The sequence below is a fragment of the Myotis nattereri genome, assembly GCF_964212035.1.
Source record: "Myotis nattereri genome assembly, chromosome: 4".
NCBI lineage: Eukaryota > Metazoa > Chordata > Mammalia > Chiroptera > Vespertilionidae > Myotis > Myotis nattereri.
The window spans coordinates 82,905,490-82,961,109 of NC_138079.1; the positions used below are offsets into that span (position 1 = coordinate 82,905,490).

The 55,620-nt window shown below is 53.8% G+C and overlaps 1 protein-coding gene across 1 annotated transcript; it reads left to right on the forward strand.

The window, feature by feature from the left end:
* Positions 1 to 10,886: 10,886 nt before the first annotated feature.
* On the forward strand, positions 10,887 to 42,594 carry ELN (elastin; the record flags this gene model as incomplete). Its single annotated transcript, XM_081090502.1, is given in 38 exon segments — positions 10,887 to 10,968; positions 16,829 to 16,903; positions 18,028 to 18,057; positions 18,579 to 18,611; positions 20,836 to 20,865; positions 22,187 to 22,213; positions 22,693 to 22,782; positions 23,039 to 23,146; positions 23,229 to 23,288; positions 23,971 to 24,018; positions 24,892 to 24,963; positions 25,289 to 25,318; positions 25,822 to 25,893; positions 26,459 to 26,500; positions 26,904 to 26,963; positions 27,235 to 27,282; positions 28,588 to 28,683; positions 28,767 to 28,811; positions 29,322 to 29,516; positions 30,478 to 30,531; positions 31,023 to 31,139; positions 31,377 to 31,415; positions 31,839 to 31,961; positions 32,805 to 32,861; positions 33,889 to 33,990; positions 34,074 to 34,133; positions 34,684 to 34,788; positions 35,331 to 35,369; positions 37,002 to 37,082; positions 37,168 to 37,227; positions 37,498 to 37,587; positions 38,210 to 38,248; positions 38,457 to 38,510; positions 38,850 to 38,891; positions 39,278 to 39,313; positions 39,890 to 39,933; positions 39,937 to 39,940; positions 41,361 to 42,594. Coding segments are annotated over 38 exon segments (2,433 nt in total). The 3' UTR covers positions 41,405 to 42,594.
* Between the last annotated feature and the right edge of the window lie 13,026 nt (positions 42,595 to 55,620).

Genomic DNA, 55,620 nt, shown 5'->3' on the forward strand with positions numbered 1-55,620 from the left:
TCCAGGGGCTGGGGCTGGGGGTGGATTAGCAACAGCAAGCTCAGCAGATGGCAAATGACCATCACGTGAGACCCCTGATTCACTCATTATATATGTTGAATATGGGCATCAAGGAAGTCCTGCGGAACTCGGGATAGAACAGACTAGGCTTCATTCACCATTGTGCCTCCGTGCCCAGTGCTGAAATAGACTGTGACTGAAATGCAATAGGTGCTCAGTCAATATTTGCTGAATAAATGAATGAGTGCCTCTGTTGAATGGATGACACCTGAGCTTCTAAACCACCTCAATTAATTAATAGCTGAGTACCCTTGAATGAGTCATTTAAACTCTACTTTGGATTAATGCTAATGAGGGACCTAGACTAGATCAGAAGCATTAAAGACACAACATGCAGGGCACAACACCCACCTCCGCTCCCAGGCAGACATTACCAAGCACCCGCTGTGCCTGGAGATCCTCAGACTCCTTTCTAACACCACTTTGGGCAGCCATTACTAGTCAAATGTGGTGGTGAAAGAACTTGTTTGCCATCCTGAGAGGGGACCAGATTCTCCAGCCCGTGAATCTATGAACAAATAGATAGAAGTGAGGAGTGGGGAAGGATGGGGTGAGGAGGCTCCTTGGAGATTCCTTGGCCCAGTCTGAGGACCCTCAGAGTTGTATGAATGGACGAGCTGGTCCCAAACAGGTGGGAAAAGAAGTACATATGGAGAGGGGATGGGGACCCCACTTGTTGCCTGAATCCTGACAGATTGGAACCGGCACAGCCTGAAAACCACAGGTAGCTCGGAGCTTTTACTAATTTTGGGTCTGGGAGGAAGGTCTGGGGCCAATGAAAGAGCCAGTTCCCCACCAAGCTTGGGGAGGGATTGGATGGCAATTCCAACCTATGTTGGAATTCCATTTATATGGAGTCTGTCTTAGTTTCCTGGTGCTACCATAACAAAGTATTGCAAACTTGGTGTTCAAATAAAAGAGTTTTATTCTCTTCTGGTTCTGGAAGCCAGAGTCCAAAACCAAGGTGTTTGAAAGGCTATGCTCCTCTGTGCTTCTCTCTAGCTTTTGGTGGTTGATGGTCATCGTTGGTGTTCCTTGGCTGATAGGTGGTTCACTCCCATCTCGGCCTTCATCTTCACCTGGCTGTCTCCTCCCTGTGTGTCTCTGTGTCCCTGGGTCTTCAAATAGCTTTCTTTTTTTTTCTTTTTTTTTTATTGCTTAAAGTATTACAAAGATGATGACACCACTCGTGGGATTTCGGACCCACTTTAATCCAATATGATGCCATCTTAATTGGATTATATCTTTGAAGACTCTATTTCCAGATAAGGTCACATTCACAGGTACTAGGGTGTAGGACCTGAACATATATCTTGGAAGATACAATTTAACTCACAACAGGGTTCAAGACTAAGCAACACTAATCTGTGGTGAGAGACATCAGCTGAGCCGTCATCTCCAGCAGGTACTGACTGGGAGGGGGGCACAGAGGAGCCTGCGGGGCTGGAACTGTTCTACGTGTTGGTGTGGGTGTGATGCTGCGGGTTACAGACTCGTAAGGCTCAAACTGCTCACCTAAGCTCTGTGTACTTTACTCATGTGTGTCATTCTTGCTTTCAAATGCTCTTGTGGAGTTGAGTTAGTTGTTGGGTAAGCAGATTTCACTGTGCAAATCAATATGACAACACACACACACACACACACCACATACCCCAGACAGACTGAAACAGACACACACACACCCACCTTCCCTCACCGACACCCGCTCACCCACACCTCCCCACAGCCTCAGCCTCCTCCTCTCCTCCTCTGTGATCAGCAGGGGTTGGAAGGAGGGCCATCCAGGCTGCCTGCTGATTTCGAGTGTGGAGTATGAGGCAGACGAAGGATGCGTCTCCCCCAGAGTTGAAAGCTAAAACCCGTGTGGGGAACATGGAGACCACCCCATGGTCCCACTTCCTCCTCTGGGGCCTGGAATGAGAGTTCGGGCAGCTGGGTCTGCTTAGGATAAACAACGGAATGCAAACCCCAGGGACAGAGAGCCGCAGGCCTGCAGCACTAGGTCCCGAGAGGCAGAGAAAGATGCCAGCAGGAACATGGAGAGAGTGGAGGGAGGAAGAGGCACACACAGAAACAGAGGCACACAGAGAAAGACGGAGAGAAGGGGACGGAGAGCAGGGAACATCTATCCAGTCACTTCCTTCCTACCCCCCGGGTGTGTGTGCTGGGCTGGGCCATGGTGGCGCTGGGATCACAGAGGGACTGAGACACAGCACCAGCCCCCAGGGAGCTCCTGAAAGTAGGAAACAGAGGCCCCAGCTATCCAGAAGGAGGGAGCCCGGCTTAGGGCAGGCCTGCCTCCTCCTCTTTCAAGGGCGTTTGTGTCTCATTTGCTTCCAAGCCCCCTCAAGAATCCAGAGGTAGTACAGAGCCCAGAGAACAGAAGTGGGGCGCCAACCAGAGCGGGCCCTGGGCTCAGCGGGGGGAGGACCCCCAGTGCAGTGGCCCAGCTCCAGGAGATGGGCCTCAGCGACCTCTGAACCCCCACTTTTCTTCCTCCCGGGCCTGCTCTGTCTGAGGATTGGGGCTAGGCAGATGCTGGACTTTGGGTAAGATTCAAACCCGGACTCTGCTGTCACTGGCTGAGGGACCTTGGGTACATCACTCACTTCTCTGGGTCTCAGTTTACTCTGAAAAATGGGAGAAGAATGTTTTAAAATACAGGCTTCATTATATGGGGAATGGTGAAGCCAACCCATCAGGAGACAACTGCCATTGGAAAGACAGCTTGTTACGCGCAGCTCCCGAGTGCAGGTGGCGGCCACGTCACCACGGGCCCCACGGGGAAGCACAAGGATCGGCCAGGAGGCAGAGGGAGGGGAACATGGGCAAGAGCCTTTGTTGTTGCTTCTGAGGGAAGGAACGGGCGAGGCAGGGTAAGCGGGTTTCGGATTGGCTCGTCGGGATAATTTCAAACCCAGCAGGCTCTTTGGCACAGGGGCCGTCTCTGGCTGTCTGATACCTGGCTGTGGGGTGATTAGGGCAAGTGGGGCGTGGCCCCGAGTGTGAGAGCCCACATCGGAGGTGGTTTGGGTGTGGACTCTGGGGCGGCTGGTTTATGTATGAGAGGCATGCTCCCGGGCGAGTTGTCTGCTTTCTGCAGGGATTAGCTAGCCCTGGGAGGGGCAGTCCCTCCAGAGGCAGCAAGACCCCAAGACATCCAGTCATCAAAACCACAGAATAAAAAGATGTGATTGATACAGGGGAATAAAAGCACCTCTGCATTTGCTTGGAGGTTAAACCAGTTATTTTCATGGAAGCCCCCAGGATGGTGAGCAGGTGGCAGGAGCACAGTACAATCTGGACTCCAAAGCCACCTCTCACCTCCTCTGAGAAGCCTTCCCAGATTGACCCCATCTGGCACCTCTTCTGCTTAAGGCCCCCGTTAGGCCTACCCACCCAGCAGCCCCTCCTCTGTCCTCAGGTTTCTGAGGAGCGTGCCCTGAAATCCCTGATCTCCCCTGAGATGTCCTCTCAGGAGCCCTGGGAGCCTGAAGGGCTTTGGGGCTCAGGGTAGGCGCATGCTGCTCTCCAGAACAATGGCAACCAGAGCCTGGATGCCAGCACTCTCCCCACCCCACCCCCTCCGCCCCCGGCTCTTACCAGCTTGGCAGAAGCATGACCCTGCGGCCAAGCCAAGGCAGGGGTCAGGGAAACTCACAGCCAAGGAGTCTCCCTTTCCCCAGTTCACCTGTTCACTTGTAATGGGCTCAGCCGCACTGCGGGCGTCTACATTAGAGCAGGCCTCCTCCCCACGAGGAGGACAGCAGCCCCCGTGGGAAGGTGAAAATCAACTCATGAAGAAGAGTCATTGCAATCGTTTCTTTCAGACTTTCTGCGACGCCCGGAAAGAAAAGTCCATCATAATCCAGTGCTCACATGCAAATACATGTAATTCAGACAAAAGATTCAAGACACAAGGCTAATTTGGTCACATGTATTACACTGGCATCTATTTCATCCTGTGCCCTCGTTTTTAAATGCTGTTCCTTACCCACTACATCAGTTTTGCACCCCACCAATGGACCACATCCTGCAATATGAAAACTGCTTGAGGCATGTGGGAGGCTGAGCAGGAAGGGCCGACATCCTCCCAGAAGCAGTTACTGGTGGGCCGTAAGCAGGGCGGGGACAGCCTGGATCGGTGTTTTCAGGAGCTTGACAAGGAGCAGGCGGCCTGTGGGTGGCCTGAAGAGCAAAGGCCAGCCTCAGGCAGAGCTGCTTCAGCCTTCCTCCTTCTGCAAACACGACCCGGACACATCTCCCCTTGAGAGAAGAGAACAGGAGTCAGCTCTGGCATCGTCTCCTCCAGGAAGCCTTCCTGACTGCCTTCTCTTGCCCAGAACACTGCAGGTGCCAGTGTCCTGTCTGTACCCCCTCCTCCCAAGGCTCGATTCCAAGCCAGACCAGGCAGCTCAGAAATGTGCAGAGCAGAATAAATGAGGGAGTAGATAACCCAGGCCCCGTGGGAGCCCCTGGCCCGGCCTCGCCTGCCTCCCACCCCGCATCCTGGCAGCTGCCCTGCCCGCCCGGTGGGACCCGCCCGGCGCCACAGGGATCAGGCCAGCTGAGGGTTCCGGGCATGGGTGGAGGGGTCTATCCAGGGCAGGGAGTGGCCGAACGTGGTGTAGGGATGGAGACCGGCTGAACCCTGGAGGAAGAGAGCTCCCTGCCCAGCCGTGTTCCCAGTTCAGGCTCTTGGAAGGGCTCCTGGGCACGGCAGGCTGGGGGAGGTGAGGTGATAAGAGAGAGCAGGAGGTTGCATGGCTGTGAACAAGGCAGAGGGAGCATGGCCCAGGGTGGGGGCAGGGGGAGCATGGACAGCTCTGCCCATCAGGCCCCAGAGCCAGCACAGAAACCCCCGGGGTGCCTGCTCTCCAGGTGTTCGTGCACCTGAAGCTGGGGCTACTGCCCCATAGGAGGGCAGTGTGGTTGGCCAGGGTTAAGTACCCCAAAACCCTCAGCTCCAGCCACGGTGTCTTGGGGTGACCTGGGGTCAGTGTGTGTATTTCTACAGGACTCTGTTTCCTCACCCGGGTAGCAGGGTGGTTTATTACGTCATGAACACCTGCGTGTATCCATTCTGTACCCTGCTCCTCCTATAGCTCACCCGGCTGCAAGCCAAAGCAGTCTGAAGCCTTTTTTCTTTGAGATACTATCCTAAAGGGGCAGGAGACTCAGGGGGAAGACGTCCCACCCTGGAGATGGGAGAATGCTCTGTGGTCCCGCGAGCGGATCTCTCCTCACAAGCGTCCGCGAGGCAGCCCAGGCTCCAGGCTCCCCAGCCTCGGCCCAGTCTCAGGGTACACAAAGGCACAGAGGCTCCAACAAGGGGGTCATGGAGGCCAGGGCCCTTCTGTCTCCAGACCCCACACTCTCGAGACGCCTGGATTTTGGTCCGAGATGGAGGCAGAGCCCCAGTAAACTGGGGTAGAATTTACTGCTGCCCGCCCATGTGACAGGGGCTCAGAGTTAAGATTAAATAGATCTAAAGGAGATACCGAGAGCGCTCTTTCTGGCGGCCAGAGTTTGTAGACAGGGCTCCTGACCCCGTGTTTATAAACCGGGATAATAATATCTGTGATCGCAAAGGGAGATGTGCTGTGTAAACTGTCAAGTGTCAAATGAGAGGCGTGTTCTGGCCTCCTCATCCCACGTCCCCTGGGGAGGGGTGGTCCCAGCACCCGGCTCACAATGTTCCCCCGAGACCGCAGCGGACAGCCCGCGAGGCGATGTGGGAAAGCACAGGGCAGGACGACCGGTCCAGGACACCCCCCCCCCCCTGGCTTGCACCCGCCAAGGACCCAGACTGACAAATGACTCAGACACGCAAACACCAGGGCCTGAGCAGAGGCAGTGGCTGCACAGAGGTTGCTGGATCAAAGGCAGCTCAGGGCAGGGTATCCCAGGGTGGTAGGGGGGCTGGTACTTGTGGGAGGGGCTGCCTCCCCCCTCCCCCAGCCTCAGTGGTTTGCTTCGGTTGCCTGAGATGGTGCCGTGGTCCTCATCCCACCTTTGAGCACTTGCTGTGTACCAGGCTTTTAAGACATGAGCCTTCAATCTTGAAAAGCGTGTGCAAAGCCCTGTCTCCATTAGAGGAAACGGGGGCTTCCCTGGGTTAATGACTCTTTACACCACCATTATCAGGAACGACTAGGTGACCTGCTAATTATGTCAGTCACTGTCAATCCCGGCCATATCACCGACCACTGGCGCCACACATCCCTGCCCCACTCTGCTCCCAGCACCCTAGCCTGGGGTTGCAGAAGCAGCCTGTCCTGGAATCCCAGCCCCCGTCGCAGCTGCTAAACCCCTCTCCACGTACAGCCTGTTCTCCCCTCAAGCCACGCCTGCATGAAGTGAGATTCAGGTGGCCCAGACCAGCAGTGCCCCATCTCTTTTTGGCTGCAGACCCTTTACCTCCAATGAAGTCTGCCACCTGTCCTGTTGCAGGTCCCTTCTGTTCCTGGCTTCTTGCGGTCAGAGGGGTCCCGGCTGCCGCTGGGGAGACAAGAGCTACGCAGGCCTTTCTCATTTTCTAGCCAAAGTGTTGGCTCTGGGCCGATGCTGCTTGGTACCCTTCAGTAGGCGGTACCCGCTCTGGCTCGGTCACCAGCGTGAGGGCAGGGCCTCTCCCCTGGGGCTGCCTGTCGTGGGTGCGCCCAGGTCTTTCCCTGCCAGCCCTCAGGGCCGTCCCTCCTGCCCTGGCTCTCTCCCTCATCCTCACACCCTTCTCACCTGTGAACTTTGAGCAGCAGAAGTCACCATTTAGCTTTCCCTCCTCTCTTGTCCTAAGTCAGGTTCACTCTCACGAGTCCCCTCATAGCCTCAACCTGTGCTGTCCGCTCCGGTGGCCACTGGCTACATGTGCCTTCTGAGCACTTGAAACGCAGCTAGTCCCAATTGAGATGTGTTCTAAGGGAGTACAAAACGAAGGCAAAACATCTCATTAATACTCTCCCTATCAATGACATGTTCAAATGATAGTACTTTAGATGTAGTGGGTTAAATTTTACGTATCTTTTATGTTATATGACTACTAGAAAATTTTAAATCAGAGGATGAGGAGGTTCTGGCCATCTTCTCAATGCCTGCAGTTGGGTCTCAGGGATGAGGGCAGGTGTTTGAACCCATGCTACCCAATCCACATTCTTTTCTGTGGCAAACCTCACCTAGGTCCACATGAGAAAGCCACGCTCCTCCCTCCCGCACACAGAGCTGCAAATGACCGATAGCAGAGACTTTCACCTTGTAGGGAGCACAGCAGGGTCCTGGGTCTGCCTGACTCCAAGCTCTTCCCAGACTAGCCAGGCAGCCTGCGCTGATCTCTCTCTCTGGTTCAAGGTTTCATGCAGATAGAGCACCCTGCACTCAGTGGATAAAAGGACCGTGTGTAGACAAGGGAAAAGACAAAAACTGCACCCCAGCATTCTGGCGGTGTCCCCATCTTCTGAAGAGCGCATCTTTGCCTATTATCAGACACTCTTGGACGACGCGGGAGACAGAAATGATTCCATCCTCTAGCTGGCTCCGCTGAAGGCCAGGCCAGCAGGGGATAAGATGAAATACTGAGTACCGATGGGCCCTCGTAGAGATCCGAGGGGCAAGGATGCTGAGGGCACAGACCTGCAGAGAGAGAAGCTGAGACCAGGGAACATCGGCAACAATGGTCCCATGTCCAGCCTCTAGGACAAGCCTGGCCGCTGGGAGCAGCGGCATCAACCAGAAGGGAGGCTGGCCGGCCAGGGGGAAGGAGGGTGACAGAGAAGCTGAGCTGGGTAGGGCCAAGGATTTGAAGGCAATTCTCAGAAGTCTGGACTTTATCCGGAGGCAACTGAGGGTTTCTGAGCACAGCAGCGGCATGCTCAGAGCCGTGTGGAGGCTGGCGGCCCTGTTCTTCCGAAAGGGCTGAACCTGCAGGGGCTGAGGACAGAGACGGCCTGTCAGTGACTCACCTGGATGCCCCGCAGATGTGGCTTGTCAAGGATAATGGTGAAGCCAGGCTTCCCCAGCATTTGGGGAGCCCTCTATGGGAAGTTCATGACCTTATTTAATCCTTATAGCTATGCAGGGAGGTGGCCAGAGCAGCTGAGGGCTGTCGGCTTTCTTGAATGTATGAGTGAATGAACGGATGAAAATTGTTTGATACCTGTAACCCCTCGTCCTTCCATTATGTATGGAAGGCACTGGGCTAAACTGCACTGGGTAATCCAGTTAACGGATGGGGTTCTGAACTGAGGCTCCCCTTTGGAGGTGCACAGAACCTTGGTGGATATGAGTTCATGGGGCTCCTGCAGTGAGCATGGGATGCTAAGAAGAAGGGGGAACACAGGTCCGGGGGGGGGGGGCAGGATATAGGGCCCTGGTCCCGCAGAGAGAGGCCTGGCCCAGCAGCCTCAAGTCTATCCCTGCAAGCGCCCCTCCACACCTCTCCTGGATCCCCCCACAGCAAGCTCTCTCCAGCTGGCTCCAGCTTCTCTCCCGGTCCTGGAATTAATAAAGACTCTGAGCAGACTGCGGTTTGTAAGTCTGAAAGCCGGTTCCTGCCCACGTCATTGCCCTGAAAAGAGTGGGGCCCCGATCCGCACCAGCACCCCATCCTTCCCCCTCCTGGGGAGGGGCAGGCATGCAGAGGCACCCTCTGGTCTCCCCACCAGCAGGCACATCCCAGCACTGAGCCTCAGGCCCTGACCCTGAGCAGCCCCTACCTCCCCAAGGACTGGCTTGGGCTCATAATCTCCATCAGCTACCCCCAAAGCACCCCCAAATCACACACCCTGGAAGTAAGAGCTGCACATTTGCTGTGCAAACACAGCCGCAAGACAATTCTGCTGGCACACCCACCCCTTCCAAACTCCGGGAGCGCCACCACCTGAGAGCGGGAAGAGGAAGGGATGGCCCAGGGTCCCGAGGTGGCCCAGCAGAGAGGCAGCCCAAGAGTTCCTCTACAGACAGGAGTGGAGCTTGCAGAACCTGTGGTAGTAACCTGGCTTATTACCAGGACTAGCACCAGGTGAGTACAGAGCATTTGGGATCTAGCCGGCACAGGACAGAAAGATAGGACCACATTTTATTTATCTTTGCAATAACCCTCCCAGGTAGCCATATTAATAACCATTTGACATGTGAGGAAACTGAAGCTCTATGAAGAGGTGACCCCACTAGTGCTAGAGCCAGATTTGAGGCCTAGGTCCCCCCGGAGTCCAGCGCCTGCCTCTGGCGTCTCCACTCTGGGCCACCCCTGGTAGCCCTGCAGACTGCCGGGCGCTCCTGGCTGGAGGAGGGGTGGTTTCCCTCCTTCCCTGGGAGCTGTGGTGTGTCCTCCCCTCACTCTCCACCTGGGCGAGGGCAGGTGGGGAGAAGCTCTCAGACTTTGTGACCTCGACTTTTCCCCTCCAGGCTGTGATGAGGGCAAGTGCCAGTGCCCCTCTCCTACCCTCTGGCTCTCAAGCCCCCCCACCCCCTACCCCCGGCCCCCCAATCCCCCGGGTCCTCATCCTGCCCAGTTAGGCAGGAACAGTCCCAGTCCTGCTGGAAATGCTGGTCCCAGCTGTTTCAGCGCAGGGTCGCCCCCTCCTGGCCACCCGAGGAATGTCAGCCCTGGGTGTTCTGGGGCTGGGAGAGAACCGGCAGCTGAAGCTCCTGTGTCTGGTCTGGGGGCTCCAGTGCTTGGTGTTGGGACAGGTGGGGGCCAAGTGATAAAGGGGGCCTGGGCCACCTATCAGCCTTGGTGGCTCCCTAAACCCCTGTGCACCCACAGGGCACCGGCGGGGTCCGGACTGACCTTTGCCAGACACTTGGACCTGCACAAGCCTATGTGTGGGGCTGTGACCTTGATCCATGCAAATGGGACCCCTGTGGTGTGCCAGGGTCTCCCACATGTCCCCCAGATGCCCCCAGAAACAACACCAACATGGTCTTAACTCCCAGGCCGTCCCCCCGGGCAGCCCCTCGGCCTCTGCAGACATGGATCCAAGACCTGCCACCCCCGCCCCCACCCACCCCCCACCCCCCAGCTTCAGGCAGGAGGTTGTGACCTTAGCCCCTGCAGGATGGAGCTGTGTAGTGAGTCAGGGTCCCCCTTCCAGCTCCCAGGTGCCTCAGGGGACAATGACAACACGATTTTACCTTCCAGGCCATTCTGCCTGCAGCAACCTCAACCTCTGTAGACACTGGCCCTGGCCCAGCCCCCAGACCGGCCCAAAACCCCACTTCCCCAGATTTAAGCAGGGCCTGTCTGTGGCCAGGTCTGGGGGTGTTGGGGAAGTCTGGAGGGCCAGGGTGGGGGCAGAGGCGCGGGACAGCTGGCCTGTGTCCCCACACTGGGCCCGGGGCCCAGCCGGAGGGGCGGGGGCCTGGCCACTCAGGACTTGGCTAGGACTGGATTTTTGGCCGGGCTGCAGGGCCCTCCCTCCTGCTTCCTCTCCCGAGGGCTGTCCTGGCAGAGGCCCCCCTCACACTTTCTGGCGGGAACGGGGCCAGCAGTGAGAGAACAGCCACAGAGGGAAAGCGGGAGAGAGATGGGGAAAACTGCGTGTGTGTGTGTGTGTGTGTGTGTGTGTGTGTGTATGCGCACGCGTGAGCGACTATGTGTTTTAAGGAAAAAAGCCCACAGTCCAGTCCACTCAGACCCAGCCTGGGAGGATTGTGAGCCGGCCTTTCGTAATTGCCCCCCTCCCTGCGGCCCCCTCCCCCAGGCCTCCCCCTGCTCAGGCCCTCCTGCCCGCCCTCTCTCCCTCCCTTCTTCCCTCGCAGCCGAGGAGGCAGCAATTACGCTTTGGGGATAAAACGAGGCGCGGAGAGCAGGCTGGGCATTTCTCCCTGAGATGGCGGGTCCGACAGCTACAGCCCTGTGGCCTGGAGTCCTCCTGCTCCTGCTGTCCATCATCCACCCCTCGCAGCCTGGAGGTAGGCCTCACCCTGTTCCCGGAGCCGCCCGCAGCCCTCCATCCTCCCAGCCAGGTGTCTGGGCTAATAGATGAGAGGGTGCCCTTCACCCCCAGCATCCTCCAGGGTTCCTCGGCAGGAGCCTGGCAGTCACTGGATCCTTGGAGCTGCCCTTCCCAGGACCCAGCCCATGCTGAGGGAAACCTGTCACATAGATACCCCGCGATTTGGGATGGTCCCCAGAGTGTCCGGGGTCTGCTGCCCTGGGTGGAGGGAGGGCCCCCTGCTCCGTCCCTCGTGCTCTCCCAGTGGGGTGTTGGACGCATGCTGGGGAAGGACCGTTCCCATTGGGTCTGCAGGCACCTGCAGTTTGCACACCTGCGGACCCAGCCCAGTGGCACACATGCCCTGCGGGTAGAGGACCTGAACTAGAGAGCAGCCAAAGTGACCGGTGTGGCTTCAGCAGGTTCCTTGTCCCCTGGGAAGGCAGGGACCCCTCTGAGGAAGGTCAGGGTTAGTTGATTCTGGAGTTGTGGTTGGAAAACTGCTACTGTGGTCTGTCCCTGGTGAGAAGGACTGGGACTTCTGAGTGTGTGTGTGTGAAGTATGTGTGTGCGTGCGCACGTGCATACACATGCATACATGAATGAGTGTGTTGCATGCTCTTGCACAGGTGGGCATGGGTGTGTATGCCAAATATCTCATCAAATAGTGGAGAAGGTTTCCGGGATAAATGTCTGTTCACAAGTTCATCCTTGGACAGGTGTGTGTGTGTGTGTGTGTGTGTGTGTGTATTTGTGTGTTTGGGGGGAGGAAGGTTGTAGGGTATGTGAAAGTGCCTGTTGGCATAGGCAAAGGTCTGCCACCTGACAGGCTTATACACATGGGAGATCTGGTATCCAGGTGTGCATGTGAATGTGTATGTGAGTGTGTGTGTGTGTGTGTGTGTGTGTGTGTGTGTGTGTAACACAAGGAGGACAGGGAAGCTGGGTAAAGTGTCCATCTCCTGGCAGAGGGAGTGTGGCCATGGCAGAGGCTGGAGTAGACCTCAGGGCAGTCCTGGACCATCTAGGGTGTGCCCTGCACAGGTCCCAAGGGTATCCCTGTGGGGCTGCTACACACCCTGGGGGACCCTGGGAATGACCCACCCGCCTTGGTGCTCCTGGCTCTGGGAAAAGGGAAGTGAAGGTTCACAAGGCATTTGGTAGGGTGTGCTGCGGGGGGGTAAGGTTCCTGTGCGAGTCCTCCTTGCCATGAGAACCAGACCTTCAGTGGGGACCGGCACGGGAGTTGCACAGGGTGGAGCAGGGCCAGGCAGGAGGGCTGGAGTGGGGGACCGGGGAGGAGCGGCAGCTGTTTCCGTGAGATTGACTTTCTGGACCAGCACTGCTGGGAATAGGCGCTTCCTGCACAGAGGTCACCAGCTCTGGGACCTGAACGGGGCTCCATCAGGTGGAGCCCAGCAGGGGGGAGCGAGACAGCCCAGAGGACCTGCCACCCAGCTGCCTGAGAGCAGCAGCTCTGGACCTGTCTGGGCCTCCCCTCTCCAAGGTGTGGCCCCTGAACACCTGCCTGCCTTCCCAGAGCTCCCGCCTAGAGCGAGGCAGTTAATCCCCACAGGATCACCTTAACCCTGAGGGTTACCAATTACTGTCTTCACTTTACGATTGGGGAACTTGAGGTTCAGACAGGCTGAAGCAGTCCCAGGGGCTTTAGTACCAGCCAGCTCTCTGCCCCGGGCCAAAGGATGAGGGGGCGGGGGCCGGGGGGCCAGGCAACACTTGGGAAAGATCCAGCCTGGGACTGAGCCCTCTAGGGTGGGCACGCCCTAGGGCAGCACGCACCTTCTCCTGGTCCCCTCAGTGGCACTGCGAAATGCTCCGCTGGCCTTGTTCTTTCCTTGCAAACATAAATCACAGCTCTGTCCCAGGTGGTGGAGGACTGGGTCCAAATAAGGGCTGTGTAAATTGATGAGGTACTCAGGGGCTTGTGCCCAGAGCCTACCAAAAGCTAGAGAGGTAGAGCAATAGGGAGGCTGGACACACACACACACACACACAGCCATCGCACTCTGGCTGCCCTGGGGGAGCCCAGCTTCCCCCCACCCCAAGACAGTGTCACCCCACGAGATCCAAAGAACCACGTTGTCAGTGGAGGCAAGAAAGAGAGGCTCCCCAGGATGGCTGTGCAATGGGAAGGGTTGTCTAGACCCAGTTAGGATGGGTCAAAAGCAACTTTGAAGTCCAGCTGTCCTAGACCCCCAATACTATTTAAAGCGAGAGGGGAGTGGGGAGAAAAGAAAAAGAAATCAGGCATCTCCCCATCCCCCAGAAATATTATCACTTTTTTTCTGATTCCAGGACTGGGGACAATCTGGAAGAGGGTTTTCTTTTTTTGGGGGGTGGGGGGTGAGAGGGGTTTTCAACCTTGGCCTCACATTGGAGTTACCCAGGGAACTAAGAACAATTCTGATGTGGAGGTCCCACCCAAGAATTCCTGCTTTGTTTGGTCCGTGGAGGGACCCTGACACAGAGGCTTTGTCAAGGGTGACTTTAGTGAGCCTCCTGGGCCCAGGAGCTCTGGCTCAGGGGTTAATCCTGCTCTCTGTGTCCACTAAGGCCAAGGCAGGAGGGCAGACGTGCCCAGCGAGGGATCGAGTCACCCACTGGAGGACAGATGGTTTTTGAAAAGCCCTTGGCAGCCCTTCTCCATGCCAACAACAAACAGCTTCGTGTGGTCTTATCTGCTCCCCAGGTTGGCCCTCTGGACTCGGGCTTGGCAAAGCCCCTACCGAGGACCGCGGGCTCACTGCTTGCTCCCAAACAACCTTCTCCCAGATCTTGGAACTTGGAGCCCAGGGCCCAGACAGAAGGCCCCGCATGCGACTGGGTTCAGCTGTAGGTCCCAGGCCAGGCACTCAATTTCACTGGCTCTTGGTTTCCCTGGCTGTAAAATGGGGAGAAACCTCCCTGCCCCACTATCTCCTAGGGCTGGTGGGTGGCTCCAGCAATGAAACAACTGCCAAGAATGTATCAAGGAAGAGGACTGTGGAAATGTGAATTTTTAAAACGATGTATCTTCTTATTCAGAATTTGCCAACTTGAGCTGCTCAACCCTTGTAATTCGTGCAGTTATAAGCTTTAATTTCCCTCCTGCTCTTCATGCCATGGTTTGTCTAGTGGGGAGCAGAGTTCAATGGTGCAGAAAGCAGACGGGACGAAGGCAGGGGGTGCCTGGAGGAGACCCAGGAAACCGAGGAAGGCTTCACAGCAGAAGTGACATTTGAGTTAGACCTTTAAAGAAAGGTCAGTGTGTGGGGAGCTATCCTGAGATGACAGGTGAGCCTCGGTCTATAGGGCTGTGGAGGCAGAATTAGAGAGATCGCTGGGCAGAGTCTATCTTGATAGGAGGAAGATCTCTCTGCAGGTAGAGCTGACAGCGTCAGAGGTGGTGATGTCCCTGTCACTGGAGGCGTGCAAGCAGGAGCACCAGGGGATGCTTGCAGAAGGAACTTCAGCCCAGGCCCGAAGACCGTTATGATCCCTGACAGTCTAGGATCATGATTCTAAGATGCAAGAGACGAGTTCACCCTGGACTGGCCGGTGAAACAAGCCAAACCCACATAAAATAAGACAAGCGCGCTGCCGGCCAGCTGCTTTGGGCCAGCTCAGCAATGAGAGTCAAAGGCTGAGAGAAGGCAGGAGGGAGACTCTGAGCTCAGCCTTGGTGGAAGGGTAGGACTTGGGGAGAGGAGACGGCATTTCTGGCAGGAAGGGTGGCTGCTGCCCTTTTGAAGGCCCTCCTGTCTTATAGTCTCACCTCTCCTGCACTTGAAGAGAGAAGGCAGGGCAGGGCACCCTTTACACCCACTAAGTCTTCTCCATTTCCTCAGGGCAAAATGGGGATCAAAATCCACAGCTCCCCAGGCTGTGATGGTTCAGGCACGGAGTTTGGCACGTGCTGTTGGGATTTGAATCATGGGGGTGGGGAGTGGGAAGAGGAGATGGGGAGGCGCTGGGGAGAGAGGAAGCAGAGGAGGAGCTGGCAGGCCCGGGAGGGGCTTGGTCACAAGCGGGTGTGGGAGAGCAGAACCCCAAGAGAGGAAGTAGGGGGGTCAGCCAGGCCCAAGGTGGGAGACCCCCGGTTTGGTTGGGGATAGAACAGGATGAATCCAGAGCCACAGGCAGCATCCTTGCCTCCCCTCCACCTAATTCACACATCATTTATTGGACATGTCCTGTTTACCCGACCCCAAGCCGTGTGCTGCGCAGCGAAGTGGAGACAAGGGGTCACCATCTTTTGTTTGGGCTGTTACCGTGTGCCAGGTCCAGGGCAGGACGGCGCTCTTACTGAACCTGCTGACGAGTTGCAACCACTTTGCGAGGCAGCAGTTATCAGCCCCACCTGGCTGAAAGGGAAGTTGAGGCTCAGAGGGGTTAAGTGACTTGCCCAAGGTCACACAGATGTGGCATAGCCAGGAGTAGAGGCAGATGGGTCCTTCCTGAGCCCCTTGTTCCCTCCATCCCCGGCCCTGCTCCTGCCATCGCTCTGGAGCTGGACAGGAGGGAGAGAGGCCGAGGCAGAGAAAGGCCTGGGGCTCACCAGGGTAGGGCACATAAGAAACAGTGCTCAGAGCTGGAGACCAGAGCCAGGGACGGCATCAAAGGCTCAAGACAGGCCATGTGCGTGCTTGGCAACACATGACAGGGCCAAAGCACTCATTCCCAGCCGGCCCACCCTCCTCAGGCCACCACTTTGAGCCCCTGAGGCTTTGACCAGATTGCTCACACGCTCTAGGCCTGGATTGCAGTTCCTGGGGGACCGCAGGCCCTGGGGGAGGGGGATGGCGCCAGGACTTTGGCACGGAGTGGCTGTGACAGCTTGGCATCCCCTACCCTGCCGGGCTGGGACTAAGGCTGACAGGGCTCTGGGGCCAACAGGCCCAGCTGTGCAGCATCACCAGGCCACGAGGCCAGATGTCTGTCCATGAGGCCTCTGGTCATACTGCAGAACTGACCGACACTGTCCGCCAGCCCTGCCCGTGCCCTTTTCAGTGGGGTGGTGCTGGAGATGAGGCATTGGCAAGGTGGCTTGTCAGGGTTGGGGCCATTCTGTGGTGGTGGAGTTAGGGCCTGGTCTGCACCAGGATCATCTGTTGCCATGACCAGGCGTGGGTCTGGGCCCAGCACCACAGCGTTCCCCAGTGAGTGTTTCGCCCGGCGGTGGGGACTGAACTCGTGATCTTGGCTGGGCAGACAGCCCCTGGGCTGGCCAGTGAACTCGCCTTCCTTAGGAAACTATTCACTTTGCTCATTCATGGTGTCCCCCTCTGGGGCCCGGCGCCTCCTAAGACAGCCCTGTGTCAGACAGCCAGAACCCCACCCATCCACTGTTGCCCAGTGGCTGAGGACGCTGACCTCACGCAGTCCTATCAGTGTGGGAATGGCTGCATTTTTACTGGCAGCGGCCGCATTTCCTTACCGCTTACTTACAGCTCGGCCACAACCCTGGCCCCGTCCCATGCTGCTCAGGGCTGGAGACAGTTGGCTGCCCATCGAAAGGCGCTCAGACCCAGCCTCATGCCAGGCCCTCTCCAGGGAGAGGAATTGCCTGAGTTTTAATCCAGGCTCCCTTTCCAGCTGTGTGACCCCAGGCACATCCCTCAACTTCGTTGAGCCTGATTTCACATCTGTTAAAATGTAAATAATAATCCTAGCCCTTCCCACTTCACAGAGCATAAATGGGGAAAAAAATGCTTCAAAAACAAAAATTGCTTTGCAGATTTCCAACAACATCACTATTCTCGTCATCATCATCATCACATTGTTACCATGTTTTTATTAGCTCTGGCTAATAGAGGATTCTACCTACTTCCTTCCAGGGGTCCCAGGAGCTATTCCTGGAGGACTTCCTGGAGGACTTCCCGGAGGACTTCCCGGAGGAGGCTTTTTCCCAGGTAATGTACATGAAACTTCCCTCTACCCAGGGGAGGAAGCTTGTGAGTACATCCGTGAGAGATGCACATTGCGGAAGGGAAGAACATTGTCATGCCTACCACAGAAGATCCACAAGTCCCCGCTACTTAGAAAAGCAGTTTGCGTGACACTGTCTTACCACTAGCGAGAGCATAAATCTTCTGAAAGATGAAACAATGCTTTCGAGGCTATAGGAAAGTGAGTGCTTTCACGCACTCCTGCCATTCACAGTCTTCCAACCATTAACCCCACTTTGGAAATCCACTTAGAGGAAATAACTGAAGAGGAAAAGAATGATCTTCAATGAGGTTCATAGGTGCGGTGTTTGCAAAACTGTAAAGCAAGAAACCCACCTGACTGGAGGGTGCGATTAAGTAAACTCGGAAATATTACCCAGTTACTAAAAAGTGTGGGTATGTTATCTGTTGTGCAATATGGTGACATGTTTTTCAAGTAAAAACAACATAAAAGCCACGACCATGTGTAGGTGGAGACTGGGAGGCCCCCCCCCAAAAGAAAATGGGGAGTCCTAACAGGTTTGGCTCAGTGGATAGAGCGTCGGCCTGTGGACTGAAGGGTCCCGGGTTTGATTCCGGTCAAGGGCATGTACCTGGGTTGCGGGCACATCCCCAGTAGGAGATGTGCAGGAGGCAGCTGATCAATGTTTCTCTCCCATCGATATTTCTAACTCTCTATCCCTCTCCCTTCCTCTCTGTAAAAAACTCAATAAAATATATTTTAAAAGATGGGGAAAATGTCGGAGCAATGCCATTTAGAAAAAAGCATAATGTTTTAAAGTAGATTGAAAGATCAAAGTCATATTTTTAATACTTAAGAAGCATTGGAGTGTTCCGAACTGACATGGAAGTGAGGGCAGCTGCCAGCACACTCTCAGGCACAAACTAACACAGGGCTATGGGCCCTATGAGACAAATGAGGAAATTGAGGTTCGCAAAAGTTAAGTCTTGCCTGAGGTGGTGTAGCTAGGCAGTGATGGATTTGACCGTGGGTTGATGGGTGGCTTTCTGGCAGGGGCACTGATCTGACAGGGGCACTGATGTTTCTCTCTCCCACCCCCCACCCCCACCCCCCCCCATCCCCCTAGGGACTGGTATCGGAGGCCTGGGAGGAGGAGGTGAGTGCAGAAACCAAATCTATTTCCTCACTGATGGGGTCTAAGTGTCACTCTAGCCCACACAGGTCCTTAAACCTCAGAACCCCAGAAAGTCCAAGCATCAAGGGTCTCTTGTTTTATAGACCAAGTGCCTCTTGGGGAGAGACTTGTCTGAGAACTGGAACCCACTGACCTCCAAGCCCCTCCCCCAGGCTTTCTCCCTGGTGGCCCCCGCCTTCTCCCGCTTTCTTTTGATTCTCCGCACATCCCTAAAATGCTGGCTGAGCAGGAGTCCTTGTTTCCTCAGAGGCTCTGAGAAACTGAGTCTGAGAGTAAAAACCACAAATCTGGGCTGGAGCTGGGCTTCCCACCAGACGTCTAGACCCTGGGCTCCCAGCAGCTCCCTGTCCGAAGGGAGGGCTGCTCCTGACAGCCCTTCTAGGACTTGGAGAGTAAGACCCCACAGTGCTCTTGCTTTGCCCTGAGGGTATAAGACAGGGGTGCTGGGGCTCCCCATTCACTGCCATCTCTTCCCTCTGCAGGGCTGGGGCCTGGAGGCAAACCGCCCAAGCCAGGTAAGACCTGAGGTCATAGGGTGCTGAGCGTGGGCCAGGGGGCAGGGGAGGGGAGAGCCTACCTAGCAAGGGCAAGAGGCAGGAAGGAAGTGGTGGGTGGTACCATCCTCCGGTATGTGCAGGCCGGGGCCGGAGTCCGGGACAGGAAGCTGGCAGCAGCTTCTGCGAGGAGTGTCCAGCATCTATTCTACAAGGGCCTCTGTGCCCAGCTGCCCTGTCCCCTATGCACATGGCCTCAGAAGCACAGCCCTGGTGCTCAGGACAAAGGGAGGGCTTGATGTTCCAGAGGCCACCATGCTGTGAATGTCACTCTGGGACTCAGACACAGAGGGTAGGCTCCAGACCCCACCTGATGGTCCCTTGACTCAGACCAAGCCCTCTCTAACCCCAGGCCTCTCTAACTCCATACCCCTGACTCTTGATGACAATCTGAGCCCTTGTCCTGGTGCCAGGCTGAACCCTGACTCCAGACCAAGCCCGAAACTAAACCCCAGGTTGGACCCTGACTCTGGCCCCAGATGAGGATCCTCCTTGATCCCAGGCCCCTTCTGGCTGTCCAGACTGTGGAGTTTTCCAGGAAGGAGATGTGACTAGACCAGTGGTTGGCAAACTGCGGCTCGCGAGCCGCATGAGGCTCTTTGGCCCCTTGAGTGTGGCTCTTCCTAAGCCTTAGGAGTAACCTAATTAAGTTAATAACAATGAACCTACCTATATAGTTTAAGTTTAAAAATACTTGGCTCTCAAAAGAAATTTCAATCGTTGTGCTGTTGATATTTGGCTCTGTTGACTAATGAGTTTGCCAACCACTGGACTAGACTGTCCTGGCCCTGCCGAATCTGACACCAGGGTCTACCACCAGTTCCAAAGAACACACCCCCAGGAAAGAGGGAGGGCGTGTCCCTCCAGGAAGCACTGGTGGACAAGGAGCAGGTGGAGGAAGTGGTGTCTCTGTCCAGATGTGTGACCCCACTGGCGTGAGATACTCCACATGGGGCCTTGCCCCCCCACCCTGCTCTGTGTCTCCCTGGCTCTGAAGCCGAGGCTCCAGGACAGTTTGGGTGTCCAGCAGCTCTTACGAAACCCGCTGCTGGATGATCCAATTGCAGATGAATCTGCAAGACCCAGAGTCCCCCCTCCCTGCCAGCCCATCTGGGTTGTGAAACATCAGGGCTGGGCTGGGCCAGGGGGAGGCAGAAGGACAGGAAGCCAGGGGAAGGGGTTCCTGGGATTTGGGGGTCGACGAGGCCGGAGCCCTTGGAATTCACTGCTGATCCTGCCAGAACCTGCCTCCTGCCTCCTGGGAGGGACCTTCACAGGGTCTCTGCTGGTAGAAAGAATGTCGAGAAGGACTAGATAAGCCAAGATGTGGAAACAGGTCTGTGCTTAGCCGAGAAGAACCAAATTGTGGAGGTTGTGACACATGGCAGATTGTGATTAGACCTAGGAGGGGAGACTGAGAAAACTGCAGAGAGCCCCATAACGGGTGGCCGCTAAAGTGAAGCTTTTATTAATGATCTAGTTTAGACTTCCGAAAGCACTCTCAGGGCAGGGTGAAGGAGTAGACCCCCAAAAAGTCAGGGTGTCTCCTCCTGATGAAAAGGGGCTGGATCCCACAACCTCCCTGAGGTCATCGGGACTCAGCTACAAAAGTCCGGACAAAGCCACAGCCCCCCTCCTTCCCTCGGCAGCTCCTCACTTCCATCCGGCCCAGGGGGGTGTCCGGGCCTGCCCAGGCAAGATGGAACGGGGCATGGGCAGTGTGTGTCATGCTTAGGAACAATTAATCCCTTGGCAAGTGGAGGGTGGGTGGCCTGGCAGCTGCTCCATGTGGGCCTCAGCGCGCTGGCCCTGCCTGGGCTCTCAGTGGGGGACCAGGCAGCTGGGAGCCAGCAACACCCACACCCTGAGCACCAGCTGGAGGCCAGCCACCCACACGAGAGGACTGGAAGGAATGGGCCACACCCACTGGACACCCTGGCATATTGCACACACTAGGTGCTTTATGCTCATGATCTTACTGGTCCCAGGAAGGGCAGGGACACAACGACCATTTCTAGGTGGGGAAACTGAGTCTCAGAAAGGTGAAGAGACGCATGGGGTCAGCAGGAGTAGCAGCATTTGAATCCAGAGCTCTCTGATTCCAGGATGCGAGAGGGTTGGGCTGGCCAGGCCCCTGGGCTCCCTGCTGTGGCCAGCACCTCACCCCTCCTTTCCTCCTTTCCAGGGGCTGGACTCCTTGGGGGATTTGGACCAGGTGAGTCCAAAGGAAGGAGGGTAAACAGGAGAGGGGCTGGTCATGCTGGAGGGCGGCCTGGGGACCAGGCACCTAGGGAGGAGGCTGGGAAGGGACAGATGGCTCCAGAGAGGTTGCCTGCTCCCACCCCCACCTGTCCCAGCCTCTTGTCACTTCCTGTTCAGTTCCCATCTTCTCTTCCAGCCCCTCTGTGCTCAGGAAAGGTCCCAGCCCTGTTGGAGCTCAGGAAACAGGCCTGGCTTGAAAGAAGCCCCAGTCAGAGCTGGGGAGGGGCAGGGCCCACAGTGCTGGGAAGTGAACTCCCTGCCCCCAGGCCAGGCCTGACCCACACCAGGCATGCCTGGGAGGGAGACCAGCCAGAGATAGACACCCATCTTACAGAGGGCTGGCTGAGCTGCAGGTGGGGCCAACTCACACAAGTAGGAAATAAGTGGGGGGAAGGGAGACCACACCCAGAGAGAGCCAGGTAGACTCCCCAAGCTTGGCAGTCCCCCATGTTTGGGGTCAGTCCCTAGAGAGGGCTTCCCTGCACTCAGGACCCTGGCAGCCAGGCAGCCAGACTGGTGCTTGCAGGAGAGAGTCTCACGTAATTGGAAACAAACCCGGCACGCTTGTGAACTCCAACCTGATTGCCCATCCGTCCTGGCCAACGCCTGGAATGTCTCCTGGAGGGGGAGAAGGAGCGATTGGGCCCAGATGTGAGAAGGAGAGAGCCAGAGGGACCATTTGACTTCTCATAAACATTTTAGCATCCGTCTGAAATCGAGGAGGCTCCTGGACTGCAGGCAGGCTGGATGGACACATAGACAGATGCTGGGAACTGGAGGGTCTCCAGATACAAGGGAGAGGGAATGGGCTGAGCCAGGAGACACCTGCAAGGAAGTAGAAGAGAGGTCTGGGTTGGGGGCTAATGTGGGAGCCGGGCAGGGCCTGGCCTGGGTCAGGTCTTGCTGACAGACTCTACTCAGCTTCCACCCTCAGAGAAAGCCCTGCTCAGTCTCCCATTTGTTGGCAGGCCTTCTAGGGGAAGCAAGGCCTGGCTAGGTGCATTATGGGGCGGGGGGGGGGGGGGATGGTCAATACAATTACATCTACATGGCACATAGTAGCTGGTCACTAAATGGGAGCTGCTGTTTTATCAAGATCAGCCCCTGAGCACCAAAGGCTCGAGTCCAGCTTGGGGTCTGAGTGGCTGCACAGACCACAGCCCTGCCTGGCTCCTGCCTGCCCATCATGAGACCCTTCCCACCCAGGATCCAGGAATGATGCCCACACACCAGTCTCTCGTCTCCTCACTGGCTCTGTCTCCTTCTCCCTACAGGTGCTGGAGGGCTCCCAGGAGGGGCAGGTTAGTATTGACACCCAAGCAAGACGCCCATTTGGGGCCAGAGCCAAGCCCAGGGTGTCTGCTGGTATGTGGGCCAGGCCAGCCCTGGGCGCTGGTGTGAGGGTGATGCTGAGACCACTTGCCCTAAGCAGCTGCCCAGGACACAAGGAAGTAACCGCTGCGTCCTGAGTGCTAGTATGATGGAGTGCCAAGAGGCTGCAGGGGCCAGTGGAGCCCAGAGGAGTTGCTCAACTCGGCAGGGTGTCAGGAAGACTTCCTGGAGGAGGGGGTGTGGAAGTTTGATCCCAAGAGAGCCTGCAGCTTTGTCAGGCTGAGTAGAACCATCTGGCACATGTTGCTCTCCAACACTGATCCTGGTCCTGGGGACAGAGGCCGCTGCTTGGCGTGGAAGTCCTGCAGAGAATAGGAGAGCCACCTCAATGTGCCTCCTGGGCAGGGCTGGTTGGGCTCAGGGCCTCACCCTGTCCTCCCCTCCACAGGGCTCGGCGCCTTTCCTGGGGGCGCCTTCCCGGGGGCTCTACCGCCTGGGGTTAGCGCTTCTGCAGCCTATAAAGCTGCAGCCAAAGCTGGTGAGTGTGACGGTTTGGGACATGCCATAGTACAGACCCTCTCGCCTCCGTGGGCTCTCCGCTTTGCAAAGAACATTTCCTGGGAGGCAGGCGGGATCCTCATCTCTAATCTTCTGGCTCAGAGAGGCAACCAGTCCCCAAGGGAGGTGGTGGCATGATCAGATATCATCTCTGGGCTGTCCACATGCACCAGGTCCCTCCCACCTCCCACTGCTCCTTGCATGACTCCTCGCCTCTCCCACTCCTGGCTCTGTAGGTGCTGGGCTTGGCGGTGCTGGTGGTGTCGGCGGGCTTGGTGTTGGCGGGCTTGGTGTCGGTGGACTTGGTGGTGTCGGTGGACTCGGTGGCTTAGGAGTGTCTACAGGTATGGCGGCTAACCCTGAGTTGCCCTGGTGAAGGCTGAAGGCCTGGTGACACCCGCTCTGACACGGTCCCTTCCATGCCAGGTGCAGTGGTGCCGTCCGGAGTGGGGGTCGGAGCTGGAGGGAAGCCTGGGAAAGTGCCGGGTCAGTGTGGAGTCCCTGGGGCTGGACAGCAGGTTCAGGGAGGGGCCGAGGCCCTCACCTCTGTACTGGGTGGGACAGGTGGGGCCTGGCTGCAGCGGGGCAGGGAAGAGCGACCCGCCCAAAGTGTGGGGCCCTGTTCAAAATGGGGAGAGGGACTCTAGCCCACCTTCTGGGCCCGTCTTCCAGGATCTCAGCGATCTCAGAGACAGGCTTGTGGCAGACATCCAGGGGACAGACAGGGACAGTGAGGCTCAGCATGGGAGTCAGTGCAGAGGCCCTTGGTGGTCATAGCCGAGCCAGGGTGGCCAGAGGAGCCTTGACTCCCCATCTGGTGCTCATTCCTCTGCACCAAGCCCTTGCGGAAGTGACTTCAGGTTAAACAAAAGCCTGCCTGAGTCCACGCAGCAGGGAAGGAACATCTGGAAGCTGTTAGCCCAGAGGTGGGCTGGGCCGGCCATGTAAACAGGCTCCAGAAGACAAGATAAATCCATGCACAGAAGGGTTTGCAGATGACTCCTGAAACTCAGGGGAGGAAGGCCGTGGCCACAACACATGTCCCTGGCTATCCTTGCCAGGCACTGGGGTGGCTGGTTTGTGAGGCCTGGAGCTGTGGAGGGAAGGCCAGGGAGGGGTTCCTGGATGCTGGGGCGCTGCTCACGGCTCCTCCTTCTTTTGGCCACAGGTGTGGGTCTACCAGGTGTATACCCAGGTGGAGTGCTCCCAGGCACAGGTAAAATCACAGAGAAGGAGACCCTCCCTATAGCCTGGAGACCATCTCCTCGTGGCCCCTCAACTCCCTGTAAGCTGAGGCCACCAGAGCATCAAAGCTCAGGCTAAGGGACACAGGGCCCCTGTCATCATTTCCCATGAAGGCCAGTCAGCTTCCCCTCATCCTACCAAGCTCCGACCCCAGGCCCTGACCCAGATCATTGTCGCAGCCTGAGGTGGGCCCCTGAGGACATACCAAGTCCCCGGTGTAGCCAGCTGATTCCCAAAAGCCATGAGTCACCAGGGAGCCCGCCCAGAGCATCTGCCCAGTAGGAGACCCTCAGAGCTGCCCTCTCACCCTCCTCTCCCTCCAGGCCTGGCCACCCCACCCGACATGTGACCTTCTGAATTCCCCTAAAAGCCCAGACTGGGGCTGCTCTGGGAGATTTGCTGACAGTGTCCCTCCCTCTGTCCCAGGTGGCCCAGTCCCAGGGGAGACAGGAGAGGTGGGAGGGCCAGGCACTGGCAAGTGTGGAGCTCCCGGCCACAGCAGAGGGCTGTGTGCTTGGTTGTGGGCACAGGCTTCCCACTTCCTGCCGGTTTTTACTGTCTGCCTTCTCTGGTAAGGGTGGACAGGGTGGTCTCAGCTCAGAGACAAGGCCAGCTGAGGCACAAGGTCATATAGCTAGGAAATGGGATTAAAGTCAGATCTTCCCAGTCAGACAGGGAAGAGAAGCCACCATCAAACCGCCCCCATCCCACATGAGCTGTGCCGTCACTGACAGTCAGTGCAGAAGGAGGGCAACTTCCTGCCCCAGGGGTGGCGTGGGAGCCAGGTTGGGCCTTCTAGGCCTGCCTTCCCACCCTCACTGCCTGACCCCCTTTGCTCTCACAGGAGCTCGGTTCCCAGGTGTGGGGGTGCTCCCTGGGGTTCCCACTGGAACAGGAGTCAAGCCCAAGGCCCCAGGTATGTGACCAGTGGGCTGGGGACCATGGTGGGAACCTGTATCTACCCTCAGGCCCCTACAGAGGGGAGGAGGAGGGGAGCTGGGGACTCTGGGCTCAGGGCCCTCTGGGTGGGCACCCCTTGTGCTCCAGCCTTGGTACTGGTGGCTGAGATGGACAGAACACCTCTCAGAAATCCCAAGTGTGTGTGAGGCAGCATAAACCTGGAAATCAGGGCAGAATTGGCCACTCCCCAGCCCTCTGTGCTGCCTCACACCAGCCATTGGTGCCTCGGGGCTCTGCGCCCACAGTGAAAGGACTACAGTGATGGCTCCTTGTCATTGCAGGTGGAGGAGGAGCTTTTGCTGGAATCCCAGGTGAGGCAAGGCGAGAATCCCCGGTGGGTGGGCAGGCCAGCAGGGCGGCCAGCCAGGCAAAGGCTCTCACCGTGGGCGGGGCGGGGCATTCAGAATCCCATCAGGCCTGTCCAATGCCCCTCATACCCATTGCTCCAGGCCTTGGACTGGCTCCAAACAAAGTGGTATCCATCACAGTTCTGCTTCCCAGTCCCAACCCCTCATGTGTAGCAGCCCACTGAGTCCAGAAAACGTACCAGTCTGTGCCAAATGCTGCAAGGGCTGCAGGGCCCAACTATGGCCCAAGCCCCAGGACGGGGAGAGTTCTGCAGCTTTCTGCAGGCCATGGCCCAGCACTGGAAGGGCTCAGCTGATCAGTGACAGCAGCAGGAACACCCTCCCGGCAGGATGGTTTCTGGGTGCAGTGGGGCTCCCTCTATCTGAGCAGAAAGTGGAGCGTGAGGCTGGGGGCTAGCGGGAGCTCAGGTTGCTAGGGCCTGATTTTGTTCTCCTTGTTCTCACAGGAGTTGGACCCTTTGGGGGTCAGCAGCCTGGAGTCCCACTGGGGTACCCGATCAAGGCACCCAAGCTGCCAGGTAAGTCAGAAGGAGGAGTCAAGAGGCACCTCTCACCGGGTCTCACAGCTGAGGAGGCATTTGTGGGAGCACAGTTCTGGTCACCGGTGTCTCTTGTGGGGGGTGTCAGGAAACCTGTGTACCGAGCCCCACTTCTGGTCGCCAGCACAGAAAAGCATGGGGAAGCCATCCTGCGGGTGTGGCCTCACTCACGTGCACACCTGTACCCACACGCATGCACACACAGGCACAGACCCCCAGCCCTGATCGGAAACCACTGGTGTTGATGGTAAGAAACACTGTTCGTCAGAACGACCCCTCGGACGCCACAGAATGAGCTGTTTCTTATTGGGAAGGGAGTAAGGAGGCTACTCAGACTCTAGGGACCGGGTGGGGTGCCCCCCCTCCCCCGCTTCCACCCAGGGCCTCTGCTCTCCTGAGAGCAACCGTGGGCTGCTCGTGACCCTCGGCAGGGTCTCAGGCCTCAGCAGCTGTGGGAATAGATCTGTCCGCCAAGGTAGTGGGAGCCCAGCCAGGCATGGGCTGCTTTGGGGCAACACCTGAGCCTGCCCTCCCCACCCCTCAGGTGGCTACGGACTGCCCTACAGCACGGGGAAACTGCCCTATGGTGAGTAAGGCCCTCCCAGGCCAGTGGGCTTCTGGCTCTTTCCAGATGCAGGGTCCTGGCAAGAGAGCTGCAGCCCCAGCCCAGGGCTAGGAGAGTACCCGCTGCGGGTGGGTGGGGTCTTGGAAAGGGAACTCCCTCAGGAAGGAACATGGAACTTGGACTCAGACAGCTTGGTTCTCAAGCCTGGCCCTCACACTTGAGAGAACCGGCCTCTTTCCTGAGCCTCGGTGTTTTCATCTGTACAGTGGGAGTAACCATCCCCCACACATATTTGGACTTGTTTTAACTCTGACTGGGGGTGACATGGTGGAGACTCTGGGCAGCGCAGCCCCTGAATGGGTAGGGCAGGGCGGGCAGCTGCAGTGAGAGCTGAACGGAGGCCCAGTGAGCCTCTGTTTTACAGGGTATGGGCCTGGAGGAGCGGCTGGCGCCGGGGCCAAGACTGGGTACCCAACAGGGACAGGTAAGGTGCCAGCCAAAGGGGTTCTGATCACCCTGGCTCCAGGGCTCTGGGGCGGGCCATGATCTGTCCAGAAATCAGGCCAGCCCACCCTGCACTCAGATCCCCGTCTGAGCCGGAAGAAGGATCCTGGGTGGGACAGCGCTATGGCCTCTGGTGGCTGTGATGCCCCCACCTACACCCATATGTGAACAGATGGCTCTCCTACGGCTGGAGTGGAGGCCTCTGGAGATGCAGGGCCACAGTTTCAGTCTCTCCCCTTCCCCTCCCCCAGGGGTTGGTCCCCAGGCTGCAGCAGCAGCAGCTAAAGCAGCAAAGTATGGTGAGTACCTCTGAAGTCCCTAGCTGCTAGCCCCCAGCCTCACAACCTCTCCATCCTGTTATCACTGAGAGCCTGCCTCACAGATAACTAACCAAGGCAGCCCACACGCCTTTGTCCAACTTTTTTGACCCCACCTATTCCTCCTTCCATCCATCCATTCATCTATTCTTCCCTCCATCCCTCTCTCCATCACCCATCCATCCATCCATCCCTTCATTCCTCCATCCATTCATTCCTCCCTCCTTCCACTCTTTCATCCATCCATCCATCCACTCACCCATCTAATTACCCCTCCCTCCCTCCCTCCATCTATCCATCCATTCTAGAGACCAGGGACAGATAAGCGCTCTGCTGGAGGCTGGAGGCACAGTTGTGGGACTGGAGAAGAGGGAGATATTATTTCTACTGGGGGAAGAAAATCAGGAACCCTTCTCAGAGAAAATGACATTTGATTGAGGCCTTAAAATATAGGTGGAGTTTGCCATGTGGTTAAAGCAGGAAGAAGGAGCCCGTGCAGAGGGGAATGGGTACTATGGTGGTTAGAATGAGCATTTTAAAAATGTAACAGTTTAGTATCAATGTAGTGTGCACTATAAAAATTTTAACTGGCTCCTCATGCTCATGATCCCTTGGCTGGCAGACATGGTACACCCTTCCCTGTGCCCATGCTGTGAGCAGCATGGGCCTCTGTCCCCCTGTCCCAGGTAGCCCCAGTTCAGAGTCAGATCATTGGGGCTAAAGTCCTCACCTTCATCTCCAGTGCCAGGGGAGCCCTTTCTGCAGCCATGGTGGGACCAGCCAAGGGGGCGAAAATGTGGAGGGCACACTGAGCTGGAGGCCGCCCCTAGGAGGCCCCATAGGCTGTCCCTCCAGGCCCCTGAGGGTGGAATGTGGGAGCAGGAGATTGGGACAGCGAGGGCCTGCCAGAGCCAGGCAGCCAGGCGCTTGGATTACAAACTTGGCCGAGCCTTTGGAACACAAGGAGAGGAAGCCTTGAACATTCCTACAGGGGCCCCTCTGGCCCAGGGAGTGGCCGCTTGTGGTTTCTCAGTATGTGGCAGTGATTAGAATGGGATTTGTCTGAAAACATACAAGTCCCTTAATGAGCGTGTTGAAATGGACACTTTGGGGGTGAGTCAATGAACAGTGGGGTGGGGGCCTTCTCAAGCAGGCCCCGCCAGAGATGCCTGGGCCTCATTCCCAGAGGAGACTGTGCTAGTTAAAACGCCAGCGTCCAAGTGGCCTTCCTTCCCAGCCTCAGGAGGGGCCCTGGGAGCTACATCTGCACTGTCCCCATCCCCGCAGGTGCTGGAGGAGCCGGCGTTCTCCCTGGTGTTGGTGTTGGAGGTGGCGGCATTCCTGGTGGGGCTGGTGCAATTCCTGGGATTGGAGGCGTTGGAGGTAGTGGCTGTTCCAGCAGGGGGTGGGGGTGTCCTGGAGAAGGCCACAGGGAAAGGCCTCACCCTCTGTGGCTGTCTTTCCAGGGGTCGGGGCTGCTGCGAAGGCGGCTGCAAAGGCAGCTAAATATGGTGAGTGCCCTCCGGGGAGGAAGACGTGGGACTCTGGCCTGCCCTCAGGCCCTTCGAGCCAGCCCAGGCCTCTGCTAGGCCTTGGAGACCTCAGTTCTCTAAGACTGAATGGACTTGGCCTTTGTCCACCTGTGGACACCTCCCTTCCACCTCCCCAAACATGCTTGTCTGACCACTCTGCCTGGCCCTGTCTGTTGTTCTTCACTGATTGGCCCAGCAATGGGGGACCCCTATGGAGCATCTGGCTCCTCCCACCCTACTCCCAAGGCCAACCCATAGCTACTGCACCACCTGCCTGGGTGCTAGTGGTATGCTCTGAATTTGCTTTAGACATAGACCATGTTCTTCCTACCCACAGACCCAAACCCTTAGAACTCCAAAGGCAATGTCAGCCCACCTGGGATCCTGGACTCAGGACCTGCCACCCCCACAGCTCCCCAGAACCATGCCCTTATAGGCCCTTTAAGGTTCCCACAGGGTTTAGGCCAGAATAATTCTTTCCTTCCACAGGAGCTGCTGGAGGCTTGGTACCTGGTGGCCCAGGAGTTGGAGTCCCTGGTGTTGGAGTCCCTGGTGTTGGGGGAATCCCAGGTGTTGGAGGAGTCCCAGGTGTTGGAATCCCAGGTGTTGGAGGAGTCCCAGGTGTTGGAATCCCAGGTGTTGGAGGAGTCCCAGGTGTTGGGATCCCAGGTGTTGGAGTCCCAGGTATTGTGGGTGGACCAAGTGAGCTGGGCTGTGTGTGTGTGTGTTTGTGTGTGTGTTGTAAGAGAGAAATACTGACACTATTGCCAAGACTTTTGGATTCTCCCTAACACTTCACTTATCTATCCCCTTCTCCCATACCTTGACCATGACTCATCTTCTCTCCCTTGGGCTATAACAACCTCCAGCATCATCTCCTCCCACTCACCTTCTCATTGCCAGCGTGCTCCTGAGGGAAGGAACCATGTCTTTTTCATCTCTATGTCCCCAGTCCTTAGATGAATAGATAGATGCTCAGTAAGTGGTGAATAGATGGGTGGGTGGATGGATGGATGGATGGATGGGCAGATGGACAGCTGGGTATGTGGGTGAATGGCCATGTGGATAAGTAGAGGTTGAGGGATAAGAGGATGAATGGACAGAAAAAAAGGATGAATGAATAGATACATGGGTAAAATGGTGGATGAAGGGATGAATGAGTAGATGGAAAGACAGATGGAAGAGTAGATGAGGGACTAAATAAGTGAATAAACTGATAAATGGATGGGTGGGTGGATGGATGGATTGTGGATGAGCACATAGTTGGATGAGCAGACGAATAGATGCGTGGGTGAGAGGCAAATGCAAAATGGATGGTTAGATATATGAATAGATGAATGGGTAGATGAGTGAATAAATGGATGGTCAGGTGGGTTCATGGATGGACAGAGAGATAAGTGGTTGTATTGAAGTCTAAGGATAGATAGGCAAATGGACAGACACGTGGTAGATAAGTAGGTGGGTGAATGAGTGGTTAAGTACACAGAGGACTAGATGGAGATGTGACTGGGTAGACAGATAACTAAACATCCATTGAGTTGGCTTGATAGAGAGAAAGGAGATAGACTGGACAGATGGGTGGATATATATTGACCATCTTTCTTCCATTCTCTCCTGATCATCTGTGTCCCCTTGGTCTCTCCAGGGGCTGTGTCACCAGCCGCAGCTGCTAAAGCAGCCGCCAAAGCAGCCAAATATGGTGAGTGTGTTGATAGCTCTGCCCCACCCTGTTCTGGCCAGAGAAAGGGGATGACTTGCCCCGGATTACATAGCAGGTCACTGGCTGAGCTGGACCTGTTGGGCCCCAGGATGAGGCCATGAGGCTGAGTGATAGGGGAGTTGAAGTATGGCAGTGGGGACAGTGTCCCGCCCCTCCCCACCCCAGCCAGGACCCCCCTCACAGGAGCCCAAGTCTGGCTGGGGAAATGGGACCTGCCCACCCTCTCTCCATAACCAACAGGGCCCGATCCCAGTCAGAGAAGAGAGGGGCTGCAGAAATGCTGGGGGAGGGTTTCAATAAAGGTTTCCTGGAAAAGGCTGCTAGGGGCCCAGGCATTCTATGGTTTCCTGTCCTTCAAGGACCAGACTTGAGGGGGGCTTGCTCCCACTCTCCTAGTCCACCAGCACCCCCAGGGCCCCCTCAGCCTCTCTCAATGATCTCTTTTTCTATCCATTCTCCTCTCTCTGCAGGGGGCAGAGCCGGAGTGGGAGTTGGTGCTGGGGGCTTTCCGGGCTACGGCGGTCTTGGAGCTGGAATTGGCGGTCTTGGAGCTGGAGTCGGAGGTGTCCCTGGAGCTGGCATTTCCCGTGAGCCCTAGTTCCACCTGGGGAAACAGGGCGAAGGCATGGGGGCTTCTCTTCTGTAGAGCTTGAGGGGGTGGGGGAGTGTTGATTGGGTTGGGCTGCACGTGCTCAGGGAGGCGTTGGGGAGTGTGCAGGGAGGGCCTGCAGCGCCTGTCAGGGTAGGAGAGCAGTCAGCACAGCCCCACTGAGATCCAGCCAGGTTTCTGAGGGTCTCTCTCTCTCTTTCTCATTCCGCCATAGCTGCAGCCCAGGCAGCCGCCGCCAAGGCAGCTAAGTATGGTAAGTGCCCTGGCCCTGCCCGCCCCCATGCCCAGGGCAGTGTCCTTCCCTCCTGGGCAGCACCGTCCCCTCTTCTCAGAGCCTGGACCCCAGCCCTGCTCTGCCCTGGGGCCCAGGCTCTGAGCTCAGAGCAGTTCTCCAGCATGAGCACAAAGCAAGTTCGCGCTCAGGCCTCCAGGGCTGAAATGGCCTGGGCCAAGATCAGGAGCCCCTGACCCCATCTTCCCAAGCCACGCTGAACTTGCCTGCCCTTTTCAATTGCCCAATCCTTAGGGTTCCTGGTACCCAGCTTATCACCCCACCCCAAACCAGCGAGTTGAAGGTGCTCACCGCAGCCATTCTGTTCCCCAACCCACCTTCACCCTCTGCTCCCTCAAGGAGGGGAGCTCCGCGGGGCAGCGCTGATGCTCTTCACTACTCTAGGTGCTGGAGGAGCAGGAGGCCTGGGCGGGCTGGTGCCAGGTGCCAGAGGCATTGTACCAGGTGTGCCGGGCATCGGAGGGGTGCCGGGCATCGGAGGGGTGCCAGGCATTGGAGGGGTGCCAGGTGAGCTGTGTTCCCAACCCAGAGATGGGTTTGGTTTGCCTCGTGGAAGGGCCCCTGGAGTGGACCCAGGTCAAGGGCACCATTTTATAGATGGCAAGACTGAGCCCAGAGATGGGGAGGAGGAAAAGCAATGCCCCCTAGTGTGGAGGGAAGACCTTTTACGGGATTCCAGTCTGCTGACCAACCTGGCAAGTCCCTCCCTCGGGGATGTCAGCCGGCTGGGTGCTGGAGCTCTGCCCTGTCAGGGCTGGGTGGCCTCGCTTACTGTAGGGTCCTTTCTGTGCCCGATCAGGTGGAGGGCCTATGTCACCCTTTGGTTCCCCTGCACTCTTTCTCCTCCACCAATCAGAGGCCAAAGGGAAGAAATGAAGAGTTACAATGAGATTAAGTTATAACCTTCCTCGGGTTTTTTGCCCACCGGATTTCTATTTTCCTTCTTTCTGGGGGGAAATTCCCCCTTTGAGTTTCTCTCCAAAATGAGACATTTCCTCCAATGGTTTTAAAAATTAACATCGCCTTTAGCAGAAAGCTGCACACATCCTTTAACAGAGGTTTGGAGAAGGTCTAGGCCTTGGCCAGCCACTGCTTCAGGCTCCCACCACCACAGTCCGAGCTAGACTGTCACAGTCCCCGAGCTGCTTGCAGGGAAGGGGCACGTCCAGGGCGGCTAGCGGGCCATCCTCACAGCAGGCCTGGAACCCTTCCTTCTCTGGCTCCAGCGTAAGGAGGCAGCACAGAGCACAGCACGGGTCTTCTGGAGCACCCCTGGAGCTGTGGGGGTTGGGGGAGAGTGAGAAGGGGTGCAGGGAGCCCCTCCCCAAACCCTTCTCTTTACCTCTCCAGGAGCTGGAACCCCAGCAGCTGCAGCCGCCAAAGCAGCTGCCAAAGCTGCTCAATATGGTATGTGTCCCGCCCCGACTCTGTTCCCAGCGCGCATCCTATAGCACCACTCTCCTGTCCTCTGTTCTGGGGTCTGGCAGCCCCGCAGCTCACATTCTCGCTGTGGGCCTTTGACCCATCTGGTCACTTTCAGGTGTGGGTCAAGTCTCTGATTAGGAAAGCAAAGCGAGAACAGGCCCAGAACCAACCTCCGCACCCTTCCCAAAGCCCCTCCTGCCCCCAATCTAGCTGGGCCGCCCCCATTCTGGACCTCAAGCAGGTTCCTCTGGGTGCCCACCACCCTCCGTGGCAGTATTTCTTGCTCCCTGACAAGGTTCTCCATTTCTCCATAGATCTGAGGGCCACCCTGGCAGCCCCAAGCACCCACACCTTCCTGAACATAGCCAATGGCAGTAGCCCCACCTTAGAGCTTAAATGTCTACCAGGCCTGGGCCAGGACATTTACACGTCTTGGCTTTAGGACCGGTGGGCAGCAAGATTCAGATCAGAAAATCTAGAGCTGAGAAATCTTAATTTTAGGTCCACTGACCCCCTGAAACTCACATATGACAAACAACCCCTTTTTAGATAAAGCTGCCATTTGCTGAAGCAATCCTTACAGCAACTTTATGAAGTTGGTAGCATCATTCCCATTTTAGAGATGTGGAAACTGAGGTTCTCAGGGCTTACATAACTTGCTCACAGTTACACAGCTAAATGGTGGCTGACCTGAGCTTTGAACTCGTGTCTGCCTGTCTTGTAGAGCACCCTTGACCACATAGTTCTGCTTCCACTACCCTCAGAAGTCTCAAACAGGTTCTTGTCCCTCCAAAGGTTAAGAACTCCTGACCCTACACATGCCTCATATTAGGGACAAGGAAGCTGAGACGCATAAAGAGAAGATGATTTGCCCAAAGTCCACAGCAACCTGTACCCTAGCAGGGATGAAAGCCCAAGGCTCCTGATTCCCAGCTCGCTGCTCTTTCCATTGGCTTCTGTCCTCCTTGGTTGAGACTGGGTTAAGGATTAGTTCTTCTCACTCTTGTAGGGTTAGGCCCTGGCGCTGGCGTTGGCGGGGTTCCCGGCCTTGGCGTTTTCCCCGGTGCTGGAGGGGTTCCTGGTCTTGGCATTGGCCCCGGCGGCGTTACAGGTAAGTTGTGTGAGAAAGTGGGCCTGAGGAGCCTCTGAATCCTCCGTGGCTGACACGCTGACACCCCCTCCCTCTCCATCCAGGAGTAGGGACCCCGGGTGCTGCCAAATCTGCTGCTCAGTTGGCTGCCAAAGCCCAGCTCCGTGAGTGCCCTGCCTGGCTTTCCCTCCTAACCCCACCAAGCGCAGGCTGGCCCAGCATGACCCAGGCTGGAGCTGGGCCCCACAATATGCAGGCTCTCAGGTCCACTGCAGGCTGGGAGGTCCCCAAGACAGCAGACAAGGGGTTGGAAAAGCAGATTTAGCAAAGGAGAGACCCAGGTTCCAATCCTGGGCCCCACACGAGCTGAGTGACCTCTGAGTTTCCTGTCCTCGGGCATGACATGTGGGTGCTGATGGCGCCTGCTGCAGAAGGTTGTTGGGAGAATTAAATGAGTTCATCCAGAGGGAAGAGTGGAGGTTGGGATGGAAAGGAAAGCGGTGTAGTGAGTGTGCAGCCCTGAATGCCAGCTGGGGGAGGGGCTGGACATGGTGGTCAGCGGGAGCTCTCGGAAGGCCATTCTGGTGGCAGCACAGAGGGTGGATTAAGGGGTCTGGCCCCTTCTCTTGGGGCCTGACTCAGCTCCCGGGCAGGACACCCCACAGGGGCATGCTTCCTGCCTGCTGTCACCATCCCACTGCCCATCTTTCCCAGGGGCTGCCGCTGGCCTTCCTGCTGGCGTTCCTGGATTTGGAGCTGGTGCTGGTGTTCCCGGATTTGGAGTTGGTGCTGGTGTTCCTGGCTTTGGGGCAGGTGCGGGTGCAGGTGAGAGGCCTTCTAGCCTGGGCAGAAATGACCCCTGAGCTCACAGAAGGGAGACTGCATGCTCCCTCCCAGCACATCCCCAGCACCTCATCGAAGGGTTCATAGTGAATTCCCCATTAGGTTCTCCTGAGCAGTCAGATGACTAGGGTAACAGATGGGGGGCAGGCCAGGCGAGGAAGCCCCAGGCTGCATGGGTGGGCCCACCTGGCTTGCCCCCAGCAGTATGCTGTGGCCACTAGGAGCTCCAGTTTCTCACCTGGTGGTTACCGAGCCTGAAGGGGCTGGGAAGGGCAGAGGGAAGGAGGAGGCACAGTCCAGCCCTCAAGTGCTCCCAGACCAGACTGGCAGAGACATGGTTAGTGACCGGAGATCTACCCAGGCAGGTGAGCTCCTGGCTGGGGAGCCACAGCTTCAGGGCTTTGAGAGGAGCAAAGAAGGCCAAGGAAGGCAGGGAGGGCTCCCAGGAGGAAGCAGTACCCCTCAGCACAGAGCTCAGCTGCTGACCACCCCACATTTCCTTTTTCCTTTTTCTGCAGTACCTGGATCCTTGGCTGCTGCTAAAGCAGCCAAATATGGTGAGTGTCCCCACACTGGCCACCATGGTTGGTTTCACTGCTGCCCCACCATCCCTGATGCACTGGTCACCCATCTCCCCTCCCTCTGGGCCAGGGCCCCATGCCCGGCGCCTGCAGCACAGGGCTGGGATGGTCAGGGTGGAAAAAGGCAGTTTCTAGGACACGTTCATGACAGCTTAGCAGACCTGGCTCCTGCCCACGAAATGCCTATCGAGCCTCCAGCCCTGGGACAACCAAAGAGGCCCCTCACATTTCCGGCCTCCCTGGGCGCAAGTCCACCTTGGTGAAAACGGTGGTCCCCAGGGGCCCCCTGGCCCTCAGTTTTATGGGTCCAGGGCAGGGTTGCTGTCAGCGAGGCAGCTTCTGCCTCCCGGCCAGCAGAGCCCCGGCCCCCGCCCACCTCCCAGTCAGCATGACTGCGCTGCCACGAGCCACGAAGACGTGGCAGACAAGCCTGCCCCTCCACTTGGCGCTCAGCAGCCCTGGCTGGCCAGACCCACACTGTCTGTGGCCCCTGAATTCTTGGCCTTCTGAGAGCCAGGCCAGGGCCTCTGCCAGGGAAACACCAATCAGCCCGGCCAGTCCACTTGGGGCCAGTTTCCACTCGGAAAATCCCGGTCTCCTCAGTCCCACCCCTGGCGGGCCTGGTGACCCACAAGCCTTCTCCTGTTCCTTGCTGGCTGCTCTGCCAGCCGGAGTCTAGCGCATTTTGCCAGGGGAACAAAGCAGCTAAGGGGACAGGCTCCAAAGCCACTTCCTGCCTGTGGCACCTTGAGCATATTGCTTAACCTCTGCTGCGTCTCAATTTTCTCATCTGCAAAGTGGGGATGACAATAGCCCCCACCTTTCCTGTTGCAGTGAATAATAAGCAGGCCAATCTGTGAGAAGCACCGAGAACTGTGAAACTCCCGCTGCTGCTATTCGTAGCAGCTCTGCTCGGGACAACAGTTCAAACCTCAGGGCACATTCCCCGATGGTGCGCTCCTTTACTCCCAAACACCTGTAGGGTGAGTGGGGTAAGGATCATCATCTCCTTTAGGGAGAGGTGGCAGCTCAGAGAGGCTCTAATGAGTGGAGAAAGCAGGATTGGAACCCAGGACTGTCGGTACCTGAGGCTAGTCTTCCCTCCTCCGCAGCTTGTGGCCACCTGTGGCTCCAGGGCTAGCCCAGGGGGTAGGAGAAAAGATGGGCAGGCCAAGGCTCAAGGAAGCTCGCTCTTTTCTTTCTTCTTTTTTTTTTAAATAGAATTTTATTGATTTCAGAGAAGAAGGGAGAGGGAGAGAGAGAGAAAAGCATCAATGATGAGAGAGAATCATCAATTAGCTGCCTCCTGCATGACCCCTATTGGGGACCGAGCCCACAACCTGGGCATGTGCCCCGACCAGGAATCGAACCGTGACCTCCCAGTTCATAGGTCGTTATTGAACCACTGAGCTACACTGGCCGGGCAAGGAAGCTCACTCTTGACTGATTGGTCAGGGACATGGGCCCAGGTGTCTGGGAATGGACTTCTGTCCAGTGCTCCTTCCAGTGGGCCACATGGCCTCGACCACCCGTCTGCTTGACTAACGCCCCTGGGTCAGGGAGACCCTGTCCTTCAGAAATGGGGGACTGACTCTGCCCCTCTCCTAGGAGCAGGAGGGCCTGGGGGCCTTGGCGGGGTTGGAGGCCTTGGTGGTCTTGGTGGAGCAGGTGTCCCAGGCGGTGTGGCAGGTGAGTTGAAACCCCAGGACGGGCTGGGCAGGGAGGGAGACGGACCCGTGGAGAATTGCTCCCTGAGCTCCCTCTCTGTCCTCAGGAGCCGGACCTGCTGCCTTGGCTGCTGCCGCCAAGGCTGCTGCCAAAGCTGGCCAATATGGTGAGCGCTGTGTAGAGGTGGGGGCTGCCAACAGTCCCCAGGGTTTGGGGGGCCTCAGACCACGCACTGTGGAGCACTATTCCATGCCCTGCCCCTGCGGCCCTCAGGGGCATTGTCTCCCCAGGGCCCAGCCACCTCCTGGCCCCACAGCATCCACAAAGGCTCTGGAAGCTCAGGCTCCACCTGGGGACGGGGAGGAAAACTTCAGCTCTTCACAGACGAGCGGCAGGGGTCTCGCGATGGGGTTTTAACACCCAGCTCTCTCCGCAGGCCTCGGGGGAGCCGGTGGACTCGGAGCTGGCGGGCTCAGAGCTGGAGGACTGGGACTTGGAGGTGTCCCAGGGGCTGGGGGCTTTGGAGGTAAGAGGCTGCTCTAGAATCTATTAGTTTATTGTGAGTGAATGAGTGTGTGTGTGAGAGAGAGAGAGAGAGAGAGAGAGAGAGAGAGAGAGAGAGAGAGAGGCCTTCCCATTTCCCACATCTTGCTCACTCAGGGCTGTGGTGGGCCTGCCCCTTCTCTGGCTCCTCTGGCGTTTCGAGGGGCCTGAGCGAGCAGGAGCCAGGGCTGCTTCTCCCTCTCCCTCTCCTCTCCTTCGACCCACGTGACCACAACCAGTGGGAGTTCGTTAGGGTCATGATGGTCATGCCCACTTGCTGGGGAAAACAACCAAAGCTTGGACGGAATTACTTTTCCAAAGTCTCTGCCATCCTGGCCGTTCTCGTGTTGACATGTCACTCTTTCTTGGGTCGTCATTGTATCTCCCTACCTAAACCTGCCTGAAGTCTCTTCCTGTGTGCGCCACAAGACTGGACACACAGTAGGCGCTTAATAAAGACTTTCAGAAAGTTGGATAAAGGAGGGGTGGAGGGACGGCAGAAGGATGAGTCGGTGGGCAGATGGTAAACAGTGAACAGGTCAGAAGGGGGACATGACTGGGAGGGAAGGGATATTTCTGGGCTCTCATGCACCCCGTCTCCCCAGGTGTGTCCCCAGCTGCAGCTGCTAAAGCAGCCAAATATGGTGAGTGGCTCCCTGCTGCCCTCCTCCTGCCCAGGCCTATAGGCTGCTAATACGCCCCATCCTGACCATCCCATCTCACCCACTCAGGCCTCAATCCTGCTCAGTCCTAACGGCCTGTCCGGGATCTCCCTGACCCCAGAACCCGGAGGGGAGGCTCATGACTCCTTAGACTGTACCTTGTCGCAAACCCCATCTGCCCTCTTCTCAGGTGCCGCTGGCCTTGGAGGCGTCCTAGGAGCTGCCAGGCCATTCCCAGGTGCCGGTAGGGCCATCTCTGCTGTGCAACCCTGGGGCTGCAGCTAGCACAAGGCCACAAGGTGGAGGGGAGAGGGGAGAGGACAGAGGGGAGAGGGGACAGTCCAGGAAAGGAAACATCCTGGGCAGAGGGGCAGGCCTCAGTGTCAGGGGCACCGTGGGTCTCGGGCACCAGGCTGGCAAGCTGAGGCGATGGGGTCCCACACCAGGATTCGAGGCAGGGACAAGGTTTGTGAAGAAAGCCACTCTGGCCATGGAGAAGGGGAGGGGGCTAGTGGGCAGAGAGAAAGAGGGGGCGAGGCTGGAGTGGGGCCTGCCCCATGCCAACCCCAAGTCCCTCCTGCAGGAGTTGGAAGACCTGGCTTCGGATTGTCTCCTATTTTCCCAGGTATGCCCGGCTTCCTACCCTGTGCCCTGTGCTGCAGCTCTGGCCCCAAGCCTTCCCCGCCCCTGCTTCATCTCCTGCTCAGGAGGGCTAGGTCAAGCCCCAGGAGGGGTCCCCTATCCTCAGGTTACACCGCAGTGGGCTCCCCTTTATTCTTCTCTTCCCCCCTTGCAAGGCCAGGGAGCATCAGCTTTTCTGAAACACCAGTCCCAAATGGGGTAAACTGAGGTTCATAGAGTGCCAGGGACTGACCCAAGGTCACACAGTGAGTGAGGCAGAGCCAGGCTCCCAAGCCCAGAACCTGGCCCCTCTCAAGCGAGGCCCATGCTGCCAGGAGGCCTTGCAACTCCCAGAAGCGGCACACTCACCGCCCCTCTCCTGTGTTGCAGGTGGCGGAGTCGGGGCTGGGGGCCTGGGAGTTGGCGGTGAGTCTGCAAGAAGAAGGAGGGGCCCCACTTCAAGCAATGCTCTGAGCTCCTCTCCTGGGGTGGAGGGGGGACGAGTCCTGTTGAGGGAGTGGCTAGTATGACCACAACCCTTGGTGGGCCTCTGGTGTGGGACTTGAGGGGAATCACAGAAGCTGACAGTTCAGCCCTGGGGTGTGGGGATAGGAGGCAAGGATTCTGACTCCTAGAGCTCCCAGCCTGGCATTTGACTAGGTACCAGGACTGAGACCGGGACCTGGGTCACCCTGGAGCTTGGGGTCTAAGTGCTGAGACTGACAAGCTCCCACAGAAAAAGAAAGAAACTGTAAGGGAAGAGCAAGGTCCATCAAGCAGGCAGCCAGGGGGGTCAAAACCTCTCTGATACCAGCATGTTAGCTGGCAAGGCTGGGGTCTGGCTATGGTGGGAGGAGGCACCCTCCAAGCTGCTCAGACCTCTATATGCAGGATATGATCCACAAGGCCTTCAGAACCTGCGGTGATAGGATCGAGGCCCTATATGGTGAGAGAGGCGGGAAAGCCTGGTCCCCTCCCCAATCCCTACCTCTCCTCCCACAGGCAAACCTCCCAAGCCCTATGGAGGTGCCCTGGGAGCTCTAGGGTAACAAGGTGAGTGGAGCAAGGAAGACAGCATGGAAGGAGGGGCAGAGACGAGGCAGAGGCTGGGCCCATCAGTCTGGGAGAGGGGGGAGCACGTTTGGACTAAGCCTGGCAGCAGTGGGGAGGCTGGAGGAGCTGCACAGCTCACCCATCCCTTCTTCTGCCTCCAACACAGCTGATCAGAGCTGGGAGCAGGCCGAGGACCCTCCATACTCACCCAGCCTGGCCTGGCCTAGCAGTCCCTGCCTCCCTGCTGCCCACATGACCCCCCACCCCCCGCCCACTTTCAGGAAGGAGCCAAGAGAAAGAGAAGGGAGAGGAGGGGGGAAGAACTTAGAGGAGCAGACACAGAGGGAGAAAATGGATGAGATGATGGGAGCCAGAGGGTTAGGGAAATCTGAAGGGTGGGCAGGGTGCCCAGGCTGGGCAGAGTGGGCAGAGGCCACTACCTGGCACCGAGCCATACCCTTGCTCACAAATGCACACACGCTGCTGGAAGTGTGTGGGGTGGGTCCTGATCACCACCTCCCAAGCTCCTCCCAACAATGCCCAAGGGAGACCCAAAGAAGCCGCAGCTCCACCCCTACGGTCGCTCAGACTGTGGATTCCCTTCCACCACCACCACCCCCTCCGCCTGCCCCCGCCTGCTTCCCGCTACACAGATGAGGCAGCTGAGGCAAGGCCAGGGCTGGGAGAGGCTGAGGCAAGGCCAGCCTGGCCCTTTCCAGGGTGCCTAGTGGTGCCTGTGGCCGTGGCATAGCCCCTTGCTTTCCAAGCACCCTGGATGAGCTTCGCACAGACGCCTGTCGCTGCCCCACTTGGCTTCTCACTGCCACCAGGTGGCGGTAACAAGCCATGTCTATCTCCCACAGGGGTAGGAACTGCTCCAGCCCTCCAACCAGAAAATGGTGTCTTGATGATTAGAAACAAGGTTTCCCAATCAGACCCTCCCCCGGAGAGGGCAGGGGTTCTGGGGTCCCGTCCCAAGTTAGCCACTGACTGTGGATGAGTAAGGCTCTCGCTCTCTCTGGGCCTCAGTTTACTTATTTGAGACACTGGAATGCTTGTCACACTATCTCCCTTGTTGGGGGGTGCTCTGAGTCACTCACTAAAGGCTTCCCAGGTGGAGTGGATTCAGAGTATGGAGACCTTGCCCAGGCCCAGTCTTTCCCAGACCTGGACCCGTGGCCTGGCCTCTTCCCTTCTCTGAGACTTGGTTTCATCAACCACATCTTGAGTCCTGATCCCACTCACCTGTCCAGTGGGAGTTTGTACGATGAGCTTGGCCTGGGGTGGAGCCCAGGCTTCTGGAGGCTTCTTGGAGCCTCTGTTCCCCACGGTGATGATGCTGGAGTTGGTCAGTGGGCAGTGGGCGTGAGCAGCAACAGGGAGGAGCCAGACTAACCTTGTGTGTGCCCCTCCCACCCAGGTGGAGCCTGCCTGGGGAAATCCTGTGGCCGGAAGAGAAAGTGAGCTTCCCAGGACCCCTGACTCACGACCTCATCAACGTTGGTGCTACTGCTTGGTGGAGAATGTAAACCCTTTGTGACCCTCCCCTCTACGCCCCCTCCTACGTCCCCACCTCTGGAGGGGACAGGGCTGGCCGGGCGGACTTGGAAATCCACAGGACAAGGAAATAAGAGAACGGTGGCCAAGTGGGCCCTGGGAAGCCCCTACTTTAGAGGCGAGGGGTGGGTGGGCTTGGCCCCCTGCCCCCTCCCCCTTCCCACCCAGGAGCTCCCCCTCCATACACTCTCCATCTCCAGGGGAACTCGGTGCTAAGTGCTGGTGCTTTCATCTTCCCAGGGGAGGGAGGAGGGAAGGGCAGCCCCTCTGGAAGCCCCCTCCCTGGGGCTCCTCTGAAAATGGTGCAGACACTTCCTGGGCAGTCCCACCTCCCCCTGCCCACCAGGACCCACCCCTGGCTGCGGTCCAGTTGGTACCCAAGCATCACAAACCTCAAGCTGGATTCGGTCACACCATCTCTTGGCCCCGTTGGCTCCCTTTTCCTCCACCAATCACTGTTCCCCATATCTGGGGCACCTCAGATCAGAAGAACCCCAATGGGAATAGCCCTCTTTCTCTTGTGGAATTCATCCGCCCATCTGTCCATCCACCATCCATTCATCCATCCATCCTTGCCCTCAGTTGTCCACCTGGCACCACTAGCTGGCTGGGCACCCCAACCATCAACCTGGTTAACCTGTATGGCAGCATGTGCCCTGCCTTTGCCCCACCACACACACCCCTACAAAGGGGCCCAGGGTGTGAGGGGCTGTGCCAGCTGGGGCGGCAGGAATCCCCTCCCTAACCTGGGTCCCCCCATGCAGTACTGTATCCCCCATCCCTCCCTCGAGCCACTGTACTTCACAGCATCTCCCACCCCTGCCCCGCCCATCTCTTTGTGTCTCGCTGTGATAGATCAATAAATATTTTATTTTTTGTCCTGGATATTTGGGGATTATTTTTGATTGTTGATGTTTTCTCTTGATTTTATTTTTGTGATTAATTGAAAAAAAATTTTTTTTCTGATCTGGGGAGCTATATCCCCAGAAGAAAATTCATTTTAATCACTTTGGTATAACTCTGGATGAAACACACATTTTTTAAAATAAGAAAAGAGGATTAACTGCTTCAAAAAAGACTAATAAATGAAAATATTTTAAAGGAAACTGTGTCTTGGCCTCCTTTGTTAATCCCCTCGTGCTGTCGGCTCCAAGCCCAGATAGGGAACAGGGCTCGGCCTTGGGAAACCTCCACTGTCCAAGGTGTATTTGGGGGGCTGCTCACCAGAATCCTCTGCTGTTGGCTTCCGAGGTTTGATCCTTCTCCAAGTTCGGATTGCCCTTTAACAATTAAAACCCCTTTGTAGGGAAACAGGGCCAGCCAGTCCCCTCCTCAACACTTCCCAACCCCCACCCCCACCCCACCCCCGGCCACACACACACACACACACACACACACACACACACACACACACACACGCCTGCCCACGGTGGGTCTCCTCTGGAGGTGGGCCGTCCCCAGCCCTTGCCCCATAGAACTAAGATGAGCGCAGGGACTGGTGGCGGCCCCTGAGCGCTGAGGGTGCAGCTGGAGGGGAGGAGTGAACAAAAGTGACCCTTCTATCCAGACCCAGCCCTTGGCCTTGGTGAACAGCAGCGCAGAAAGGAGAGAACGGTCCTACCTACGAAAACCAGAAGACGCGTTTTCCTCCGAAACATCCGCTCTCACACACGGCCAAGTAAGGACCGCTTCACTTTCTTATAAGACATAACAGCCCTGCCCAGTTTGGCTCAGTGGATAGAGCGTCAACCTGTAGACTGAAGGGCCCCAGGTTCAATTCTAGTCAAGGGCACATGCCCAGGTTGAGGGCTCGATCCCCAGTGGGGGGTGTGCAGGAGGCAGCCAATCAATGATTCTCTCTCATCATTGATGTTTCTATCGCTCTCTCCCTCTTCCTTCCTCTCTGAAATTAATAAAAATGTATTTAAAAACCACACACACTGAAACTTTCATTTAAAAATAAAATATAACAAATGTCACCTGCAGGTGGCACTGGGAGACTCAGTACCACTCTTAGATGCACCCATCTGCAGAGACATCCCCCTCCCTTTGGGGCCAGAAATCCATGGCGCCTGGGGCCATGCCTACCACTCCCTTCTGGACTAGCTCTGGATACCAGATTCCGGAATTCCTTCCCCAAACCACCAAGTCCACTTCCAGGGACCACATGGCCTCATGCCTGCATCTGACCTCCTGGGGCAGACTCCAGGGCCAGTGGCACACCCCTCCGTCAGAAGGGTGGCTAGGCAGCTATTTGTTGGGAGTGTGGACGGAGTGGGCAGACTGGACTCTCTTGCATTTGTTCGACAGGACCTCTGCAGTGCAGAAGGAGTTGGGATGGAAAGAGAAAGAGGATGGGATGATGCTCAGAGAGAGCTTCCTAAAGGCTAGTAGAGTGCAAAAAGCAATTTATCAGGCAAAGAATAAAGCCGGGAGGACGGTCATGCCTTTCGAGCAGGGAGAGCAGCCTGTGTAAAGGCCTAAAGGGCAGGACAGTGGGAGTGCCCTAGTGAGCCAGGGCAGAGCTAAGAAAAGATGGAAGGTGAATCTGAAGTTGGTAGGGGGTGGGTTCATGGAGACCCACAGGGGGCTGCTATGGCCATCAGTGAGGAGTGACAGCCTGCCCAAGAACAGTGGCAAAGGAGATTCATTCATTCATTTATTCCTTCAACAAAAATATCCCTTATGATCCCTCTTCAGTTCTCTGACCTCTGAAAGTTGGCCAGCCCCAGCTGGGGGCATCATTGCTGCTTTGGTTTCTTATGGTTCATGGCTTTAAATACAACCCATGAAGTGGCAACTCCCAAAGTGATACCTCCAGCATAGACCTCTCCCCTAAGCTGCAGCCTTGCACATCCAAGGCCAGTTCTTATATCTCTACCTGGAAGTCTCAAAGGCATCAATGCACAGCATGGTTCCCCACCCCACACCCCGCCCCACCATCCCAGCCCAGTAGATAGCATCTCCAGTGGGTCAGGCTGGCAGCTTGGAGCCATCTCTGGGTCCTCTCCTCCCACTCCCCATAGCAGATTCGCCAGCAAGTTCTGCGATAGATCTATCTTCAGAAGATATCCAGAGTCCAGCCACTTCTCACAACCTCCGGGGTCCGCCAGCAGCTAGTGCCTGGAATTACTACACAGCTTCCTAACTGGCTCCCTGATCCTGCCCTGGCTCTCCAAGCAGCCTTCTCTCCACACAGCAGCCAAAACAATTCTCTTACAATGTAAGTCAGTTCAGGTCATGTGTCTGCTCAGAATCCTGCAACGGCTCTCATCTCGCTCAGGCACAAAGCCAGCAGCCTTTCAAAGGCTCAGAAGCCCCTACCTGAGTTGCACCAGCTGTTCTGACCTCACATCCTGCTACTCATCCCTCCACCAGGCCATGCGGTTACACCAGGCCATGCGGGCCCGCTTGTTCCTTCTGTGGGCAGCCGCCCCCCCATTGCAGGCCTCCACGTCTGCTGTCTCTCCTGCCCAGAATGCTCTTTCCTCAGCTGTCACTGCGCGTGGCTCCCTCATCTCCTTCAGGTCTTGACTCAAACGTCACCTTCTCAGAAGGTCCTTCCCTATCCCCTAAAATTGCAACCTCTACCCTCCCCTGTGCAGCACTCTCTCACCCCGCCCCTGCCTTCTTTTTCTCTAGATTTTCCTTCTTTTTTTAATGAACTCTCCATAGCAGAATGTAAACTCCTTAAGGATAGACACTGTTTTAAGAACAAAATCTATAAACTCCCTGCTTTCCCTAGTTATACACTCTGATAGACAGATGGCAAGCAAGTGTACTGATAATAGCCCAAAGATATCCAGGTCCTAATCCCTGGAGCCTTATAAATATTACTGTATTAGTCTGGTTGGGCTGCCATAACAAAGTACCACAGACCGGGGGCTTTAACAACAGAAATTTATTTCCTCACAGTTCTGGAGGCTGGAAGTCCAAGATCAAGGTGTTGTCAGGGTTGGTTCCTTCTCAGGCCCCGCTCCTTCACTTGCAGATGGCCATCTTCTCCCTCTATCCTCACATGGTCTTCCCTCTGTGCATTTCTGTGACCTAATCGCCTCTTCCTATAAGGACACTGGTTTTATTGGCCTAGGTTCCACCTTAGTGACCTCATTTTAACCTAGTTGCCTCTTTAAAGACTTCATCAACAAACATAGTCATATCCTGAGGTATTGGAGTTAGGACTTCAATGTATGAATTTGGTTGGGACATAATTCAGCCCAAATGTGATTAAGTTAAGAGTCTTGAGCTGGGAAGATTATCCTATATTATGAGGGGCCCCAAGTGCAATGATATATATTATTATAACAAACTGAAAGAACTGCATGGCAACAACTTGGATAACCTACAAGAAACTGATAAATTCTGAAAAACATACAACCTACCACCTGACCAGCTTGGCTCAGTGGTTGAGCATCAACCTATGAACCAGGAGATCACAGTTCAATTCCCGGTCAGGGCACATGCCTGGGTTGCGGGCTCAGTCCCCAGTGTGGGGCGTGCAGGAGGCAGCCAGTCAATGATTCTCTCTCATCATTGATGTTTCTATCGCTCTCTCCCTCTTCCTTCCTCTCTGAAATCAATAAAAATATTTTATTAAAAAAATACAACCTACCAAGACTGAATCAAGACTGAAGAAGTAGAAAATCTGAACAGACCAATAACAAGTAAGGAGATTAAATCAGTAATCAAACATTTCCCAATTAAAAAAAAAAAAAAGCTAGGATCAGATTTCTTCACTAATGAATCCTACCAAATATTTAAAGACAAATTTAGATCAATCCTCTTGAAACTCTTACAAAAATTAAAAAGGAGAAAACACTTTCAGGTTCATTCTAAGAGGCCAGCATTACCCTGATACCAAAGCCAGACAAAGACACCACAAGAAGAAAAACTACAGAGGTGTGACATCAGCAAAATGGCTGAACAGGAGGTCTTCAGCCCACATTCCCTTACAGAAACAATTCTAAAATTAATGTGGAACTACAAAAGACCCCAAACAGCTAAAGCATGAAGAACAAAGCTAGAGACATCACACTTCCTGCTTCAAAATATATCACAAAGCTATAGTAATAAAAACAGACATATAGACCAATGGAACAGAATAGCGTACAGGCCCTAGCTTGTTTGGCTCAGTGGATGGAGCGTCGGCCTGTGGACTGAAAGGTCCCGGGCTTCAATTCCAGTCAAGAGCACATGCTTGATTCCCCAGTAGGGGGCGTGCAGTAGGCAACCAATCAATGATTCTCTCTCATCATTGATGTTTCTGTCTCTCCCTCTCCCTTCTTCTCTGAAATCAATAAAAATATATTTTAAAATATAATTTCTCCGAAAAAATAAAAAGAATAGAGAGTACAGAAATAAACCCATGATTTACAATCAACTGATCTTCAATGACAGTGCCAAAATCACACAGTGGGTAAAGATAGTCTCTTCATAACTGGTGTTGAAAAGTTGGATACTGGATATTCAGAAGAATGAAAATGGACCCTTATCTTACACGATATGCAAAAGTTAAGTCAAAATAGATTAAAGACAAACAGAAGACCTGAAAATATAAAATACTAGAAGAAAATATAGGGAAAACTTCTTGGCATTGGTCAGAGCAATGTTTTGTGTGTTTTTTTAATATGACTCCAGAAGCACAGATAATAAAGCAAAAATAGACAAGTAGAATTGCATCAAACTGAAAAGTTTCTGCACAGCAAAGGAAACAATCAATAGAGTGAAGAAACAAACTGTGGATATTCTTCTGCATCTGAATATCTCGTATCCAATTTTCCCAGCAACCTATGGAATGGGAGAAAATATTTCCAAACCACACATTGTATATAGGCTAATATCCAACACACCTAGGAATTCAAACAACTCAACAGCAAAAACCAAAAATCATAAAACCTGGTTTTAAAATGGGCAAAGAACTCGAATAGACTTTTCTCAAAAGAAGACATACAAATGGCTAGCAGGTATATGAAAATGTGCTCAGCGTCATCCATCACCAGGTAATGCAAATGCAAATCAAAACCACACTGAGGTATCATCTCACACCTGTTAAAATGACTATTTTTAAAAAAAGATAACAAGTGTTGTAGAGGATGTGGAGAAAAGGGAACTCTTGGGCACTGGTGGTGGGAATGTAAATTGGATCAGCCACTATGGAAAATGGTATGGAGATTCCTCAAAAAAATTAAAAATTAACTCTTATGATCCAACAATCCCACTTCTGGGTATACATGCAAAGAAAATTAAATCTAAAAGAGATATCTGTACTTCTATGCTTATTGCAGCATTACTTATCACAGCTAAGATATGGAAACAACCTAAGTATCCATCAACAGATGAATGGATAAAGGAAACGTGTTGTGTATATACAATTATAATAGAATATTATTCAGCCCTAAGAAAAAGAAGGAAATCCTGCCATTTGCAATAACATGGACAAACCTGCAGGACATTATGCTAAATAGAATAAGCCAGACACAGAAAGACAACTATTGCATGGTATCACTTACATGTGGAATTTTTTAAAAATCAAAGTCATAGAAGCAGAGAGTAGAATCGTGGTTGTCAGGGAGTAGGGGAAACAGGGAGATATTGGTTAATGGGTCAAAGTTTCAGTTATGAAGTACGAATAAGTTCTGGAGATCTAATGTACAGCATGATGACTATAACTAATGATACTATATTGTATACTTAAAATTTTCTAAGAGAGTGGACCTTAAGTGTTCTCACCACACACACACACAAAAGCAACTATGTCAGGTGATGAAAATGTTAAAATGTTAATTAGTTTGATTGTGGAAATCATTTCACGACGCATAGGTATATAAAAACATCCTATCATATAAAAAATAAAATATGCAAACTTTATTTGTCAATTATACCTCAATAAAGCCAGATATTTAACTGATTGATCGATTGATTTTTGAGGGGAAAGAAAGAAAACTATAGACCAATATCCTTGATGAATATTGATGCAAAAATTCTCAACAAAATACTAGGAAACCGAATTTAACAGCATCTTAAAGGATTATATACAATGACCACGTGGGATTTATTCCTGGAAGGCAAGTATGGTTCTACATATAAAAATCAACCAATATAACACAACATATTAACAGAATGAAGAACAAAAATCACACCATTATTTCAATAGATTTAGAAAAAGCATTGGACAAGATTCAATACACTTTTATGATAAAAAAACACTCAACAAACTAGGAATAGAAGGAAACTACCTCAACGTAATTAAGTCCATAAATGGTAAGTTCAGAGCTAACATCATACTCTCTGAAGAAAGGCTGAAAGTTTCTCCTCTAAGATCAGAAATATAACAAGGATGCCTATTCTCACCACTTCAACTACAGAATATTACCCAGAACAATTACACAAGAAAAATAAATAAAAGGAATCCAAATTGGAAAGAAAAAAAATTATCTCTGCTCATGGATGACATGATCTTATATGTAGGAAATCCTAAAGATTACACATACACACGCACACACACAAACACAGACAACCAACCTGTTAGAATAAATGAAGTCAACAAATTTGTAAGATACAAACTTAACACACACAAAAAGCAGATGCCAAAAAATGTGGGAAAGATGTTTAATTAAATAAAATAATTAAAAATAAATCAGTTGTACCCTCACAGGTTTGGCTCAGTGGATAGACCTGCTGATCGAAGAGTCCCAGGTTCGATTCCGGTCAAGAGCATGTACCTTGGTGGCAGGCTCCTCCCTGGACTGGGCCCTGGTCAGGGTGTGTGCAGGAGGCAACCAATTGATGTGTTTCTCTCACATCAATATTTCTCTCTGTATTTCCCTCTCTCTTCCACTCTCTCTAAAAATCATTGGAAAAATATCCTCAGGTGAGGATTACAATAAATAAATAAATAAATCAGTGTGGTCTTGTACACCTTCAATGAACAATCCAAAAGGATATTTAAAAAAAAAAACAATTCTGCCAAAACCGGTTTGGCTCGGTGGATAGAGCGTCGGCCTGCGGACTGAAGGGTCCCAAGTTCGATTCCGGTCAAGGGCATGTACCTGGGTTGCGGGCACATCCCCAGTGGGAGATGTGCAGGAGGCAGCTGATCGATGTTTCTCTCTCATCAATGTTTCTAACTCTCTATCTCTCTTCCTTCCTCTCTGTAAAAAATCAATAAAATATATTAAAAAAAAATTCTATCTGCAATAATGCCGAAAAGAATAAAATTTTTAGGAATTCAACTACGGAAATGAGACTTATCCATTAAAAACTACAAAACAGTGCTGAAAAAATTAAATAAGACACAAATATATGGAAAGATCCCATATCCATGGATTGAAAGACTTAATATTGTTAAGATGTTGATACCACCCAAAGCAACCTACCAATCAATGCGATCTTAATCAAAATTCCAATGGTATCTTCTGCAGAAATAGAAAAATTCATCCTAAAATTCATATAAAATCTCAAGGACCAAGCAATTTTGAAAAAGAAGAATAAAGTTGGAGGCCTCACATTTCCTGATTTCAAAACATATTACAAAGCTATAGTAATCAAAATAATGTGGTACTGGTATAAGGATAGATAAATGGGCCAAATGGAATAGAATACAGAGCCCCGAGAAATTTTCAGTCCAATTATTTTCAACAAGGATGCCCAGAACATTCAATGGAGAAAGGACATTCCCTTCAGCAAATAGTGTTGGAAAAACTGGGTATCCACATGCAAAAGGAGTTGAACCCTTTATCTTATACCATAGACAAAAATTAATCCAAAACTGACTTAAACCTAAGACCCAAAACTATAAGTTCCCTCAAATTCTATGTTTCCTAGAAAAACCATAGAGGAAAAGCTTCATGATATTGGACGTGGCAATGATTTTTTAGATATGACACCAACAGCACAAGCAACAACCACAAAAAAAGACAAATGCAAATACATCAAACTTAAAACATTTGTGCATCAAAGATAGACAGAGTGAAAAAACAACGCATAGTAGGAGAAAATATTTGCAAATCATATACAGAGGTGGGTAAAAGTAGTGTACAGTTGTTCATATGAAAAATAATACAATAATTAATCAATAACATTACAAGAATAAAGTCTGTGTTTCGCATACTCACAACTGTAAATCTACTTTTGCCCACCTCTGTATTTGATAAAGGGTTAATATTCAGAATATACAAAGAACTACAACTCAATAACAATAAGTCAAACAGCCCGGTTAAAAAAATGGGCAAATGCCTGGCCAGTGTGGCTCAGTGGTTGGCATCAGCCTATGATCCAGGAGGTCACAGTTTGATTCCCAGTCAGGGTACATGCCTGGGTTGCACATGCCTGGGCTTGATCCCAGGAAGGGGGCATGCAGGAGGCAGCCGATCAATGTTTTCTCTCTCATCACTGATGTTTTTATCTCTCTCCCTCTCCCTTCCTCTGTGAAATCAATAAAGACTTTTTTTTTTAATGGGCAAAGGACCCAAATGAACATTTCTCCAAAGATGGTATACAAATGACCAACAAATATATGAAAAGATGCCTACTAACATCACTAGTCAGTAGAGAAATGCAAATTAAAACCACAAAGCACTAACTGACATCTCAAAAAAATAGCCTAAATATTGCAGAGGAAAATTAAAACTTATCAGATATATCCATGGAATCTTTACAGGTCAAGATAAAAAAAAATGAAAAGAAGTTTTCTAAAATGACAACCTCTCTCCATTAAACATTCCCCTCCGTTAAACATCCTTATTTACTTTTCCTCTTATAAAAGACTTATGAATTAATTAATCTATTTACTATTTTTTCTGATGTGAATATTTAAATTACATCATATTCCCAAATGTACATTGTGATTATATGAGAATAAAAATTCTGAACCAGTCTCTCAAAAAAATACCCACAATGAAATGTCACTTCGCATCAATTAGGGTGGCTACTATCAAAAAAGCAAAAGATAATTGTTGACAGGGATGTAGAGAAATTGGAACTCTTGTGTACTGTTGGTAGGGATGTAAAATGGTGAAGCCACTATGCAAAATGGTGTGGAGATTCCTCAAAAAATTAAAAATAGAACTATCATATGATCCAGCATTCCTACCTCTGGGTATATAACCAAAAGAATTGAAAGCAAGCCCTAGCTGGTATGGCTATGTGGATAGAGCGTTGGCTTTCGGACTGAAGGGTCCCAGGTTCAATTCCGGTCAAGGGCTCATGCCTGGGTTTTGGGCTCAATCCCCAGTAGGGGGTGTGCAGGAAGCAGCCGATCAATGATTCTCTCTCATCATTGATGTTTCTATCTCTCTTTCCCTCTCCCTTCCTCTCTGAAATCAATAAGAATATATTTTTTTTAAAAAGAATTGAAAGCAAGATCTCTAAGAAATATTGCATGTCCATGTTCATGACAGCATTATTCACAATAGCCAAGAAGTAGAAGCAACCTAAATGTCTACAGATGAATGAATAATCAAAATGTGATACACTGGAATATTATTCAGCCTTAAAAGGGAAGGAAATGTTACATGCCAAAACCTGGATGAACCTAGAGGATATTATACTAAGTGAAATAAGCTAGTCACAAGACAAATATTGTGTGATTCCCTTAATATGTGGTATCTAAAATAGCCAAATTCATAGAAACAGACAGTAGAATGGTGGTTACCATGGATGAGGGGAGGGAGAGAAGGGAGTTTTTATTTAACGTGTATTGGGTTTTAGATTGGCAAGATAAAAATGTTTTGGGGATCTCTTTCACAACAGTGTGAAAATACTTAACACTATTGAAATGTACACTTAAAAATGGTTAAAATAGTACATTTATATTATGTGATCTTTATCACAATTTTAAAAAAAAAAAAGAAGCTGGAAGAGGAAAAAAACTGATTTTCTGCTAGAGCCCCTGGAAAGATTGTGGCCCTTGACTTTGGCCCAGGAAAACTGATTTGAGACTTCTGGCCTCCAAAAATGTGAGAAAATTAATTTCTGTTGCTTTAAGTTTTCAAGCTTGTGGTCATTTCTTATGGCAGCCACAGGAAACTAATACATTGAATAAATTATCAACTCTAATGTCGAATGAATCCATGCTATGAAGATTAAAAGCCAGGGCAGGAGACAAAGAATGACAAAGAATGTTAAGCTACTTGGCATGGTTGAGGACACCTGACCTCAGGCCAAAAGCCCTGTGATAAGCACATACCGAGGAAGTCAGAAGAGCAGAGAGGTGCACCTTGGTTAACAAAAATGAGGAAGAATAGAAAAAAAATAATAATAAGGGCAAAGAAGTAGCCAGGTGCTATGTCCCATAAGGGTTCAAGTAAGGGCTTTGGATTTAAAAGCAAGGAAGTGTCAGGTTTTCATCCATTTGTTAGAAGCTCTGAAGCAGCAGTTCTCAACCTGTGGGCCGAGACCCCTTTGGCGATTGAACGACCCTTTCACAGGGGTCGCCTAAGACCATCCTGCATCTCAGATATTTACATTATGATTCATAACAGTAGCAACATTGCAGTTATGAAGTAGCAACGAAAATAATTTTATGGTTGGGTCACAACATGAGAAACTGTATTTAAAGGGCCAGAAGGTTGAGAACCACTGCAGTCTGAAGGGTAGCAGTGGGGACAGACTTGGGGCTGTTACACTGAAAGTCCAGCTAGAGCAGAGACAAGGGGAGAACTGGTAGATTTCTGGATATATTTTGTACAGAGAGCCAATAAGATTTGCTGATGGATCAGACGCAAGGAGTAGGGAGAGAGAATGAGTGAAGTCAAGGGCACCTGCAAGGTTTGGCCTGTGCCACTCTAGATGACGGTGGTGGCATTTACTGAGATAAGAAACACCTGGGGAGGAGCAGGCTCAGACACAAATTAAGAGCTCTGGCCTGGATGCATTAAGTTGATAGGCCCATTTGCCACGCAAGTAAAGATGCCAAGTAGACATTTGGGTCCTTGTGTCTGCAGTTCAAGGAGGGAGTGAGGGAGTCACTGAGCCATGTGTCTGGGTGAGGAGGAGGCAGACCGGGTCAGACAGCATGGGTCCCATGATGCCAGCTCTCTTTTCCTCCCTAGGCTAGGACAACGCAGGCTCTGGATTCTGGCCTGGGGAACAGTCTTGGGCTCATCCTGTGACAGTGTCCTCACGGAGCCTCTCACTTATCACCAGTTTGTGTTCAGCCGGGCACCAGTTTGCACAAATCCTAATCACTGATCTGGAGTAATACAACCTTTCCCATAGGACTCTTAACCCCTTGTCTAGAGAATTTTTATCGTGAATCCCATCAATACAATATTTTTTAGCAAATATATGTATTTGCCACTTGGATTGCAAATGGGCACTTAAAACTAACACACTGAAGCCAGAGCTCTTAATTTGCACCCAAATTAAGATCTGTACCCTATCACACACATGTACACATATTCACTTATAAATTATATACACACTTGACTATACAAATAATAAAATATGTTCACATATCAATGCAAAAAGAGTTTAAGAAGAGTGTTCTAAAGATGAGATAAACAATTTTTGAATTATTGTCTTTGTTAAAAGTACAATATTCCTTTTTGCTTTCAGTTTTAAACAGGCAATGCAGTGTATGAGCAATGTGACCGAATGTGTCAGATCTGATGAGCCGGTTACTGGTTTCACCAGGTAATGTTGCTGACAAGGAGCTCCAACTAGGGATGGAAATGCCAGCTCTATTTTGTCAGTCTTCTTGCAGTATTAGCATTGTTGTCTATCCCTGCTTTCTTTTCAGCAATCTTTTGCAGACACAAGTCCATTCTGTGCCGGTTAGTTTTGTTAAAACTAGGTAGTATCACTCAGCTAACCGGGGACAGGCCCATCGCCCCTCCAGGTCCACTCTGAGCACTCCCTTCACCCTGCACTGTGGCCCTCTCCTAAGCCCCTCCACCTGGGGAAGTGACTGCTGCCACCCCCCCACCCCTCCACCCCCTAGAGCAGCGGTTCTCAACCTGTGGGTCACGACCCCTTTGGGGGTCAAATGACCCTTTCACAGGGGTCGCCTAAGACCATCGGAAAACACATATATAATTACATATTATTTTTGTGATTAATCACTATGCTTTAATTATGTTCAATTTGTAACAATGAAATTGGGGGTCACCACAACATGAGGAACTGTATTAAAGGGTCGCGGCATTAGGAAGGTTGAGAACCACTGCCCTAGAGGGTGCCTGTCTCCTTGGTCTCCCTTAACCCTGCCCGATCCATTGTAAAACCTCTTTTATTAAACTCTGCTCAATAACCCGCATTGAGTGCTCCTGTTTCCTGCCGGGACCTCATCTGAGATATGCCCTATAGACAAGCAAAAACATTGTACAGCCTCTGAGGGCCTCCATGTCTCCTTGGGACACTTTCCTGTAAGTGCTCTGGGACCATCTGACCAGAAGGCAGGGAGGGCACTAGTGTCTGTCTAAATATTCAGTGTTTTTAAAGCCCAGCTTCTTTATTATTAGAAATCAAGATGTGAATATCCCCCAAGGTAATTGTTTTGCACCAGGGGTGAGTGCCTGGCCTTACAGGCCACTGGCCAGGGCCCTGGCAAGAGAAGTCTAGCAAATGTGATGGCTGAAGCCAGAGTCTGGGTACCTCTGCCTTTACTCACTTGGGCACGTGGCTCTACCTCTCTGCTCAGAGCTTCCTGGACAATAAGATAAAGGGGGAGGGTGGGCCTACAGGGAGATGGGGGTGGCTCCTCCCCTGGGGGCATTCTAGGATTCTCCACTTCTAGGCAGGGTGCTACACCCTTCCAGTGCTGAACTGGGCACCTGTGCTTTGGGAACCAACCAATTCCTCTGGCCCCTTCACTCAGCCAAAACCCTGTTCCTCTGTTCCCCCGCCTGAACCCTGGGTAGGGCGGCGCCAGCCTCAAGTCTCCAGCACTGCCAAGAGCAAAGCCCTGAGCACATCTGTCACGGTCTGGCAGAAGGTCACCCCTCCCCCAGGTCCTGCTCCCTTAGCTCCCAGCCTAGCTGGTGAGGGCCTGAGCCTTGGCCCATCGCCTTCCCTCCCCAAGGCGGCCACCACGGTCCACAAAGTCTCCTCCAGCTCAAGTCCCAGTTCTTGGCCTCCATCCAGCTGCCTTGGGTCAGAAGGGGGTTCCTGCCGGGAAACTGGGG